A 72,089-nucleotide genomic window follows, 5' to 3' on the forward strand; every position below is an offset into this window, starting at 1 on the left:
AAGCATAAAGTTCATTATTAGAAACCCAACAGTTGGTTCCTTGCCACAACGTCCACTTCTCGTGTAAACTCCAGCCATGTACCTAACGACCTGCAAAGCATGCGGTACTGTGTCAATAAAAGGTTGGCGAGTTCACAGTTGGTTGTCCATTTTAATGTTGTTCCAAAAACCATAAGTTGTTTAAGTTTCTTATTCTTTATAAAAACACTAGCCTATATCCCGTGTGACACACGGGTTTAAAAAATACAATTAATAACCTATTATTTAATATGATCTTTTATATCTTAACAATCAAAATAACATCTAAGAGCATTGACATTCGTGCCTTTATATTCATTTAGATAATTTAATATAAAATTTATTTTTCTCTAAATTATCTTTAATTTTAAATAACGTATCACGTCCATCTCTATATCTATATCTTGATCTAACTCACAAACACTAATTTTATTATTTATTTCTCTTTCCTACAGACTCACAATCCAAAATATAGTTTATTGTATTTTTCTTCGTTTTAACCGTACACTCTCATCACACTAAAACTTTTTAACTTTTATTTTTCAAACCATATGGCTAAAGCTTTACTCAACCCTATTTTGCGAAGTTGAAATTCAAGTTACCAATATAGGGTTTAGTGAAACTCTAGCCATATTATTTGGAAAGTAAAAGTAAAAAAACCATATATTATATATTTGCAAAAGATATTTTTTTATATGATGTCTTTATTAGAAATTATAACACTTCTTTTTTATTTTTGTTAGGAGAAACATAAAAAAAGATCACATTATTCAAAACACACCCGTCTCTCACTACACTCGCTTCCCCCTCGGTTTCTTCAACACTCCCACACTCTCAATTCTCTCTGCGTTTCTTATCTTCAACATCAACACAAACCCTAAAATCTCAGAATTCCGCCTCTTCTTCAACATCCACAGACGCGATTTCACGATTTCACTCACGAAAAGGATATACACTAACAGTTATCAGAAATCACAGCATTCGGTAAAAAATTTTGAACTTATTTCTTGCTTTTTCACAGATTTCGTAGTTTTATTTCTTTAATAATGTTAAATAATGAGAATCTAAGTGTCGGAAAACAAAATAACGATGACCAGAAGTTCAGTCGTTTGTGTTTCATTTTTTTTTTTTGACTTGTTTTTCTATCTAAGTAATGTTTACATTATGTTTTGTTTTTCATTAAACCCTAAAACGTTGATACTGATCAAACCCGAAATGTTTTGTTAGTGCTAGTTGATTTTCATTTTAAACCCTAAAACAGAGATTTTGATTGTTTGTGCTTGATTATTGCCCTGGTTATTTAGAATTTTGACACTTTTTGGTATTTGATATAACATTTCTGGTGATAATGATGGTTTTTAGGGCTATGATTGATAAGGGTGATGTTTTTATGCTAAATTTTCATCGTGATGTTTCTATGAACTGTTATATGAATCTTCAAGGTCGTTGTTGATTTTCTTTACTTCAAACCATAAAACGGAGATTTTGATATATGTTCTTTCAAACCTTTAAGTTATGCTTTAGTGTGTTATTTGAAAATTCTTATGCTAGTGTATTTACCTTCCTAATTGTAAGTATCTATTTCATTCTGTGCAGATATGGATTCAACAAAAAACGCTCATTCATTCCTAGCAATTCTTGATAATGAAGAGCATATCTTAATGGTAATTTTTTTTAATTTCGTTGCCCTGTTATATTAATATTTGAGGTTATCATTTGACAAGTTTCTTATTGCTTTATTAGGAGATACCAAGTGATTTTGCAAAAAATCTGTGGGGCGAAAAAATACCATATTATCAAACTGTTGAAATAAAAGATGGTGAAAAAGTGAGAAAAATGCGTATTAGAAAAAAAAATGATGGGCCGGTGTTTACAGATGGGTGGATGTTGTTAGTTAAAGAACATCAATTGAAATACAAAGATGGGGTACTGATCACAGCAGTTGGGAAGTTGAACTTTGAAGTTTTGTGTTTTAAAGATTTGGTATGTCAGAACAGGTATATTACAGCACAAGTTGAATCCGAATATGGAAATTGTGTAAGTAAATTCATATTATTTCAGCACTCATTTTCAACAAATTTGTAATTTTTTGAAATTGTATAGTAATAATTTGTTCAATTTCTTTTATAGGTAATGCCAGATAAATTTTATCCTGACTTTTACGGCAACAATTTCAAAGGTGGAATGGCGAAGGTTGATGTGACAACCCGAATTCCCGAGGACCCAAGATCCTTCGACTGGAGATCTTTCGACTGGAGTGCCAGTCTTTCGAATATCCTTCGACCTTAGGACATACGACCTTTCGAGATAAGACCTTTCGACCGAGTTTTAGTCTTTCGACCGGAGGCCCACTTGTTGTAAACTGAATCCTGGCCCAGTTAGGATAGGGATCATGATCATCGGCCCATGTTGTGTTGATTAGCAATATAATTAGTTGTAGGTCGCATACCCGTATCACATAATATATAACCAAGCAAACCCTACCCTTTCACCCATTGTGCGACGGCAGTAGGTGTTTCTCCCCCCTCTTGAGCTATCATCTTATTCGAAGTCTGGTTAGTAATTCTTGTCTATGGATTATTTATATTTGTATGATATCATGTGTATGTGTTATGTGATCATGGCCGCCGAATAGCATGGTAGTTTTATTAAACCTGTTAGGATAACCACTTGAATGATTGGAGTAGACGTTGACATCAGGGACCATGATTGGTGATATCATGTTAATTAATTTAGTAATTTTTGATGTGGTTGCATGTGAGCACATAACACAATTCAAGTAGCCATCGGTCCAATCATTTAATCGGTCCACTCATAGTCATCGGTCAAAACTTAGTAATTGGCTGAATATTTTATCAAAGTTGTTGTCGGCCATTGTTGTGAACTTTTAGTGATGATATTGCAAATTCATGTTGGATAATGTGAGCATGTGCAGCCAAATAGCCAAATAAATAACATATGGTCGGCCATTGTGCCTTTAAATTCATGAGATTGATTAGAGTGTACATGTAAAGTGACGGTCACTAGTGGCTTTGGTACATGTGCATCGTCTAGAAATAATCGGTTGAACATATGGGTGCATGTAAATCAGATTTGGTTGAGTATTGGATTGATTGGTTCGGTAGGAATCTTTGTAAACTAAGATTATATTCGGTTGTGGTATGGTTGCTGTCAATGTCCGGTTCATGTTATGTATATATTTATATGCCTGATTAATACGTTATGTGCTTTGGAAATACATGTCCATGGATCTTGTGATGTTATTAGACTTATGCGATTTAAATGTTAACTATGAAACTTCATTACGTATATTACTTCCATTAGTCCTGATTAACGCTGTGGATACTGTTAAGTTTATCATCACTGTTAACGAATAGTCTGTGTTAGAAAGAACTGAGAAAGCTGTTATACGAAGCATGAAGTTGCATGAGTTCGATTTAGTGTTTACATGATACAAGATGCTAACTGCTAAGCACACTCGGTGTTATACTGTGATGTTAGTTGCATGCAAATTATTGCGAGCATGAACTCACTATGTGTAAATGCATTACATTAGGCCTTGATTGATTGATTATTTGCGAGCACAAAGTTAAGCATACCGAGCAAACCAAGGTGAGTTCACTACATTCGAGCATGCGTCCCAGTGGTTGGGGACAGTCAGTGGGTATTCCATGGGGGGAATGAGTCATTGGGTAAAAACGAGTATATTGGTTAATGATCTCACCTATCATCATTTGTAAGTCCCTCATCGGGTATTAGTTAGTAGCGCTACTTAGGTTTGGCACCCTCACCCCGTGCCTGTAGAGGACGGAGGTGAACTAATGACCCAGTCTGGCCCAGTACTAGATAGGAGTACGTGGGAAGGGCAGTCATGTATTTCAGGAGCCGTCCGTGTTTGGAAATGAGATATTAACAATATTACTTGCATTGGTTATTGAACGGTTTTACACACAACGGGTAACAAACATTTTCTAAAACTGTGAACTCGCCAGCTTTGTCTGATACACGTGTTACATGCTCGCAGGTCGTTAGGTATCTTGGGAATGGGAAGCTTGCTATCTGGGAGTGCTGGAGTGGTCATGGATCGAGGCTCTTGGAGTAAATTATATTTGATACATTGGTTTAAGCGTTATTATGAAACAATTGCTAAACAACTTATTACATGCTTCCGCTACACAACTTTTGAGAATTAATATTATGTTGACAACTTATTTTGTTAAAATAATGTCATGACTTATTTAAATATTTATCATTGGTTCAATATGATTGGTGGCTCGAACTCTGATGCGTAACACACCTCGCGGGGTTTCCGCAGGTGGAATTTTGGGGGTGTTACAGTTGGTATCAGAGCCACTGGTTATAGTGAACTAGGTTTTAAAACGTTTTATAAAACCAGACTATAACCGAACAACTTCGAAAATCGATCATGACACTCAGCTCCAGATTGCAAGGTTCGTTTCCCTCTCATTTATACATTACTTGTTTAACAGTCACACACTCACAACGCATATGAACTGAAACAATTAGCACCATAGTGACTTGATAGCGTGACCCCACACATCGACTCATGAGAGCCATAGACCGGGGATATCATCTGTTGTGTTGTTTGAACGGGGGAAACCTTGAGCGCGAGCTAAGAAGCACTGAGATAAGCATGCAAATTGCCTTATTATTATGGGTGCACACTTAATAATAACGCGGGGTGCATGCAAGTCCCAGTGAGACTTATCGAGCGTGAGGAGGGTTCTGCCCTACTATGTGTGAGTCTGGTAGTACGTAAATATCAGTATGATACTTGACTCTCATCTCGTTTCGACTTCTAAATCGGTTTATTCCAAACTATAGAAACATGAGTGAACGAGGACACGAACGTGGTAACATCACCATGACTCAGGCTGAGTTGACTGACCTAATCAACACCCGCGTGGCTGAGGCTTTAGCAGTTTATCAAGTTGGTACGGAATGTACCAAGTATTCTTACCCTTATATTGTGTACACGAACTTTCCACTTCTCATCAAACATTTACGAACCTCGATGTTAACAAACATTGCCTGAACACTCATCAGAACGCCTAGCAAACTGTGTAGAATGCTAGGTGCTTGTGCGAACGTCCCTGAGTTGGATGTGGTAGCGTCGAATGAATGGTTATTACCTTCCTCACTTATCTTCATTTGTTTGGACCCAACACACTAACGCTCTAAACCTCGAAGTGCGATCACTATTGCAACACTCTTGAAACACACTGGGAATAATTCGAATCACTTGCTGGAATGATGGACGAAAGAATGAGTGTAGTATCCTATCGACTTCAGTGTTTGGACGACCCCGATTACCAGCAACGAACACCAGCGAACTGACTTCAATCTAAGTTTTTAACACTGGACAGCGACTCGTGGGGGGTCAACTGCTACAAACCAATCTGGACTTTAGCAATGACAACAGATCTTAGTGTGGGATGTGTAAATTCCAACACAACGAGTAGTACCTTGGAACTCGGCACGAAGTGTGAAGAGAGGGACATTGTGGAGAAAGAACGTGGCGTTCAGCTTCCAGCACCAACATTAGAGCAACAGTATTCGTGACACCCCGGTACTTGTAATAGTAGCCTACTGTAAGGGAAATGAAGGTGCCTTCGGCATGCATTGGACGTTGGTAATTCAAAACGACCACAACCAAGGGAGCGATGACGGTACGGGAGGAATCCGCGTGATTGTAACAATTACACCGGTAGTGGTGCTCACGGAAGGGAAGTTAGGATTGATGTGAGCAGCGATAGGACAATAACAACATGGTGGTTGGGATGGGTAGAAAATCGTTTCGCCCTAATTCTGTTTAACCCTGATGATTCGCAAAACCAAACATGTTATGGAACCGGCTGATGGCAAGTCACTGCGACCTCATATGTTAGTTGAGACACAAACTCGACCCTACGGGGGACAGGCATGCGACACCGGTCTCACTCCTACTATCCTGGGTGGTTACGAGATAGTAGTCAGTAATGGTTCATTAACTAGACAAATCACTCAGACGCACCCTGTGTGAAGAAATTTAGCGTCACTTTATGCATAGAAGCACCGGAATGGTGAGAAGATTTGCATCGTGTCGGTAATGACAGCCCAGAAAGCGTCTATGAAGGGATGACCTCACTGTAGTAGCAACTAACTCTAATAATCAGACAAAGGGCGATAAGAACGAGGATCTATCAACTGTCGTGACTAATCTCAATGTACAACTCGAAGAACTTTTAGACATATCACCACAACTATTAGTCAGAAACTCGTTGATCTCACGATCAGAGGAAGCTCCGAAAACTCGTACTCTTACCGTCTTGCATCAGGAGGGTTGCAAGAGCAGTATAAGCCACTATGAGGACTGTTCGGCAAGGAGGTCGTCAGACCTAGTCTTCGCGTTGGAAAGCCCCAGATATATCCGGGAAGAGGAGCCTTTTGGTGTGTGTACTGGTTATCGGGAACTCATCAAGGTGACAGTCAAGGGACCGTTTTCTATGACCGTGTATTGGCGACCCATCGACTAGTTGTAGGGAACGAGCTTTATCAGATGAAAGTCCAAGGGGAAAGGATTATTAAAGCGACACATCCGACGCAATTCAGCCATGCGACTTTGTACCCCATGACCTTTGGGGTGGTCATCCCGCCCGCAGCTTTACGTATCATGTGAACCAACCATGTTATTCGATGACTTTCCGAATCTTTCCCAAGAGAGAAGAACATCACAGACATTCTTGCATTTTATTAAAAGAACCCTGAGGGAGGAGCCATTCCGCACGAGGTCTCGATCAATGTAACTTTTGGATTCGAGAGGTGTCTTTGGTGGGTCATATCATCAATGAAGCAGGGATGCACGTGGATCTCGCTAAGACCCGTTTTGGTTGGGAACTGATCGACACTGAAGAATTCCCCGAGACTATAACGATTACCTGGTCCCGCTTGATGTTACCGCAGATGAATCGTAAGGATTCCGAAAACCACCAAAACTTAGACCTCTCTAGTACAGCCAAGTGATGTGATTGCAAAAGACAGAACAGGAGGACGCCTTTCCAACTTTCGAATCTTAACCCTGCAAGACGCTGAGCATCGTTTTACCCGAGGGTGTGGGTAATACAGTGGTATATCATCATGTTTGAGTCGAAGTCCCAGATTCACGCCGACGTAACGCAAGAAAGCGACGACTTACGTAATGGAGTCACGAAGAAGAACAGCACGACACACAACCAGTGGTAGAAATCGTGGCCTTTGGATTCACTTGGAGGCATTACTTGGGCGGTACCGAACGCGTTACTTAGACAGATCACAAGGGCCTCCCGTGTACCCTGGCCACGAAAGAAGCTTTATCAGTTGATGAGAACGCTAGATGGAAATTTTGGATGAATACGACCGTGAGACCTGAACGTGCACGACCTTGCAGTTCACTATCCACTCTGACACACTTGACCAGACTCACCTTGTTCGGAGTGAAGACCTGTTGGAAGAGAATACACAAGATGGGTTCATGCAAGGCATGAAGAAGCAACTATTGGTAAGGCAGACGCTATTCGCTATCTCATGGAACAAATGTGGATTCCACTATACAGCAACCATATGGAACTCATACTGAGCGAAGTACACCAACTCCGATGTTCCAGTAGTTTGGACTTGATAGCAGATGTTAAGATTTTAAGTCTCGTATGAATAACCGGGCATGAAGACCCCATAACACTACATATGAACGATGTTGGACATGTGCGAAAGTCAAGGTGGAACACCGGAAACCTACTTGTTTGACAGTAACCAGAAACACCCAGATGGAAACGAGAACGAACACCATAAAATTGTCATTGGTTTACTTAAAACTCAGAACGGAACCGATATCACCTGGTGATCGTATATTGCCTCACGAAACCAGCACACTCTCTTACAATCAAGAAAACTAGCGAGTCTTCACAAGCAGTGGATGTTCTTCGTGCATGAGGTGCCAACTTCTGTTACTTCGGATATTGGAGCCATACCTGATTTATGACAGGCAATACACGATACCCTCGGCTTACGTATAGGCATGGACATTTCGTATCACCGTGGGGCAAACGATCAGAGTAAACGAACCATCCTTGCACACGAGGACATGCTGTGAGCATGTGTAGGGTTAACTGTGGTAGAACTGGAAGGACGCTTACCTTTGGGTGAGTTCTATAACAGCAGTTACCGTATTAGTATGCATATAGCCTTGGTTGAGGCATCGCATGGACAGTAACGCTAATCTCCTTGTTGAATTAAGGTGGGTGATAACCTAATCGCAAAACCAGGATTTGAGCTCAAAACTCTTGAACTCTGGGAAATTGTTTGATGGCAACGCGTAACTGTTAGGGAAAATGATAAGCATAAGAAACTCAGGGAGTTCGTTGTGGACGAACGTGTCATAACCGAAAGTATCACCCTAGGAGGGTGCGGTACGCTATAGTAAACATGGTAATCTTAGCTTTCGACGCGTGGGAACATTCGAACTACTAGAATGAAACAGTGGCATGGCTCACAAACCCGGACTAGTTGATGGAGTGGGATAACTGTTATACTGGTATGTACGCCATGGATATAAGACTATGTTGTCTGATGAAACCCTTATGATACCCTTGTCGGAGTCTGAAGTCATCAGAACAGTTGTATTTATCAGGGAACCTATCGAAAACACGGACTAAGGAGTCAAGGTTCGCTAGCATAAGTTGTACGACAATTGTGTGGATTTGTTAAACTTCAATACGTGGACTGGAGTTACATAGGAATGTAAGAATCTGTTGAAACTTTAATATCCTTAATGGTTCAAGAGGTTGAACCAACTATGGTTATCACTGGTGAATTTCGGGACGAAATTCCTCTTCAAGTTGGGGATGATGTAACACCTGAGGAAAATCCGCAGCAATCCTAAATTGCCACTTCACTCTCTCGTACTTACTTGTCAAATTTCGGGACGAAATTTCCTTCAAGTTGGGGATGATGTGACAACCCGAATTCCCGAGGACCCAAGATCCTTCGACTGGAGATCTTTCGACTGGAGTGCCAGTCTTTCGAATATCCTTCGACCTTAGGACATACGACCTTTCGAGATAAGACCTTTCGACCGAGTTTTAGTCTTTCGACCGGAGGCCCACTTGTTGTAAACTGAATCCTGGCCCAGTTAGGATAGGGATCATGATCATCGGCCCATGTTGTGTTGATTAGCAATATAATTAGTTGTAGGTCGCATACCCGTATCACATAATATATAACCAAGCAAACCCTACCCTTTCACCCATTGTGCGACGGCAGTAGGTGTTTCTCCCCCCTCTTGAGCTATCATCTTATTCGAAGTCTGGTTAGTAATTCTTGTCTATGGATTATTTATATTTGTATGATATCATGTGTATGTGTTATGTGATCATGGCCGCCGAATAGCATGGTAGTTTTATTAAACCTGTTAGGATAACCACTTGAATGATTGGAGTAGACGTTGACATCAGGGACCATGATTGGTGATATCATGTTAATTAATTTAGTAATTTTTGATGTGGTTGCATGTGAGCACATAACACAATTCAAGTAGCCATCGGTCCAATCATTTAATCGGTCCACTCATAGTCATCGGTCAAAACTTAGTAATTGGCTGAATATTTTATCAAAGTTGTTGTCGGCCATTGTTGTGAACTTTTAGTGATGATATTGCAAATTCATGTTGGATAATGTGAGCATGTGCAGCCAAATAGCCAAATAAATAACATATGGTCGGCCATTGTGCCTTTAAATTCATGAGATTGATTAGAGTGTACATGTAAAGTGACGGTCACTAGTGGCTTTGGTACATGTGCATCGTCTAGAAATAATCGGTTGAACATATGGGTGCATGTAAATCAGATTTGGTTGAGTATTGGATTGATTGGTTCGGTAGGAATCTTTGTAAACTAAGATTATATTCGGTTGTGGTATGGTTGCTGTCAATGTCCGGTTCATGTTATGTATATATTTATATGCCTGATTAATACGTTATGTGCTTTGGAAATACATGTCCATGGATCTTGTGATGTTATTAGACTTATGCGATTTAAATGTTAACTATGAAACTTCATTACGTATATTACTTCCATTAGTCCTGATTAACGCTGTGGATACTGTTAAGTTTATCATCACTGTTAACGAATAGTCTGTGTTAGAAAGAACTGAGAAAGCTGTTATACGAAGCATGAAGTTGCATGAGTTCGATTTAGTGTTTACATGATACAAGATGCTAACTGCTAAGCACACTCGGTGTTATACTGTGATGTTAGTTGCATGCAAATTATTGCGAGCATGAACTCACTATGTGTAAATGCATTACATTAGGCCTTGATTGATTGATTATTTGCGAGCACAAAGTTAAGCATACCGAGCAAACCAAGGTGAGTTCACTACATTCGAGCATGCGTCCAAGTGGTTGGGGACAGTCAGTGGGTATTCCATGGGGGGAATGAGTCATTGGGTAAAAACGAGTATATTGGTTAATGATCTCACCTATCATCATTTGTAAGTCCCTCATCGGGTATTAGTTAGTAGCGCTACTTAGGTTTGGCACCCTCACCCCGTGCCTGTAGAGGACGGAGGTGAACTAATGACCCAGTCTGGCCCAGTACTAGATAGGAGTACGTGGGAAGGGCAGTCATGTATTTCAGGAGCCGTCCGTGTTTGGAAATGAGATATTAACAATATTACTTGCATTGGTTATTGAACGGTTTTACACACAACGGGTAACAAACATTTTCTAAAACTGTGAACTCGCCAGCTTTGTCTGATACACGTGTTACATGCTCGCAGGTCGTTAGGTATCTTGGGAATGGGAAGCTTGCTATCTGGGAGTGCTGGAGTGGTCATGGATCGAGGCTCTTGGAGTAAATTATATTTGATACATTGGTTTAAGCGTTATTATGAAACAATTGCTAAACAACTTATTACATGCTTCCGCTACACAACTTTTGAGAATTAATATTATGTTGACAACTTATTTTGTTAAAATAATGTCATGACTTATTTAAATATTTATCATTGGTTCAATATGATTGGTGGCTCGAACTCTGATGCGTAACACACCTCGCGGGGTTTCCGCAGGTGGAATTTTGGGGGTGTTACAGTTTATTTTGGAGAAAGATTTTGGAACGTAAGACTGGAAGGAGGCTCGAACGGTGGTTATTTCACCGATGGATGGCGTAAGGTGGTTGAAGAGGTCCCTATAGACAAATATTATTTCTTTGTTTTTACCAGCCTGGATTTATTAAGCTTTGATGTTTCCGTATTCGATCCTGACACCGGAACAGAAGTTTTTCTAAAAAAGGTTGATTGGTTGTTTTAAAAAGTATATATCGAAACATATTAATTAAAACTGTTAATAATTATACTGATTTTTTTCTGAGGTTTTTTATATTTTCTAGTCTACTGCGGATGATGATATGATAGTTGAACAAAAGTTGCCGGCTGATGTGTGTGAAGATGATCTGGAAGGAAATCAAAAACATGTAAGTATTCAGCTTGTTCATTTTGAAAGTGTTTTATATGTTTAACAATTTCTAATATATTTTTTTGAATTATTATTTAACTTTTACGTATTCATGCTTTATTAGACAAAGATAACTCCAAAAGTGTTTGATATGTTTAACATTAATGAATTTATTTATTAGAATTATTATTAAACTTTTACATAATCATGTTTTGGTAAGAAAGAATGAAAATACAAAACATTCTTTGTTTATTTCAATTATTATTTAACTTTTACATATTCATATTTATTGTTTTTATTGTGAAGGTTAAAGGCAAGTCCAAAGTATATGAAACTCAGGTATTTAAAACCAAAAATGAATACCGCTCAACTCACTTATCGTTATATATTTCATAGTAACATGTTTATTTAAAAGTTGTTACTTATTTGTGTTACTTTTGATACAGACACAACGAAATCTTCGGAGCAGAATTAAAAGAGTTGATGCAGCAGCAAGCACTGGTTCTCCGGTCTTGAAATCCACAGAAACGGTAGAAAACCAAATTGATAATTTTTGGACATTTACGGTTTATATTTTATAGTAAGAAATTTTTAAAAAAGTTAATAATTATTTGTGTTACTTTTGGTACAGACAAAAAGAAATCTTCGAAGCAGGATTAAAAAGGTTGATGAAGCACCAATGACGGGTTCTCCAGTTTTGAAATCCACAAACCTGGTACAACAACAAATTGCAACTTTTTTGGAAATTTTTTTTTCTTTACATAGTTCATATATCTTAATTATGTAGTGGTTTTCGTTCAATATGGTTTCTGCAATAAATGGGTTTGGGTTTAAATTGTTTGCTAAAAATATAGCCACTATTTGTTTGGTTATAATATAGGCGTTCTTTCTTAATTGATAAAATAGTGGTTTGTTCATTTCTTTTTGGTGATAATACATGCTTTATTTGTTTCATGATAATATAGTCATTTGTTCATTTGGTTTCGTGATAATATAGATGTAATTCGCTTCATGATAATATACTCATTTGCTCCTTTTGATTTGATGATAACTTAGGAATTATGTGTTTCATAACAATATAGCTGATAGTATTGTTTTGCATGATTATATAGTCTCAGCTTCCTTTCGTGATAAAATTGTTTTTTGTGATAATAGAGTGTCGTGTAGGGGTCTTCAAAATTAGTGGAGGAACTTGTAAACATCCTAACAACAAAGTAGTAATTTTATTTGTCTCATCTTTATTTGTGTGTGTTTACGAAATCGGATATCCGAACTTCGGAAATCCAAACTTTCGGATACGGTTTCGGATAGTGATATTGAGTATCCGAAATATTCGGATAGCCGGTTTTGAACACTCGTGTTTGTTTCGTAATAATATATAATCTCTATAATATATATCTAGAATATGTTCAAGTTAATTCAATTATGTTCAGAAGAAGCGCAAGAAGACACTTCAAAAACTTAACCCACAATCACCGGTTTTGAACTTCAAAAGAATTGCGGAACACAGAATTGTAAGATTTTGTAGATTTTTTGTGTTTCTTTCTTCAACTTTTTATCCAAAGGATATATTTAATCATGACTGTAATATGTTGTATTTTTCAGCGACTACCACCAAAAATGTCATCTGTGTTGGACTTATCTCCTGCTAATCTCAAAGAAGTCAGTGTTCAAAACCGGACAGGTGAAGTCAACTTTATAATGACCAGATCGGAAAAACACCGCAAAGGGTTCCGGTATGCATTTGTTGGATGGTCGAATTACTTGAAGGCTTGGAACATCAAAATGGGAGCAGAACTATTTTTTGAGTTCAACAACTCAAGCAAGGTCTTGACACTGACAAGGGTTGTGGAGAAGCGTGGTGTTAAGAAGAAAAAATTGCGTGCATGAATCGGAAGTCTACTTGTCGTTGTGGTGGTTTTTATAAACAATATATATGCTAATTTCTTTTGTTGGGCTTTAGAGTCCTACTTCGTCTAGAAAAACTTGGGGCTAAATTAGACAGCTTTTCGTTTATTTTGGGTTGGGCTTTTATGTAAATCAAGGTTAACAGGTACTTAGGTACATGCATGGTTGGTTGTTATTTTTGGGTATAATAACTTGACTAATTTTGATATTATGTCTTACGTTTAATGGTAATACACAGTTGACGTGTGACGCACGGGTTTAAAATTTACAATTAATAACCTATTATTCAATATCAGGTTTTATATCTTAACAATCAAAATAACATCTAAGAGCATTGACATTGATGCCTTCATGTTCATTTATATAATTTCATCAAAATATTTGTTTTTCTCTAAATTATCTTAGCTTTTAAAAAACCTATCACGTCCATCTCTATATGTATATCTTTATCTAACACAAAAACACAAATTTTATTATTTATTTCTCTTTGTTACACACTGACAACAAAAAATATAGTTGATGGATATGAGCCTCTAAATATACAGGTTTACTTTAACGTCTTCACAAATTCTCTATTATAGAGATATCAATGTAATGGTATTTTTGTTGTTACTTTAAATTTAAATTACATATGATTTTTTATATAGACTACTCAACTTATCATTATATTACATTTTAAAAAATGGCAATAAATGAAAATAACGATAATAATATTCATACAATATACTAACGTGTCTGACTTAAACTAAACATAAAGCGACATACACGTACACTTCACTGTTACTGAACACATGATATTTATATTTACATTACAAATTTCTAAAAACTTCTTTGTATACGACATTTGACGTTGTATCAGAAAGATTTCCATCACTATCTAGAATAACAATTTTGAGGCCATCTCGTCGGGTAACTCTTGATAATGCAACATACAATTGACCATGTGTGAAAACTGGATTTTTCAAAAACAAACCAACTCTAGAGAGTGATTGTCCTTGACTTTTGTTTATGGTCATTGCAAAAGATACCGCAAGTGGAAATTGTCTTCTTTGTAACTTAATGTGAAGTTTTTTGTCTGTAGGTATCAACGTAATTCTAGGAATATAATGACGATCGCCAATGTGACTTCCAGAGATAATCTCTACCTGTATAACACGTTTACCCAAAGAGACCACCTTTAATCTTGTTCCGTTACACAAACCACTTTTTTGGTCAATATTTCTAAGAAGCATGACCGGAACACCTACCTTGAAAACTAACCTATGATTCGGCAAACCAGAAGCTTTAATTCCATTAAGAATATCCGGTGAGCATAATGTATCATCTAAATTCTCATTAAGCATTTCTGTTGGACAGATACTATCTGAGCTTAAATATTCCTTCTCAACTCCCGGAAAAAGTGACAGCATACGATCGTTAATTTCTTGAACAACATCATTTGTTGGAGCTAGAATGGCTCTTTGATGGAAGTAATTTTGTTCATTGAAATTATATATAAGAGAAGGATATACAAACTCGATTAACTCTGAAATGGGATCAGACGAATGTTTGATGAGAAGATCTTCGGGTATTTGTAAAATTGCATTGCCGTCATTCACACCACCGACATTACCTTCCCCTATATCCAAAAGCCAGTTTGCAAAGTTGGTAGTTTCTTGTATTTCAGATGGATCATTTGAGGTACTCAACCTCAAATTTTTGGTCAATTTTAGGACTTTGCAAGTTCTCCAAATATAAGAAGAACTTAAAGAAGCATTTACAATTTGTTGTCTGCTTCCTCCTGGCACCACAGGTAGTATTTGTCGGAAGTCTCCTCCAAAAACTATAACTTTCCCACCAAATGGTAATTCTGATGATGCTCCAGATACAGATCTAAAAAGGTCTTTTAACGATCTGTCCAAAGCTTCAAATCCATGTTTATGTACCATTGGTGCTTCGTCCCAAATAATAAGTGATGTTTCTTGTAATAAACGTGCAAGATCGCTATCTGGCTTAATGAAACAAAAAGAATCCTCATCTAAATTGATAGGAATGTGGAACCGAGAGTGAGCAGTCCTCCCTCCTGATAGCAAAAGAGATGCAATTCCACTGGAAGCCACACTTAAAACAATTTTCCCTTCTGATCTTATAGATGCACATAAAGTCTTCCAAAGATATGTTTTTCCAGTTCCACCGTAACCATAAACAAAAAAAACCCCTCCTTTGTTGTTATCCACCGCTGTGATGATTTCTTCATATATAACCCGTTGTTCATGAGTTAATGAAGAGAAAAGGTTACGAAACTCTTCAGCTAATATCTCCTTGTCATAAGCCAACTCTTCACTAAGTAAAAGATTGTTTGCGGAAGATATACAATCATGATTAGGAAAAGGCATACTGGAATACCTTTTAAGAGTGGAATTATTTCGAAGTAAAAACTTTTGGATCTCAAACAATGTTAGGTTCTTAATTTGATCTTCGTTAAGTACCAAACCTGTCAAATAATGAAATTAACGTCTAAATTATATATTACATTAACTTAAACATTTATATAAATTCTATTATAATGGAAAATACCTGGATGTTTTAAAATACGACGTTGCTTGTACAGAATGTCATCTGATAAGTAAGTGAAAGTTTTTTCCCACACAAATTCAGGTCTAGACATACTCTCGGACATTAACATTGTACAAAACAAACTTCTTAAATAATAACCCGATCCGGTGAAACTGGCTTCTATAATTGCTTCAACATATTCATTGTCATCATCCAAAAGGCCATATGCATAACATGCATCTCTAAAAGTAGGATACTCAACATCATTTACGGTTCTAATATCCTCAAAATTTCTTGGACCTTTCACCTTGTTCAACAAAATCCTCAAATAATAAGCTTCACCGACTGAAGGAGAAACCGAATGAATTCTGCCAATTGAAAACCCTCTTTTCCTTGGTTTCCACTTACGTTTGTTGATCTTCCATACAAATTTTGTTGGGAATTCGACATAAGTAAGTTGACGTGCCGCAGGGTATTTTTCATTACAAACAAACCACTGTAAAAACATTGAAGCATTCACTGACGGTTTATCTAACACATCTTCTATTTCTTCAAATTCTTCATAGATAACATGTTGTTGTCCTGGAAGATGAAAAGGAAGCCTAATGACAGAAGGATTCCTATAATGTATATCATAAGAAAAAATCCGCCAAGACGCTTCACAAGCAGATATGTATCTACAACTATAGTAGTCTTTGATTTCATCAACCGTCTTTTCTTGATCATTTGCTTCTTTACTTGGTACAAAACAAATTGATGCCATATCATGACCTTTATTTATATATTTAAACAAATATTTTATTGATCCGGCCTGATTGCACCACTCAACATTGATGTGTGCTTGATATCTTTGTAAAAGAATTTTATTGTATGGCACAACACTGCGGTTATCTAACTTGACATCTGACTTCTCAATAAAAACACCGTTGTTACGTCTTCTATAAACGGGAAAACCATCACCATCTATGCATGTAGATTCACGAAATTTTTTGGGAAAATTTTTGGAACACTTTCCGTCAATCATGCAGGGACAATTCATATTTTCAACACCACAAGGACCATGAATCATGAACTCACTTACAAGAAAATATAACTCTGGTTCTTTGTCTTTGTCAGGTATTTCGGCAGAAATGAATGGATCGATATAATCAACGGTTGGAAGTTTGTGGTCGGCATGCATAAATAAGCACAAATGAGCATGAGGCAAGCCGCGCTTTTGAAACTCCACCGTATATACAACTAAAAATACAAAATAAACAAATTTTAACTTGTGTATTATATTTACTTTTTAATGTTTCCTACCGTTTACTAACTAAATAGGAATATATAACATAGTTTAAAGTTTATTTATTATAAATGTTGAAAAAAAAGTAGAAAAGTTTGAAGACAAAAACAAAAATAATTAAAATACCTGCTTGAAGCTTTCCCAGAATTGCATTATCCCTTAAGTCTTTAATGATGGAATCCAACTTGATTTTAAATAACCTACATAAAATATCAGGCCTATCTTCCGGGTTAAGAGTCGTGTCCTTATGAAACCTCTTCACTTCAGGCCATTTTGGGTTACATGTGATTGTTATGAAAAAATCAGGATATCCATACCATTTACAAAGGGACATGGCATCTAAATAATTTTGAAACATGTACCGTGCACTACCAGTAAAAGACGAAGGTAATATAACACGCTGACCGATTTTAGAGACATCACTTTTGCCTTGTTCTTTAACGGAACATAAATTCTCAAAAGTCTCGCATCTTAATTTCTTTTGTTGAGTACGTATGTATAAGAGCCTTTCGCTTTCAATCATAGTATACGCATCAACCAAAAATTGTTGAAAAAGCCTTCTGGAATTAAGAACCAAAGAAAACGTATTCGATCTATCTTGGATTCTGTAGCAAAAGTATTCTCTCATTGTGCACGTATGTCTTTTACTGGTGGTTGAAGTAGAAACATCACTGCTGGTTGAAGTAGAAACATCACGATGAAGGATATCAATTCTATAACCATCATCACCGTACACAAAAAGTAGGGGATATTGAAGAGCTAAATAAGAAGGATGTAGTTCACTAATACGCTCGAGATAACCTTGTTTACTCTTCACAATAATATCTCTAGGTTCAAACAAAGTGTCAATATCTCCAACTATTAAAGCAGCAACTTCAGAAGCAGTTGGCAAGTTATATGTCCTACCATCTTTATTCCTTTTTGCAATAAGGCGAATCTTTAGATTCTCACAAGGATTTCTTTGAAAACAATCTCGCGCCATTCTGTAAGACTTAACCAACTGATTGTGAGAATCTAACATTGCCTTCAATTCTGAAATAATTTGAAAATCCAAATTTTCGGTACTTGAGCTGGAGTGTTTTCTGCTTTCCCTAATTAAAAAAAAATAAAATATAAAATAAATAAGGATTGATAAAAAAATTATTTTGGAATATGAAATTTTGAAATATTAAATAAAAAACATACCCTAAAACAAATTGTCTGTTTGCAACCTCATTCTCAGTATCATATATATATAACTGAGAAAACTTAGGCTTGGATCCATTCGTTGGTATAAGACTTCCAATACTATGATAATTCTCACCACTAAGTCTGAATACATAAGGAGAATTACCATTGTTAATGGAGTTATCTACTTTTCCACCCATGGAAGTAAAAGAAAACATTGAGTTGTAACGACGAATGTTTTTCAAAAAATGAATGCTTTTAGAGTCCGAAGAAGTATAAAGACTTTTATAATCAGAGGGCGGGGGCTTGACATCGGGAAGTTTGACTTTGCTGTAACCACAACATAGAGAAAAACTTGATTTAGTCTTTCTTTGATAACTTCTTAAGACTTCATCTTTCCATAATTTTGCATGACATGTTTCACATATATGACTCTGATCACCATGATCCAAGTAATCTGTTAATGGAAAAGTTTAATTTTAGTAGTATATAATTATAACATAGTATTGTTAAATTGAAAATAATAAATTGAAAAATATTTGGAAGTGGAATATTACCTTTTGATATGCCACAAAATATATTCGTTATAAATTCTCCGGCAAAATGGAGTTTTTCTCGAGAATTGTTCAACGAAGATAATTGAATATTCTTCTTTGACGTATAAGTACCTGAAAAAGGAATTCGGATTTAACAATTTTGAATATATATAAATATGTTAACTACTAATAATAATTTGAATTTACAATTTGAAAATATAAATAAGTAAGTAACATACTTTGTGGTAATTTGATAGATGCTTGTGTAGTTGACCTTTGAAAGTTTACTGATGGAGATTTAATTGCTTGTTTTTGCCTATCACGATATTGTTTCCTGATGCTCCGACAAAACTTTGGGCTACTATAATCATCAGTGGTGATTGAAGCTGTAAAAGATATAATGTTGTATACAAAGAGAAAAAGTAAATGGATTAATGTACATTTTTATTAAATGCAAAACAGGAAAATTAAAAATTTATATACCATTAGTAATATCTGATAGCATAGGTGTAAAATAGATATTGGAAGAATGAACAGTGGTATGTTGATTTGGATTTGATTGATAAGGAATAACAACTTCCTTCACATAAGGGACAGTTCTATTAATTGGTGAATTGTTAAAACTGAATTGGATATCTGACGAAGAAGTACCTGCAAAAAATATGACAACTATTAATAATAATTTGAATTACTATCTTGTAATTAGATAATGAGACTACCATACTTTGACAATATGTGAGACAGGGTTGTGTACTTGAAATTGGAATGTTTGGTGAGGTAACATTCAGGCCTTTTTTTTTGCTATCCAGATATTCTTTACGGATGCGCCGATTAAACTTCGGGCTAGTATAATCATTATTGGGGATTGAAGCTGTGAAACAAAAAAACGTGGATAACAAAGACAAAAACATAAGGAAAATATGTAGTTTTTAAATAATTGATTATAAATAAATATGTACCATTTGTAACATCTGATAGCAATGGTGTATAATAGATATTTGAAGCAGTGTCAGTGGTATGTGTGTTTGGAATTGATTGATAAGTATTGACGACTTCCTTCCCATAATCGATATTTCTGTTAGTTGGTGATTGGTTAGAAGTAACTGGGACATTTTTCAAACCTGCTTTATGAAAGCAAATATTTAGTATTGTAATAATAGTGTACTGCTAATATTTCCATAAAATGGATATTTTAAATTAAAAAATATGTGAGTAATGAAAATTAACTTTAAAATATAGCTTATTCATAAATAATTAATGGTAAACTGATAAATTACCTTTAGACTTTTTGTGGGAATTCCTTTTATCGATCTCTTCTTTTCGCATAAGTATTCTTTCTTTACAATCTAGAATGAATACACCTATTTCAACAATAATCAAATTGGTGAAAAATAAATAAAGTAAATACATACCATTTGTAATGTTAGAAAGCGGACTTCGCATTTGAAAGCCTGAATACATATAAAAAACTATCATTAGTTTCAAATTATTGTTTTATAAGTGGGAATAAATTAATATTCAATGGCATATATTTATCACAAATAGGAGAAAGTAATGAAAACATGACCTTTCCCTGTGGAAGCCAAATCACAACGTTTCGTTTTTTTAACTGCCATATGTAATTTCCTTTTTTGTCGCATAACCTTTGCTTCATAAATTCCATTGTTTTGATCTGTGGATAATATATGGTATAACTAAGGAAATAAATAATTTACATAGACTGAAATATAAGCCACATTTAGAGAAGTATTTAAAAAATTATAATTTTAAAATGTGGAGTTTTAAAATTACATAATAAGATGTGGAATATTTGGACATTAAAGGATTTGAATGTTTAAAGGGTATAAACTTTTGAAAATTATGTATTTTGATAAATTATGTAGTACAATCGCAATATAAAAAAAAACTTATGTTTAGAATAAAAATTAGCGTTTCTCATGTATTATATGTGAATGTCGATATTTACAAAAGATTTGAGGCTTTTCTGTAACTACTATCAACTGAAGATGATAATATATATTCTTAAAATAGTTGTTGATAAAGGAGCAGAGTTGAAAAAGTGATCAACGTTATCTAGTTATATTTACATTACAACCACATCAAATATAATGTTGTCAAAAATAAAATGAGAAATGTAACAAAACATTAATACATTAAAAACCAAACATAATACTTGCTTTGGAATATTGTCAAGAAGCATTCAGTACAACAAAAGGAAATTAAACTTCTTAAACATAAAAGCTTGAATGATCCAAAGCTTTTGAAGTAGTTCTTAAACGATAAACATTACTTAAAACACATTAAAATAACATAGGAAACCAACACTCAGAACATAAAGACTGTAAAGTCTTCATTTTTCAATTTTTGGAATTAGGAGAGTTGGTTTTCCAGGTTTAACTCGTTTGGTGGTTGACATTTCTCCATTTTCATCAACATCATAACTCTCAACCAAGTTTTTCTTGAAAGCAGGTTTTTTGGTTTTCCTCTTAAAAATCGCAGGCTCACCAATAGGCTTACTTGCCATGGCAGTGTCATCCAAATTTTTGGCCAAAGGGGTGATGACATTATCATCCATGGACTCAGTAGGAACCTAAAAATGATAAACAAAATTGGTGTCAAAAAAAACACTGAAAATTTGTCTTAAATTTATAAGTATTTAATATAATTTTACATACCTTCGCTTTGAAGTCTTCATTTGATTTGGTACCAACAGTGACTCCCATAATAACATCAGTGCAGTTATCATCCTGCATTTTTGGAATAGTTCAATTTTAATATCAAACAACTAAAATACTTCACAAACATATAATTGAAGATAAAGTATAATAATGAGTAAGTTTATAGAGTAGACAATGCATACATTCAGGTTAACAGTATCTTCTGATTCCATATCAGTGAACCTGTTGTTCAAAGAAGCAGTATTTTCCACCTACAATGTTTTCCAGAATTTGAGTATGTCAAATATGTTTATATACTAAATGAACCGGTAATTAAGTACTTAAACTTAATATTACCTCAATGTTGTTTGCTTTCTTCTCAAGCTCAAATATGATATCCTCATCATCAGTCAATTTAGAAACACCAAAAAACCAAAAGTTGTTTTCAATGTTGAACTCACTTATATCAATCTTAAATGCAAATTTTTTCCCTAAAAGAGCTTCAAACTCGTCAGGATACAGACCCTTATCACCACCCTGTAGTATATATACAAAAATATTATTGACATATTACAGGGGACAAAAATAATAATTTGCAAATTTAATAAATGGAAACTTACAGCAACGTGTTTCTCAATTAAGTTAGCTGCAGTTGTTTTTAGAATTCGGCAAGCATCTCTGTCAAACAATGTCAATGACACAGTTCCACTTGAATCTTGAACAGTCAATGGAATTTTAAGCCTAAATCACAAAGTGTCAAAATGTAAGCAATGAAATATAAACAGCTAAGAGAAACAATAACTTTCTAACAATTTAAATTTATTTACACCTTTGAGTATATTGAATCACAGTGTCCTTGCAAGTTGCCGTTTTGCACTCATAAACCTCTTCTTCATCAACCAAGACACCAACCGTAGGTGTATCATTATTAACTTTTGGAAAAACCTTCTTGTTACAAGTTTTACAAGCAAAGTAATACCAAGGCAAATCTTCGGATATCATTTGAACAGTACCAACAACAACAACAGACTTGGCCTATAAAATATGTAGTTTAGTGATAATGACAGAAATAATGTTAATATAAAAACATAGTCATGTGCTTTACCTGATTGAGATTTACTTCAGCTATGTTGTTGAATTCAGATCTAACAACATACTCATCATACAAGGATAAAAAAATTCCAGAAAGCCGAGAAGATTGACTCGAACATGACGAAGCAGCAGAGTTTGCAATAAGCCTGTTACAAATAATTATATTACATTAATATTTATGTAATTATAATATATTAAGGAAAAAATTGAATAAATGAATTCTCGGTTTTCATTCATTGAAATGATTCACCTGTTACGAAAAGTAGTCATTTCATCAACATCAGAATTTATGAAAAGCTTTGAAACATTGAAACAGCTGTTAACATAACCAAAACGACCAAAGTACTTCAGTGTAGCAAACTGCAGAATGACAACAATAACACCATGTTGTTCTCTGTTTTCCCATTGCTCTAAAATCCGATCAGCATAAGAATCCCACAAAGACAGGTATATTGAATCCATCCTTCACATAAAATATCCAAAAATCAGGCTTAAAGTAAATGGGTAAAAAATATAAATTAAGAATTTATAATCAATAGATTGAATAAGAATTAAAATACATACTCTAGATCTTGAATGATGACATTGAGTTTCTTGGTGTCTTTACCCCTTGCTGTCTTAAACTTCTTAAGGTCTTTAACATCAGCAACAAAACCAATAACATCTAGAAAATGACAGTCGGTTAAATGTGAAAACATTATACAGTATATAAAAATATAACTAAAAAACATGTATGAGGTTTTTAGTCACCTATAGATTTGTTTTCTGGAACAGTTTTGTCAATGATATCCTTAAAGGATGTGAATGAGAACCCATAGATGGGACCATTGAAATCCTTACATGGATACACATCGGTATCACAGTAGATTCCCAGCTTGTTTTTGTTGTCCACATACTTGTACTTGGACTCATTTAAACCAATAGTGGGTTTGACAATGAAATAGCAATCTGTTTGAAAATTTGAAAAATAAACATAAAAGAATTAAAAAAAACTATACAAAGTGAACATGTAACGTACATGTAAAAAAGTTGGTATGTAAAACATAAAATTTAAAAAGTAATCAAAAACTTAATATACTAAAGTTACAATTGAAGGTTGTAATATTAACTTAAAATTATAACCAACAAACAATGTACAAATATATTAAGCATTTGCTTATTTATACATGTTATAACTTATTGCATATAACTAAGTTATAGGTACCTTTTACTTCTACAATATGTGGATGTCACCAATTTATTTTTAATAAATTTAAGGATAAGGTAAATGTAAGTATACAAATATTATAGGATGTTTATAATATAAGCATATAAGGTACTTCAATGAGAATGTGGTCAAAACTTGTGGTTGTTCCATTAGAAACTACTCATAACTTATTAGGGATAAGATGATAATACAATTGATAATACGTTATTGAATATACATTAACTTATAACTACCATTTAGTTCTACACTATGTGGATGTAAATAACTTCTTTTAAATAAATTTATGGATACGGAAATTGGAAGTATACAAATAATTTATCATGTATAAAATAGAAACATGTGAGGGACTTAAATGAGAATATGGTGAAAACTTGACGTTTTAAAATTTGGAACTAATCATAACTATCTAGGGGTAACATTATATTACAACTCCTAAATTAATGACATGTGACTAAAAATAATTTAAAAACAAACACATAAACAACCAAGGCAGCTGTAAAAATTAACATTTTATTATAATTAAGGCAGCTGTAAATAAGTTAATATGAAACAGTTAAACAGGCAACTTGTTGCATTAAATATTAGTTAAACTACTTTAAAAGGTTATAAGAATATACCTGATTCATTCAAAAGTTGTTCAAATCTCGGAAACCATCTTCGGAGAACATTGGCTTGCATGGTGGTTCCCTGTCAAATAAAACATGAAAAGTAAAAATAATAAGGATAATAAGCACAAAAAAATATAAATACTTTTAGGAGATGACAGAGAAAAGAAACAGGAAACTTCATTTTTACATGTTAAAGTGAGATGTTCATAAGCAGAAGGATAACACTTTAAATTAAAGGGATAAGTAATTAGATAACCAAAATTTTAACAAACTGACTGCCTGACTGGATGCAAAGGTTATAAGTTTGTTTAAAAATTTTTCACTTTATTTCAAAAACCCCTTCTTCATAGCACTTTAACAAACTAAGAGAAAAAATTACTGACTGGATAAAACTTTAACTTAAACGGATAAGTTAAATATTTAAATTTGTTCGTTATTTCAAATAACTCTACTTCATATGAGAAATATATACCTCTTCATCAACAACGATCATTTCGATTGAGTAAAACTGCTCTGGATTGTTATACATCGGTTGCTTCCATAAACGGAGTACACGAACCTTCACAGTGTAATCACGGCGAGCCAAATCCAAATCCTTCAAATAGGTGATGTTACTATATCAAAGAAATATGCGTTAATATTACTATGTATAAAATACAATATGAAACAGAAAATGTATAAAAATTCAATTCCCTACCCGTGCTCCATTAGTTCAGTAATTTGCTTCAAAGATCAAAGGGAAGAAGGAGAATTGAAGTTGGTGAAAAAGGAGGAAGGGGGAGTGGATATAAATAGTGAGGGTTGGAAGAAAAAAACAAAACTATATAAGGTATATGAAAGTAATCAGATTTAGTCTTTTTTCTTGGATAGGTAGTAGATTAACTAAAAGGTGAAACACTTTGAAATGGTGTATTTGTCCTTATAGTTGACCGACAAAAAGGTTAAAGCTTACAAAACCTCCAAATATGAAACCATGAACCGTTGAAAGTGAAATTTTTAAACGAACAAAAAATTCAGACCCATTTTAGGCTTTCAGTTTTGTTTTTATTATTCTGTTTTTATAACTATTGTCTGTTAAGGGCCTTAATAGGCTGTATAAATATCAGTTGGGTATGTAGAGTTTTTTATGTTAATGAACCGTTGAAAGTCAAATTTTTAAAGGAACAAATAATTCAGACCCATTTTAGGCTTTCAGTTTTGTTTGTATTATTCTGTTTATATAACTACCGTCTGTTATGGGCCTTAATAGGCTGTATGAATATCAATTGGGCATGTAGAGTTTTTAAAGTTAATACTTCTTCTTAAAAGTATTTAAATACATATGTATATCAAATATCTTTTACTATTCTTAAGGACTACTGTTGTAAAGGTTTAAATTATTTATCTTTGTAAAAATAAAACAGGTTTCCGGTCTTTAAAGTGATTACAAAAGTATGGTTATGAGTAGAAAACAAAGTGTCTTTATGAAACATCCTTGAAATTTTTGATTTACTTTAAAAAAAAATGAAATAATGTAAGTATATTTTTAAACAAAAAGCCTTGACCGTTAATAAACTGAATTTGTGATCAATTTGTGAGTACATATACAACGATAACATAAAATGAGACTTAAAAAATTATATAACTTTGTAAAAAAGAAAGATATTTCCGGTCTTTAAAATGTTTACAAAAATATGGTTGTGAGTAGAAATCAAAGTGACTTGACCTAAGGTCCTTGAACATTTTTATTTACTTTCAAAAAAGGAATTAAAAGGAAAAGGTATTTTTGAAAGTCAAAATTAAAAGGAAAAGGTTTTTCTGAATGGTGAAAAGTGGAACAAAGATGGGTAAGGTCAACTAAAATGAAAAGGTATTTCTGAAAGTCAAAATTAAAGGTTTAAAAAATGAGGAAAAGTGTGTCTTTGTATTTTTTTGCTTATCCTGGTTTTTTAAATATAGTAATCTGAAAAGTAAAGGAGGTGAACAGTATTTTTATGGAAGAGTTAGATTACCTTGTTGATACAAAGACAAACTTGTATACTATAGGAATTCTTAGAAGTGTAAAATGTAAAAAGTTGTAAAATAGGTTAAAAGAAATACCAAAATTAATTCAAACGTGTTTGGAATATTTTGTTTTCAAATACAGAATCGTGACATAATGGTTTACCAATATGAAATTCAATTGAAAAAAAATTTACTTTAAATTTTTGGGTTCGTTCATCCTAAACATGTTACTAATCAATTTGGGAGTACATTTACAACGATAACATAAATTGAGACTTAAAATATTATATACCTTTGGACCATTCAAACTCACCTAACTGACATCTTGGATTCAGGTTTGATCCATCCAATGCTGAAAACTTATGATTCCATAGAAACTTATTTGTATCACCTACAACAAAAAAAATTAACTAAAAATATAAACTCTATTATGAAACTGATATGAACTGAAATAAAAACATGTTATCCCTTTTTAATAAGCTATAACCTAGGAAAAACACACCTTATCTTTTTAATAAGATAAAATTAGACTTCAAAACTTATATACCTTTGGACCATTTGAAACTCAGCTGACTGAGATTTTGATGATTCCATCCAATGCTGAAAAATGATGATTCCAGATAAACTTATTTGTATCACCTACAACAAAAAAATATTGATGAAAATCAAAAGTCTATTATGAATCTGATATGAACTGAAAAAAAAATGTTATCACTTATTAAAAAATAACTTTAGATGATACATTTTCACGTAACAAAAAGCAATCCTCTGTTGAAGAAGCAACCAGTGACAGATTTTTGATGGAATTATTATGAGGGGTCGGTGACATTGTCGAGGAGAATAAGAAATGCTATCACTAAGCATCTAATGACACTCCTTGACAACATCACCGACACATCGATGTCTCCAGCAGAGGTCTGTCAGTGGTCGCTAATTCAACAGAGGGTTAATTCTTATTAAGTTTTTAGGCGTATCATCTAAACAGCAAAAACTGTGAACTTATGGATTTATTTTAAACCGCAATTAAACCATCTGCAAAAAAAAAAGGGATTAGAATTTAAAAATGACAAATAAATATGACTACAGAAATATGAAAATTGATGGAAACATGTTCAAGTATTTACCTATAGTGGATCTGTTGATGATAAGCAAAAACCAAAATTTGTTTACAAAATAGAACAACATCTTTCTTTATGTGTATTTGAAAACAAAAGTGTTAGACTTCACTAATGGATACGTCAAAAGTAAAAACAGCGGAGTCACATAAAGAAAACCGTCGATTCAAAACCAGGAACATTAAACCTCTGGCAAATAAACATCCTAATTAATTATGTCAGTCATATAAAGGACTGTAATCAACATATTGGGTAATTATATCAGCCAAATAACCTTGTACATAGATACACATAACAACAAAATTTAACTCCCATACAATTGAAACGCGGTTTAAAACCATATTTCAAATCAAATCAAAGAAACACGGATTCATATAATCATCATCAACATCATCAAAATAAAAACTAAATAACGTTTAGGGTTAAAGTGTATTTAAAACATCATCATCATGAAATTATACATTTAAATACACGCGATAAATCATAAACAGGATTAGAATAACAAAATGGAATCACAACTCATAGATACGGATTAAACATTTTGTTGTTCATAAATACACATAGCAACAAAATTTAAGTGGCATACAATTGAAAGGCGGTTTTAAACAATATTTCAAATAAAATCAAACAAACACGGATTCATATAATCATCATCATCATCATCATCATCATAACAGAACATAAAGTAAATAAGGTTTAGGGTTAAAGTGTATTTAAAACATCATCATCATGAAATTAAAAATTTAAATACACGCGATAAATCAAAAACAGGATCAAAAACATAACAAAATCAAATCAAATCAACAAACCCTAAAATTAAAAGATGAACAAACCCTAACTTTTAATACACGTGGTTCAGATCTACAATAATCACTAACAAAATCAAATCAACAAACGCCTAGAATCAAGAACAGTGATCAAAAACATAACGAAAACATAACCTATTAAACGCGGTGTTTTAATCTTGAACAAAGTTTAAAAAAAACAAAATATTTTTTAGGGATAATCAAACCTGAGACAGAAAAGGATGCAAATAGCTCGAAGAAACAGTAATATGATCAACGGATGGTTCAGATCTACAATAGTAAGTAAGAAAAACAGGTTAAAAACAAACGACAATGAAGAAGAATTAACAAATAATGAGGAATCCCATACATGTTAATCGCGTGGTTAAGATCTTCAACCATGGATGAGTGATGGAAATGACCAATGGAAGAATAAACCCTAATCTGAAATACACGGGGATCAGATCTACAATAATCAGTAACAAAATCAACTCAAGAAACTGATAAAAGTGAAGAACAATTAAACAAAAAAGAATAAAACCATACCTGCTAATAACGTCGTTAAGATCCGGAAGCATGCCGGAGTGATGGAGAAGAAGAATGGTTGAGCGAGTGGAGAGGAAAGAAGAACGAATGGTAGCGGCGGTGGGGAACTTTTAGGGTTTCTTCAAAAGGGGGTTCAGATCTACAATAGAAAGGTAACAAAATCAAATCAAGAAACTGATAAAAGATAACAACAACGAACAAAAAAAATAAAAATCCATACCTGCTAATAGCGTGGTTTAGATCAGGAACCATGTATGACTGATTGAGAAGAAGAAGGGTTGAGCGAGGGAAGAAGGAGAGAAGAAAGAAGAAAGAATGGTAGCGGCGGTGAATACACTTTTAGGGTTTCTTCAAAAGTTTACCCAAAAACCGGGTTCTCACAAGTTGAAGACGTGGAGCCTTCTATGGTGAACACGTTAGTAAAATCAAGGAGGTGTTGACAAGTGTATTGGTTGAATGTGGTGATGCCAAGTGGCAGAACCTTGTTCTTTTATTAGGTATAGAGATGCCATGGGGAGCTACCCCACTATTTTAAACCACTAGACCCGTTACCATATCGACTACTGACTTAAGTTATGTTGAGTGCCCCGCGTCCTCTGCGGCACGGTATCATCATTGACTAAGTGCCCAAGTATATTATTCCACGTCCGTCCTCTGCGGCACGGTGTGAGGCTTATCAAACCTAATAGCGCTATTTAACTAATAACCCGTTCGCCATTGGCCTTGCGATTAAGTCGATATAAAATATGGGGGACTTTAAGATAGAGTTGTTGTCTAGTAAGCTCAAGACATGTATTATAATGGTTGTCGTCCTTCACCTAGGAGGACGGTAGTACGTATTCTACCCAAGGAGAATACGCAAGTTGCATCCCACCCAAGGGGGATAGTTGTTGTTTAACCCATTCCCAAACCACCGGGAATCCCATGCTTTGATGAAAAGTGTGAACTCACCTTCGATTGCTTGGTTGGTCTCTTAAAATGGTTAGGAGTCAAGGTAGGTCAATCAAGTCCTATTACGATTACCATTTAGTTTATTAGTGTGTTCAAGTAAGCCACAAAGCTCCTACACGTATCTAACACGTACCATGCACTCACTTTCACAACTTACGTACATATACATATTCCACATATAATTACTCGTGATCAAAGCACACAATAATTCACATAACACTTTCGCTAACATTAAACAAGTTGGATCATTCTCAGATAGCATAAACGACATTTAGATGCGCATATAACAGCTTATTACGTTTCAGCTTTAACGTCTAGAACTGGGCTGTTTCGGGTATTTTTATAAAATAGTTATCTTATTCCAAAAATTCTAAATAATTTACAGAACATTCTAAGTGGTCAATATCACCTTGTGTAAAAATCTCAGGACCTAATTCATTAGCAATTATTTAATAAAAATCATTTACTGGGCTGCAGTCAGATTCGTCACTTTCTGACTGCAGTCCACGGAACAATTCATTTAAAAATCATCGTCAGCCCGATTGGTGAAATTCCAGTTGGAGATTTTCGGAAACATCCGTGCCCAGCTACTATATGAAATTCACAGCCCAACTCTATCCAGTTTACAAGTTACAATGAAAAGTGTAACATGGATTTTCTGCAGAAAAAACGCAGCTTTTGCTACTGTACAAAACAGTCCTTTAAAAATAGCAAACGACCTCAGAAAAATGTGATTCAAGCGCCATTTGAAGAAGTTTTCGAAAATGTATGATTTAGACTTCAGAAAATCAGTTTTACGATAAATAACGACCAGTTTACAGCCAACGGAAGTTGGCTGCAGAATCTCGGACAGATTCTGCTTTCGCTATCCAAACTCCCCAACCGAATAACTAATGCACCCAATGACCCATATCGATTATTTAAAGCAGATTATCATCCTTATACGTCAGCTGCATCATTAAAACAGCAGGATTTTACCCAGATACCTTCAAGATCCATCCCGCCTAAACCCTAGCAACTAACCGAGTGCAACACTAACCAAAACAACACCTAATTCACGCAACTCATCTGATCATCATATCCTCACATCATCGACTAATCGTTTAATCAGAAACAACTCATCCTATTCGATCATCACATAACAAAAATCATCGATCATCATTATCATGATATCATTACTCAACAATCGAATTCCGAAGCCGTTTCATCAACACAAAATCACAATTCCCACATCGATTTTTATGAATATAATCCATCATTCAATTCACATGAATTCATCAAAGATTCGTTCAGTATATAATCCTAACACAAATCATTATGCAAAACAAAACTAACACATACATCATGCATAACAAAATCGAGCAACACATCATGGAATCATGCAGCATAGTATAACAAGGAGTTAAATCGAATGATGGTGATCATGTACTAACCGAATACAAGATGAAATTGAGGAGGATCTCGAGAAAGAGAAAGCTGTCGTCAAGTTTTGAAGGAGAGGGGAGAGCTAGGGTTTTGATGTTGTATTGTGTTTAATAAGTTATGGGAGTTACACCTCGTTCATGTGTGTATATGTGTATATGCGCATAAGCGGCAAGTTGGGCCCATGGTTTGAGCTTCGTCTGGGCTGTGTACCAGCGCATAAGTGGCAGGGGTTTGGGCTGTGAACAACCCATCGAAGGATGAGGAGTGTGCGGTCCGAGAGTGGTGTGCGGTTCGGGTTTTTATTTATTTTTTAAAAAAAATATCTAACAACTCCTAACCATTGAATAAAACCAATCACATATATTTAACCACATTAATCATTCCATATAACATACACGTAATCACAACATACACAAAGCATGAAAGAGGTCAGTACACGAAGAAAAGCCTTGAAAATACGAGTTGTCACATCATCCCCAAGTTGAAAGAAATTTTGTCCCGAAATTTAGCACGTAGTTACTGAGGAAGCTAGTTGTGTTGAGTGTTTTCCTGGGGTATCACATCATCCCTTTGTCTGTAGCTTCATTGTTTGACTCATCTTTCTTAAACAACTGAGGATACTTGTGTTTCATTTGGTCTTCTCGTTCCCAGGTAAACTCTGGGCCACGACGGGAGTTCTAACGAACTCGAACAATAGGTATCTTGCGGCGTTTGAGAGTCTTGATCTCCCGGTCCATAATTTCCACCGGTTCCTCGACGAAGCGAATCTGGTCGTCGATAGTGAGTTCCTTGAAAGGAACTATGAGGGTCTCATCTGACGGACACTTCTTCAGATTCGACACATGAAAATACGAGTTGTCACAAATACCCACACCTGTTCCAGTAGACCTCGAGGACGAGATCTAAAACAAGGTGGGGAGGATATAACAACCCCCCTAGAACCCTTAACATAACCTTAAACGTTCCTTACGTACCCCATACATGGAAAACGGACCCGAAATACCTTTGTACTTGTGAAAATCAAGAAAAACGAAATTCAGCAGTCGCTCGCGGGGTGTGACTGAGACCACCTTGGTCTATCGCGGGTCGCGACTACCTTTGTTTGTCGAACAAGGCATAGTGCCACGTGGCACGTGACTCACCTAAGCTAGACCGATGACTGGGCAAAGCTATAATCGAGACATCAGTCCTCGCGGGCCGCGAAGGACTTCCTTGTCTTCTTCGCGGGGCACGAGCCGCCCTAAATTCAGCCTATAAATTGGATCGACGAGCTCATTTGAGTTTTGTTCAAAATTTCTAATCTCTCTCAATTTCTATAGAGTAGAAATTCTACTCGGGCATAATACCTACTATAAAGCGAAGCTCTGCCTCGTTGTAAGTACTATAACCCTGCTATTACCCTACACGATCGATTTAGGATTCCGTAACGCATGTCGGCTTTGCCCGATTCAGTCGTTGGAATTCTGTCTCGTGTTACACCCGATTAATCTAGGACTCCGTAATGCATGTCAAGGCTCTGCCTGACTCAGTCATTGGAGTTCTGTCTCGAGTTGTACGGTTAATGTGATTTGGATTATTTTACTAACACGTGTGCATTGTTTAATTTTAATAGATAATAACCAGGAGAATCATCAGGAAGCTTTAGTTTTACCTAAGTCAACAATGTGAGTACATCTGCTTTTTGCCACCTTTTTGTAAATATATTTTTGTGAGTCAAAATATTTTACCAAAACCTTAAAAGTAATTGAGTATTTGTGATTCTATAATTACTGCCGGTATGTTGGGGTTTTGTATACAAAAAGTAGAAAACGTTACCATTGGACAAAGAGTTAGCCAATGGGTAATATGACCCATAAGTCAGGTGTTGACAATACTGAATGAGTAATGGAGTAGATGAAAGCAAATGTAATTGCGGATGCCCTCAATTCTGTGAAGTTGTAAAACTGTTTTCATTAATTTGGGATACACTCACCGGTATTTCTTGCTGATAAAATGTTTTTAAAACGCGTTTCAGGTAATAAAATGTGAAAGCCCATAGAAGCCACCTGGAAAGCACTGAAGGCTTGGAAAAATGACTATAAAAGTTACCTAAATAAAAAGGAGTTTTTGTTTTCAATAATTAGGGTTTACCCCTACAAATGTATTGTCAAATGAACTTGGGTTTTTATACCAAAAAGCGATTATTAAAAGAGTCTGGTGTTTTACTCTGATCAAAATATTTCCTAACTATGGTCCTGATATATTCCGCTGCCAAACTAATAAATACCGATACCACCCATCTGAATGCTCGCGGCGCCCGCTCCGAGATAGGGGTCGGGGGTTGCGACACACATATTCAAATTTGTTACAATTTGTTTAAGGAAAACTTTCATATTATAGATTTTTAAATGGGAATAAGCATCCATATAAAATTAAGAAAGTAAATTTTATTTTTCCTTATAAAAGTTTGAAGATCCGCTATCGTGAGCGTTTTTTTCTGAAAACCTCCGATATAGATTATTTTCCATAAAAATTATATTAAATTTCAGTCCGTCTTTCGGTTTCGTAAGTTTGCAAGACATTACGAGCTATATAATAACAACTAGGTTCTAATCAATACTAGACAATATTCAGAATAAAATCTGTCACTATATGGACACGGAGCTACCGGTCACGACGGGGTTGTGAACCCGATAGATCTATCAACAATTCCATGTGTTCAATTCTTAATGATTAAAATGGCTATACCACTCCACTCAAGGTGCCCCGCAACTAGGTCACCTAGTTGCCCTCCTCAATTGAACAAAATATATAACCTACTAGAAAGATTAATTTAATAAGGTGCTCTCAGACACCCACACTCCTGCGTTCCACATAGAAACGTCTTTATATCAATTAAACTCCTGTTTCTCCCCGAAACCTGTATGATACTTTTTAAACTCATTTTTCTTGAAAACAGTTTAAGTTATACATCATTTGAGTTCATAAACATATTATGATACTCTAACAATCGTATTTTCAATGAAAATACATTTTTATATAATTTGAAAGCATATTTTATATGAAAACATATACTTTGCTTTTAATGACATGTTTTTCTTTGAAAATATTAAGTAATATAGTAAAATGACGTTTTAGTGAATTCTCACTAAAATACATATATTCGTCCTTTTAACGACGTGTTGTTCCCCCAAAACAGTTCATAAACAGTAAAAAGAGGGTATTTGTGACACTCACCTTTGGGTGCGTTTTATATTATTGCAATCCCTCAAATTGGTTTATTCGTCCTAAATTAAGTAAGAACGATTCAATAACCAATTATTCTACAAATAACTAAGTTTCTCCGATACTTAGAATTTTCACATAACTTCGAGATTTTCTCGTAAAGTCTTTGTTTTGATTATGGTGGCATTTATATATATATAGGGTCGGGATTTAGAGAAAATGGTAGAAAGTGTGAGAACAAGAGAACGCTTATGGATCGTCCGATCAAAACAATCTATGGACTAGATTGGCGAGGTGGCGTTTTCGTAAATAACATCAATTTTATTACGTGGACGTGCCTCATTAAGAGTAAAAAGATCTTTACACTTCTATACCAAAACGCCATACTAATGAATAAAACGTCATTATGGACCAAAACACATCCCTATATAAACAAAAACATCCTAGACATAATAAAAACACACCCCCAGAACCTGAAACGCCATATTTTCTACTATATACCATTCATCTTACAAACGCAAAAATCCCCAAAACATCAAAGACAACAACTCAAAAAACGCCATATTTTCTACTATATACCATTCATCTTAGAAAGCGCCAAAACACTCAAACATCAAAAGATTTCAAAAAATCGACGGTTCTTTCAGATACACTATTTCCTCAGTAAAATGCCAAAAATGGCAAATATCGTTTCTTGTATATTCAAATATTGTTCTACGCCAAAGTTTCGGATAATGCATTCTTCCCTAAGGTGATGTGACTCAAATAACATTTTGCTACATGAAGTGGACAAATCATAAACAAAAAGATGTTGGTGTCAGACTTGTGTCATTTTTTGTGTTTTGTTATTGATGAATATTATAATGGCATGAAAATACGAATGACACTGATGAGTTGTTTGCAGATACATATTCAAACAAAAAACTTATGTCATTTTGTCTTTCCAAACGGCCACAAAAACACAAGCATGGCTAAGCTAAACCACCAACGAACATGATTCAAAGAAGAAAGAGACTGATGACAGTGAAGATTTGGAAGATGAATTGTTTCTATTTTTATTTTTTTTTTTAATTTTCTTTTTCTGTTGTTTGTTATGTATTTTTCAACTTAGAATAAAAAAATACATTATATTAATAAAAACGCCAAACAGTCATAATGCATGTGAAATGCCATAATGCAGTAAAAACGCCAAAAACTCCCAAACTATAATGAAAGCAGTTTGCAGAAGTATTAATAAAAGCTAAGCCCATGGCTTTATAGCCTAGTGGCATCTTGAGGGTGGGATAACGCTTTGGACCAATAGGTCCTGGGTTCAATTCCCACAAGGGGGGTTTTCCCATATATATTTATTGGGTTTACTCTTGAATTGGTGTATAGGCATTATGCCTAGTGGAGATGGATATGATCGGGTGGTTCCGCTGGTGGCACGATGATACTCCAGTGGTCCGTCAGTAATCCAAATTTGCCGTTCAAAAAAAATTAATAAAAGCTAAAAATGGAAAAAAAACGCCAAAAACTACTTAAAGCCATTCAAAAACGCCAAACTTGGGAGATGGAAAGCCTATGACCCTAAAAACTCATAAAAAGCTGAATAAAAAAACAGTAAAAATACAGAGTAACTGAAAAGACGGCTACTTTATTAATATCATTTATTATAAAATAAAATCCCGCCTAAACTACGCTCCAAAAACATCCTATAAGAGAGATGTCTCTACACAATCAACTGATAACAAAACCAAAAACAAACGCCATATTCCTAGAAACCATTCACTTTAAAAACGCCAAAAAAATAGTTAAGAAAGCCACAGGTGCAGAACCTCGATTCTTCTATATTGAGTATTGATCTGAATGAAGTTTCACTGAATGGATTCTTCTCTGAGTTGGGTATCTCTATAATCTTTTGCTGAATGAGATGGACAAATATTCAAGAAAAAAGAGACTGATGACACTGATATGACATCATGTCACTTTGTTCTTGATGGATATATTGATGGCATGAAGGGATCAATACATTAGAGCAGGCGTTGATCTTCAACATGTCATCAAACAAGTATATATCCACCCACCATAAGGATGCCACAAAAAATAAGCATCTTCTAAAGACGGGCATTATTTTTTTCATTTTCTATTGTTTGTTATCTAATTCTCTGTTAATTTACTAGTTTTTCAATAAAAAATGAATCCTTTAGAGCTCGGATTGAGTATAAAACGCCAAAAACTACAAACACCAAAACGCCTGATAGTGTGAAAAACTGTGAGAACGAATGCTAACAAAGCACGATGTTGCTATATAAAATGCCAAAAAAACGCAAACAAAGTATTACTGGAAAAATCAACACTAATTGACAGATGAAAATTGAAAGAAACAGTAATTGCTAAAACAGTCAAATGAAGAGACGGTATCATTATTGTCAAACATTTATTTATATTAAAAGCCACTACATGGAAAATTGAAATTTATTTATCTTTTCAAAACGCCATAATTGCCTGTCACATTATAGGCCTGTATCCTATATGGCAAAACACTTGATATAATAAAATCAAGAAACAATAAAGGCCTGCATCCTGATCTAAAAAACAATAAAAACGCCAAAACAATACTTAAAACGCCAAAATATTTACTATGATCCTGATCTAAAAACAATAAAAACGTCGCGTATTTATTAAACGCCAAAAAAAGGGAAAGATGGAGTGACACACATTTAAAAAAATAAATATGAAAGGACAAAAAAGCCCCTTTGCCCTTCTCTAAGCAGCATGACACGTGTTGGGCCAGGATGCGTTCTCACCGTTCTCACACTTTTGAGCATTTTCTCCCGAACCCGTTTCTATATATATATATGCGTATGTTCATAGATATATACATATTAAGATTTTCGCGATTTGAACGATTTTGTTGGTGATGCAATATTATGTCTACTTATTCACAATATATATCTGCGAGTTGCGCTTCATAAGATACATGCATAAGTATGGACATATTCGGTGTGTATATATATATATAAATATATATATATATATATATATAGGGTCAGGATTTAGGGGAAACGCTGAAAAGGGTGAGAACGGTTATGGATCGTCAGATCAAAACAATCCATGGACTAGATTGCGTGGTGGCGTTTTCGTAAATAACATCAATTTTATTATGTGGGACGCGCTTCATTAAGGGTAAAAGGGTCTTTTGACTTCTCTTCCTAAAGCGCCAAATCATGAATAAAACGCCATTAACTTCCCGCCTTAAAATACAAAGCAAACATCATTCCTAACCTAAACGCCATTAAATATAAAACGCCAAACTTTGTTTTTAAACGATAAAGTTGAACAAACAGTAACTGAAACGACAGGACTTAATTACTAGCATTTATTATAATAAAATCCCGCCTAAAACAACCGCTAAAAACATCCTGTATATACAATATCTCAGACCTTCCATTAAACACACCAAACCCAAAACGCCATATTTAATATATACCATTCATCTTAGAAACGCCAAAAAACCCAAACATTAAATATTCCAAAAACAAACGTTTCTCTGAAATTCAGTTTGGTTGTCGGTAAGGTTTCGCTCAATGTGATGGACAAAATCCTTAAGTGAGGATATTGTCCATCTCATTGAGTAAAATCTTATTGAGTTTATCCTCAACTTCCATCCAACTTATAAACGCCAAAACATACAAAAACCACAAAAATGCAAAAACGTCATTTCTTGGAGATTCAGTTTTGTTCTTAATAAAGTTTAGCTGAATGGGGTGGACAACATTGTTAGACATCTTTCTTAACTGAGGATTAACAATGTTGCCCATCTCATACAGCAAAACATTATTGAGTTTAGCATGACCAAAACTAGAGGTTTAAGGTACTTTTATTTAGTGGCGTTCTTTTTCTTGGTAAAACGTCAAAAAGTTAAAAAATCAAAAATGGCAAATATCGTTGCTTGGCTATTCAATATTGTTCTACGCGAAGTTTCGCCGAAAGGATTGTTAGCTGAGGGGTGTAACTCAATAACATTTTGCTGCATGAGATGCACAAATCTTCAAGAAAAAGAGGCTGATGTCAGACTTATGTCATTTTCTTTGCTTTGTTCATGATGAATAATTGAATGGCATGAAGAGACGGATGACACTGATGAGTGGGTTGAAGATAAAGATGAAGATAAAGATGAACTTCAAACAAAAAACTCACGACATTTGTGTCACACCCTGACTTTTGCGGAAGCGTGATTTGGTGTGACTTGCTTAATATCATTGCATTCAACCATAACAAACAACTATTTGATAATACCAAGATGTTCATCCATATATAGTTTTCAAAATAATACAACCGTCATTGTTTAACATCAAACTTAGACTTCAAATTTAGATCTCATGACAACCAAATCTTAAAGTTCCATACTGGACTTCACAAAAGACACTAATAAAAGCGAGCTTTGGAACCATGTATTCTATCAAGGATAAATCACATGACTTAACCCTTAAGTACTGGATGACATCTTTTATTAAAAACACAACTTGAAATCTTGAACGCCCGCCAGATCCATAACCACTTTCCTGAAATACATGTAGTTTGAAAACATCAAAAAAAAAGTTGAGAGAGTTCATGTGTTTTGTATGTGTACACGAACATCCTTGAAAACATTTGTAAGTATGTATGTATGTACTTTGAAAACTGGTATGAAGCAACAAGGAAACAGATCAATTAATGTGTAGCTAATACATTAATATACGTGACATGGTGCAGGAAGGCTCAAACCTAGCAAATTTTGTCTTCGGCAATAAGACATAGTCACCACATGGTCCACTCGGCGGACGCATGGGTGGGGCTCGCTACACCCAAATAGATCTATCACTCATGTCCTTCGATCCTACTACGAGGATTAATGGTCTTAAAAGTGCGCCTAATCATTCACATGATCTAGCAGTATTTTTCCTTAGCTAACCATACCATTTGTAATTGTTTCTAAACCTTTAGTAACATGTACTTCACCCCCGAAGTTATAAAACAAAAACAGTTAAACAAAAGGGGGACATGAACTCACAGTTTTGCATTCTTCGTATCCAATGTAACTCAAAGCTTCTTCTAGTATGCACGACTACCTACATGCGTACTACGGTTCATTAGACAGGTGGGTCGTGCCTTGACCTCGGTCTTATTTAGTATTTTTGAGTTACGTTTCTTTGTGTCATCAATGTTATTCCAAGTATATAATTATTCGTCAAAATAATAAATATTTTAACTTAAATTATATTTATTACATTTTGGAATATTTGTTAAAAATAATATATTTTAACTTGACACATATGTGTATTTGTACATGTGTAACCTTCCCAAGGATGGGTGTATTTGTATTCGTATTCTTATACTTGTATATTTTTGCCAAGTATTGGTGTCGTACTCCGAAGTGTATTTATACGTACGAGAATACGTGTTTTTATTGTGTTTATTAAGTATCCTTATACTTGATTTTTGTATTGACTTTTCCGGAATAATACCTTTAATAAAAATACATCAACATATATTTCCGAAATATATATTTTAAGAAGTATTACTTAGAAAATTTATTTATAATTTTTCCCTTGGCAAAAATATTTATAAATTTTATACAAGTCTCAAAAATCAATATGTTTCCAAGTCTGACTTAGATATATATATAAATCCATCTTTCGTCCAAAAATAATGTATTCAAAGTTTATTTAAGAAAATATATTTTCTTCCAAAAATAATGTATTTTCTAATAATTCCAAGAAAATATATTTTTACTTGTTCAAAAATAATACATTTCCTTCTTGTCAAGAATATGGTATATTTTGTAGTAATTACGAAAATCCCATTTTCATTCTTTTGGTGTCCAAAATACCAATTACCGAAATATGCTTGTAAATAATTTTCCGGAATATTTTTGAGTTATATTCCTTTGTTCGGTTTGTCCAATATTTTGGGTATAATTTATATACTCATATTCTTGGAATTTTGGTAATATTTTGGATTGTAATTTCTTGGTATTTTGGTGAGTTATATTATTTCAAGTCCTAAAATAATATAACTAATACATATAGTATACAAATAATCACACACATGGTGACTTCTAAATATATATTTTCCTAAATACATATTTAGTGACTTTTATTTATAAAGACCGACCTCCAATATTTGTAATTTTTGTAACAAAAATTATGGCAATCTTTATATGAAAATTCATGGTTTAAAATACACTTGTAAATATTTGTTTAGAAATATTTTTCTAAGTGTTTAATTTTTAGAAAAATTTTGTCATAGTTTCCCCTAAAAATGGAGGTTTCCATACCTTGAAGGTATATCATTTTCTTTTGTAAATCAACACAATCAATCAACAATCAACAACAAACAATCTTTACTTACCAATTTTGCCAAAAACAAGCATATACTACCACTTCATGAACTTGAATATTTATAAAAATATGTAGTAACTTACTAGTGTATTTAGTAAGTCTTGTTACCCTTTAAAGTGTGGTTGATTCTTTAAAAACATCATTTTTAAAGAAAATAGATCTTTACAACTTGTGATCACATTTTCTAAAAATGTTTCTTCATTGATTTTTCTTGTCACATATATGCTTCTACACCTTATTAACCACCAAAAATGAGATTTATTTATTTAAGAACCAAGATTATGTAAAACTTGTATTTTTAACTTGGTTTCTTGAAAAATCACTCTTGAAATCTTAGATTTACAAGACTAACAACTTACTTTAATCATCATTTTACAAGAAAACATTATATTCTTTCAAGTTCATGCTTTTCATGAGGATGATCTATGAATCTTTAACACTTTCATCCTCTCATCTTGCTAGATTATGTTTTTAATCATGATCTAGCAAGATCATATGATGATCTACATCATTTACATAAGAAATTAACAATCAACAAGTAAATCAACACATAAACAACATGGTTTCTTCATGTTTTAAGCTTATGCTCAAGTTTTATTCTTGTGATTCTTCATGTTCTTCAAGATTATCATTATGTATCTTCTTTTAACCACTAAGATATGATGTAAAATGGAGTGTAGGATGTTCTTACCACTAGCTCAAGGCGAGGGATGATCAAGAGAAGAAATAGAGTGGTTAATAGCAAATGAAGAAGGTCCTTGAACTTCTGAAATCTCCTAGCCTCCTTATGCAACCTCTAACACCTTTATGTGTTAAGAAAATGGATGAAGCAAAATCGAATGACGGTGGTAGTGTGGTGGATGGTTTCGGCCGAACTCAAGGAAGAAAGGAAGAAAAGAATGAAGTGTTGATGTGTTGGTGATTAATGAATGTTATGATTCTAGTAGTTTACTTATAAATCCATAAAAACACAATTACCATTGGTCCATATGTTTTACAAAGAGTATACAAGATCAAATATTTAAATCAAATAAAATCTCCATGTGGTTCCCTTGTTGGGGCCGTAGGTTTGGGGGGGGGGGGGTCTTAGGCTAGGGTTTAACCAAATTAAGTTTATGGTTACGATTCAAGTGTTTAGTTAGGTGTTTAGTTATTAGATATTTATATAGTGTGTTATGATGTTCGGGGACCATAACTAGCTTGGTAATGTTAAAACAGTGCTTCTAGTGAAAATTTGGTGTTTCGGGTAGTGTCCGATTGTTCGGTTGGTTATCGGTTCGTTAAGGTGCTAAACTATACAGTTTAGTGTGCTTTATGTACTCTTTTATGACAGTTTTGATTCCCGACACTTAGGAAAGCATTCAGGACCAATCAACCATATTTCTGCATGATATTAGTGTGTTTTAATGCTGATTTTGCTGATTTTCTGTAGAATTCTGCAGTTTATGTGAGTTTTAGGCACTTTCCAGCACTTAAACTATCACTAGGTAGGCAGTTTTGTGATCCTTACTTTCCTACACACTATACTAGTGTAACTCTTGGTTTCTGGCTCATTATGTGTCTCAATACAATGTCTGTCTATCTACTGAACTCTGTCAGCATTTTTTCTGATTTGCCGGATAACTGTGCTAACTGTGTTTCGTGCATCACTTGAGTCAATAAAGTTCTTATGCAATAATGACATGACATTAAGCAATATATGATGCACATGTATGTATATGGTAATTATCATAAGCAATTCAAGTAATTAATTGTAATTTAGCACAGTCATTAAGCACTAATCATTATTTAATAATTATATGGATGTATGCAAATTTGACAGTTCTCACATTCTCCCCATGTTTAGAAAATTTCGTCCTCGAAATTTAATCCACACTAACTCCTTAGGGTTATGTTATACGTGCATGGATATGAATAATACCACAGTAAATAACCACAAAACCGAATCAAAACTTATTCAAATCAGGTGAACCCAAGGACATACTACAACAATCAGAACCCCATGGTTAAAAGGTATGTGTTCCAGAATTTAATGTCAAAAGATACGAGACGTATATATGTATAATCCCGTGTAGCTTAGTTAACAGTGGTTCATCAAAAGAGGAGTTTCGACCAATAGAATTTCAAACGATCGTTCACAATATGCAAATGAGTTCTAGAAACAACAACATCCGCTAGATGAACTCAGAATCAGCAGGCTCAAAGGTAATTATAACGTGAGAGTGATCCATCAACTTTTGGACAAATAAATGAATAAAATAGCGTGTTGACATTATTGAATTGTGAAAATACACCGAAATGAAATACAATCGAATCTGGTGCATCATTGTCTTAATTCGTAGTTGCATTAGGAATGTTTAAATGACAAGTCAAACAAAAGCATGTGTAGTCTCGTGTTAAACAGTTGACCATGATTAGCACAAGCTACAAGTTTGTACCAACACCACAAGGTGTAGTAATGACATAATTCAATAATAGTGGTGACCGAACAAGTTCACCGTGTTTGAATTCAAGTGCAAGTGTAACGAAGCAACCATGAAAATTTGATTCAAACGGCATCGTAGGATTTTTCAATTGAATATAGAACACCAAAGGACTACCTGTCACACCCCAACCAATGGCGGAAACATCGGGATGAGACGAAGTGTGAAGATTGCTCGAGACATCATAACGCTATTTGTGACAATAATTTAATAATCCAAATTTCATTTCCAAACTTCAAGTAGTCATCAATACAAGATCCCAAATAACAACAAGTTTAATCAAAATAACAAACCAACATAACCAAAATTCGATACAACATATTTAAATCTAACGTCTAAAGTGTGTATCTAGGCATCGTGCTACCTCTTTCATTTCATCATCATCAACCTGTAACACGTTTAAAAATACTATTCAATGCAAAAGCAAAGGCGAGTATACAAGTTTGGTACATACATAGCATAAGATAAAAGTGTGAACAATCCCTCATAGCAAGCATGCGATTCAAGATAAACATTAAATATGGCATGTGTCTAACATATCAAACCAAGAAAACGCAACTTGCTCATGACATAACCAAAGTTTCAGTAGAGGCGGGTCGTTAATCCTATAGCGCTACATATGTCAAGGTTTGGCTCGTACGAAGTTAATGATAAGTTCAACACATAAGAATCACCCAAATTTAAAGTATCAAGCCATCACATATACAAGCATGTTATAGGAATGTTCATGTGTTTAGACAAAAGTTCATGTGTAAGTTTCAATAGGTAAACATATTACACCCCAAAGTGGTAAAAGTAAAAAGGGGAAAAGTACGAGTATACTCACAAAGTTTGCATATGTTTTCCGATTATCCAATTGTTGACGAGTAGAGATTTAGAGTCCGAATGTATAAGGGTTAAAGTTCAAGTATGTTTAGAGTCGAGATTCGGTGTTTAAAACAACATAAAAATAAGATATGAGAATAACATGGAAAATAATCATTTAGTACATATGATGCTTGTTCTTGACACTAGGAAACTCGAAGGAGTTTAGATGTTTTCATGGAACAAGGTTCCATTAGAATCGTGGCAAGTTATCATAGTCTAGGATGATGTAATCTAGTACCCCGACATATGAACACTAGTTCATCATCAAAGATTCGATTATTCGAATAATATATTTAAGTTATATAATATATGTCCAATAGTTCAAGCATGAGGTAGAAGATTAAAATCTTCATTTTGGTACCTCTAAATGTCATAGAAGTCATGTAGGAGGTAGGAAGATCAAGTCTTCCATTTAGGCACCTCTATGTGTTCACCACTACACTTGATGTAAAAAAAACAACCAAGGAGGGTCATGAACATACAATAAAGAATAATAAATATACACACTAACTAAGAGAATTCATCAAATCATGTGAGGATTGTATGTTTGGACAACCCAAGTTGTTCCATAATCACTCATGTATCAAAGACAAAGTTTGACATGACTTGTGGGTTAAAAACCCTAAACAAAACACCAAGTTTATGAGGTTTAATCCTCTGATTTTAAATGTCTCAACCTTGTTTTTAAGCTTAACCAACCATGGGATAAGTTGTAAGCATTAGGACATAGGTATGAGATGTGTTGGACACAAGTTGCATAGGTTTAAACAAGTTTTTGATGGACATAAAAACAAACAGAAAGTTTATGGACTATTTCGGGGCATTTCCAGGTCTGATTTCTCCAAGGAGAAGTCTAGGAATCGAACCCCATGATTATACAAGCAAGTAGGAAAAAGAATCGAGTGAATCGGATAAGAATTGAGTGAGTTATGCTCATTTTCGTGAAGGGGTGTCAATCTACTCGAACCCTTGCTTTCAGCTACGGTTTGGTGGATGTTTTGTGAGTTTTTAGGGTTGCAAAAGTGGTAGGGAGGCTGGTTCTAAGTGGTATTTATAGGGGGGAGGATTAGGGTTTCAATGGGTTGGGCTTTGGAAGTGTTTAGAAGGGGTTACACCTTGAAACTAGCCCACAAAACCCAACTATATGGGCTGAATTTTGCTGAATTGGGGCTGCCATATTTCTTTATTTTTTTATTTTTTTAAAACATTATAATGAGTAATTTTGTTAATTAAGTTGTGTAATAATATGCAACAATGTTTCCCCTAACTTGTAACAAGGTGAAATATGAAATAAAACATGATTTAACTAGGTAAAAAGTGTAATGTACAAGTATGTAACATGTTTGTAAGTGACAAGTATATGTCACATATTAGATGATTAACCGTTGTATAAATAAGCATATTATTAGGGGTTTTTAGGTATCAACAATTTGAGGACAAGCATGGACATGCCTCGTGAATAAGTATCGTATAAGTATGGATTACAAATAAGGATTCGATGTACAATGAATTCCAACGTATGAACATGTATGAATATGTAGATGGTGAATTTAAAGAAATACGAATTTTATTTATGATCCAAGTCTCGGATTTTACAACGAAAAGACGACTACAATAATACGAGATTTCCAAAAATAGCATTACAAGGCGAGCTTTCTAATTATGGAAAGTATGAAAAAGCAGGGCGTTACAGTCTCCCCTCCTTTAGGAAATTTCGTCCCGAAATTTATTTAAGAGGTAGGTTTAAAGAGTTTTGGTAACAGTTCGAGACTTGAGATTTTGAAACGTTTTTAAAAGTACGAGATTTTGGGAAGATAAAGATAAGTTTGTAAAATGATTTGTCGAGCCGAAATGGGTTTGAGGCATAAGCAGGGGTAAACAGGTATAGGTAAAACGATTTGAAATGGCTAAAAATTAGAAAGTTCTAAGGGTAATAAGATAAGTTAGGATTTGAATGCTTAAACGAGCTTGATTGTGAACGAGGTTCGTATGAAAGGAAGGAAATAGGAGCATGGGGCGAACAATTGACACTAAATGAACGCAAGTATACGAATGATATGGGCATTAGATAGATGAAAGTAGCATGTTAAGGATGAAGTCTCGTCATGGATAATCGGACATAATGTATTTGTGAGTTGCTTAAAGCTTGTATTAGGTCCAAGAGGTCTGTAAAACACTGAATTTCCCATGGCACGTTTTACGAAATTTTAGTAACATGGTGAAAACACTTATATATAGGAAGTACCAGCGGCGTATCCACCATGTTTTGACCACGTTACGTCCGTTTCGTCTTCGGTGTCATGTTACGTTCCGTGTATTATCATACGCAGTAGCACACTCTATGGTTCTCATACGCCTATCACTATAATCTCGTGTGCACCCGTGATTATTTTGATCGTCGCATGGTCCGCATAGCTTGTACTAGTTGTGTATGAATCGGGGTATACATAAAAAGTTTAGAATGTGTACGTACAAGAATATAGTATATAAGCAAGTCCATGTTTAAGTATGTGTGGGACCCACGCAAGCGAATCCCTCAGGTTACGCTCGCGTATAGGTACGAATGTATGAACCATGAGTAAGGATAAAAGTATGAGCATAAGTTTAAGTATGAATACGCATGTATGTATGAGCATAAACATAAAACGTGTAAGTAGTATGTGTATAAGCAGAAGCGTAAAACGTATAAGTAGTATGCGTATAAGTACAAGCATAAAACGTATGAACATAGGTGTAGTTATAAAAAAAATAAATATTGCGTATATAGTGTACGTTGAGGCATTGCGGATTAGAAAGGCTAAGTATGTAGATACGAACGATATAAATGGTGTTATCGCGAGATATCGACTAAAACGTGTATGACGATGTGCATGTATAGTGTTGAGTTTATCGAATCAAAATTAGATTGAGCCTGGTTTGAAAGGTAGAATATAGTTTGTATATGTAAAGGAACATAAAGTACTCGTTGGTTATGCATAACGTATTTTGTAACAAATAGAAATGCTAATTTTGTTTAAAAGGGTTTACGTAATCCGAAAAAAATGGTCGGTCCCTATGAAGTCTTCTTGCGCACGTGTTTTGTAAATTGGTGTAGGAAAAAGGTTTTCGTTAAAAAGTAAGTTCGTTTCATCAAAGAAGAAATTATGAATTTAGGAGGTTCTTGTGAAAACTAGGATCCTTAGAAGAGAAATTTAGCAAAAGGACTTAGTGATTAAAAAAATTAACAAATGATTTGTTGATGTTGAAAAGGGTATTTGGTAAAACAATCATATAACTTCTATAAGATCTTATAAGTATTTGAGAAAGGTTGGTTGGATTTTGATTAAAAGTAGAAGGTGAGCATATTTTAGTGATTAAGTCGAATATGAAGTTCATGGGCAAGAGTTTCATTGAGCCGATTAAATTGATAGGTAGCATTTCGTAAGGTTTTGAAGTTCGAGCAATAAAACGTTTTAAGACATGATTATGAATTTCGCATATATGAGTTGAGTGAAAATAGATTGTAGAATAAGAAGTACGTTTGATAAAACAATGCATTTTGAAATCGGTATGAGTGGGTATTTTGAATAATGATAAACAATTTGGGTATAAAATATGATCGAGTTTGCATAATAAGATATTTTTGAAGAGACGTTTTGGTAACGATCACCTAGGTAAGGGAATCACCCCTAACTCGTTGGTGAGGTCGTTTTAAGTAAAGGGGAGTGGAGTTAATCGTCAAGGTAAGGAAATCACTCCAATCTCAATGATATGTCTCCACTAGTCGTTACAAGGAATATGAATTTAAATTGTATGAAAATCATGCATATATATAAATGTATGGAAAAGATTCAATATGTTGTGTGTGTGAAAAGAGAATATCGAAAGTAAACTCGAGTTTGAAGGATTGCATCGTATAAAATAAATAATAGAAACACATGTTGATCAAAATTTGGATGGTTCCAAAACGGAACTTTGACTAACCAAAGTGGTCGAAAAGTCTTTTGAATTTGAGGAGCATGCTTTGGCCTAATAGGTAAAATACTCTCGCCGACAAGTCGGTTAACGGTATTTACCCTTCCGGTTACTACATGTCCCAAATCAATCGAAATTTCGAGACTTGGCGGGATTTATGAAAAAAAAAATACCAAGGAGTGGAACTAGTCGACAAGGTGCGGGTTTCACCCCTAACTTGACGATTTCGTATCCTAAGTGTGGTTGGTACTCGTCGGTCAAAATTTAATTTCGACATGTTGACGAGGGTCCACTAGAATTTGAAATTTGAGATTTACCATTAAGATGTGGATTTCACTCCTAGCTTAATGGCGATATCTCGTGTAAAAAGAATGGGTAGGTTGAGAGTCGTTCACCAAATTGTGGGTTTCACGCCTATTTTGGTGAATTTGTCTCATTTGCGTAATACGAGTGTTTACGGATTTAGAATAGTCGAGTAAAATGCATGAGGGGAAAGAGTATGTTAAAGGAATAAACAAAAAAATATAAACGAACAATGAAGCATATTAAGAATAGCACATAATGAGTGGGACAATAAAACATATATTAGCACATAATAAAGCAAGTATAGCATGTCAAGTGTTAACACGTAAGCGACATATATGCTCAAAAGATCAAAAGAGAATAAATAAGAGTACATAAAGTAGCATGCAAGTAGCTTCAAGCAAAGCATAAGAATAAGGCTCTAAAACTATAGACTAGGCTAAAGCATTCCTACTTCTCCTAATTCCCTATAGTTATGGCTCTGATACCAATCTGTCACACCCCAACCAATGGCGGAAACATCGGGATGAGACGAAGTGTGAAGATTGCTCGAGACATCATAACGCTATTTGTGACAATAATTTAATAATCCAAATTTCATTTCCAAACTTCAAGTAGTCATCAATACAAGATCCCAAATAACAACAAGTTTAATCAAAATAACAAACCAACATAACCAAAATTCGATACAACATATTTAAATCTAACGTCTAAAGTGTGTATCTAGGCATCGTGCTACCTCTTTCATTTCATCATCATCAACCTGTAACACGTTTAAAAATACTATTCAATGCAAAAGCAAAGGCGAGTATACAAGTTTGGTACATACATAGCATAAGATAAAAGTGTGAACAATCCCTCATAGCAAGCATGCGATTCAAGATAAACATTAAATATGGCATGTGTCTAACATATCAAACCAAGAAAACGCAACTTGCTCATGACATAACCAAAGTTTCAGTAGAGGCGGGTCGTTAATCCTATAGCGCTACATATGTCAAGGTTTGGCTCGTACGAAGTTAATGATAAGTTCAACACATAAGAATCACCCAAATTTAAAGTATCAAGCCATCACATATACAAGCATGTTATAGGAATGTTCATGTGTTTAGACAAAAGTTCATGTGTAAGTTTCAATAGGTAAACATATTACACCCCAAAGTGGTAAAAGTAAAAAGGGGAAAAGTACGAGTATACTCACAAAGTTTGCATATGTTTTCCGATTATCCAATTGTTGACGAGTAGAGATTTAGAGTCCGAATGTATAAGGGTTAAAGTTCAAGTATGTTTAGAGTCGAGATTCGGTGTTTAAAACAACATAAAAATAAGATATGAGAATAACATGGAAAATAATCATTTAGTACATATGATGCTTGTTCTTGACACTAGGAAACTCGAAGGAGTTTAGATGTTTTCATGGAACAAGGTTCCATTAGAATCGTGGCAAGTTATCATAGTCTAGGATGATGTAATCTAGTACCCCGACATATGAACACTAGTTCATCATCAAAGATTCGATTATTCGAATAATATATTTAAGTTATATAATATATGTCCAATAGTTCAAGCATGAGGTAGAAGATTAAAATCTTCATTTTGGTACCTCTAAATGTCATAGAAGTCATGTAGGAGGTAGGAAGATCAAGTCTTCCATTTAGGCACCTCTATGTGTTCACCACTACACTTGATGTAAAAAAAAACAACCAAGGAGGGTCATGAACATACAATAAAGAATAATAAATATACACACTAACTAAGAGAATTCATCAAATCATGTGAGGATTGTATGTTTGGACAACCCAAGTTGTTCCATAATCACTCATGTATCAAAGACAAAGTTTGACATGACTTGTGGGTTAAAAACCCTAAACAAAACACCAAGTTTATGAGGTTTAATCCTCTGATTTTAAATGTCTCAACCTTGTTTTTAAGCTTAACCAACCATGGGATAAGTTGTAAGCATTAGGACATAGGTATGAGATGTGTTGGACACAAGTTGCATAGGTTTAAACAAGTTTTTGATGGACATAAAAACAAACAGAAAGTTTATGGACTATTTCGGGGCATTTCCAGGTCTGATTTCTCCAAGGAGAAGTCTACGAATCGAACCCCATGATTATACAAGCAAGTAGGAAAAAGAATCGAGTGAATCGGATAAGAATTGAGTGAGTTATGCTCATTTTCGTGAAGGGGTGTCAATCTACTCGAACCCTTGCTTTCAGCTACGGTTTGGTGGATGTTTTGTGAGTTTTTAGGGTTGCAAAAGTGGTAGGGAGGCTGGTTATAAGTGGTATTTATAGGGGGGAGGATTAGGGTTTCAATGGGTTGGGCTTTGGAAGTGTTTAGAAGGGGTTACACCTTGAAACTAGCCCACAAAACCCAACTATATGGGCTGAATTTTGCTGAATTGGGGCTGCCATATTTCTTTATTTTTTTATTTTTTTAAAACATTATAATGAGTAATTTTGTTAATTAAGTTGTGTAATAATATGCAACAATGTTTCCCCTAACTTGTAACAAGGTGAAATATGAAATAAAACATGATTTAACTAGGTAAAAAGTGTAATGTACAAGTATGTAACATGTTTGTAAGTGACAAGTATATGTCACATATTAGATGATTAACCGTTGTATAAATAAGCATATTATTAGGGGTTTTTAGGTATCAACAATTTGAGGACAAGCATGGACATGCCTCGTGAATAAGTATCGTATAAGTATGGATTACAAATAAGGATTCGATGTACAATGAATTCCAACGTATGAACATGTATGAATATGTAGATGGTGAATTTAAAGAAATACGAATTTTATTTATGATCCAAGTCTCGGATTTTACAACGAAAAGACGACTACAATAATACGAGATTTCCAAAAATAGCATTACAAGGCGAGCTTTCTAATTATGGAAAGTATGAAAAAGCAGGGCGTTACACTACCGTTTCCGATCGAATGATGAGAAAGCAATAAATACTGCAAAGCATTCGATTGATAATGAAAGAACCGTTAGGAGGGACACTGGAATATAAAATGAATCTATGTACCATTGTCTTAACACACGATTGTGTTAAGACTGCTTTAATTGTGATAAAACAAAACGGATTTAGAGTAAGTCAATAAATAAGCAATTAAATCCGTGTATGAGATGCGTGAAAAAGATAGCGCAAGCTTCAATTTAGTGAAAACATCACCACAAGGTGTCGAAATCAACAGACGACTTAATGGAGCCGTAGACCAAGCAAGTCTACTACGACTCGGAACAAAAGAAACACTTGCAAAGATGAATTTGAATATGATGCCCTCGATACATCATATGATGTCTTGAATTGAATATACGAAATGGACAAGTTCAAGCAATCGAACTTGGTTTTAGCTCAATTCGACAATAAACGTATGTATCGACAAGGGAATTTTCGGCATGGTTACAAAGATAAACCATGTATGTAACTCGAAACAAAATAAATTTCAAGAAAGTGTGTTGACTTGATAGCAAAGGAGTTAACAATTTCAATAATGTAGGTCATTCGAATCACGAATCAATAATTAGATTTAGCAAAATAATATTTGAACTTTAATGAAGCGCTTATTCGAAACAAAACCACATGCATAACAAATGGTGCATGTGTAACATATGAATTTCCAAGTAAAGAATCAATGAGTATTTGCTTTAATGAAGAAATGATCAAGTATCGAGACAAAGGAGTGTTTGCTTTAGTGAAGAAAATTGTCGTGATGCAACTACCATTAAGAGAAGTAGAGATGCAAAATTCTACTTGCTAGAAGCAAAAGTGGAAATTTCAATATAAGCAATTTGAGTACTTTATCTGTTCAGTTAACTGAAGTAGCATATACGTCAGAATAATGGGGTTTGCTTGAGTTAACGGACGCGGTTCCTAAGTGACAACCTTTAATGAGTTTTGACCTAAGTTCCCGAAGGTCCTAAGTACATGTTTTCTAGGTTCTCAAAGTTTCGTATTCTGTGTAAAATTGTTTTGTGCATTGTGTAGGAAACACAATTTTAGTGTACATTTAAAACAAATTGTTGACTCACTGTACTTTGGTATGCTTTCATCCTGAATCCACAGCTGGTGATAACTTGATCAAAGATCGACCTTAGGATAGTAACTTGAACCCTAAAGTTGGTCGAATAAATCATCAATCCTCGGCAAGGGATACCGATTCTTGATGGTTAACTTGTTTAGTTCCCGGTAGTTAATGCTCATACGCAAACTACCGTTCTTCTTCTTGGCAAACAGAACTGGAGCTTCCTAAGGCGAGAAGCTTGGTCTAATGAATCCCTTGTCTAACAACTCCTGGAGCTGCGCTGACAACTCTCACATTTCAGAAGGCGTAAGTCGATAAAGTGCCTTGGCTACAGGTGCGGCGCCTGGAACCAGGTCAATATGGAATTCGACTTGTCGTTGGGGCGGTAATCCTGGCAAGTCTTCGGGGAAGACTTCAGGATATTCCTTTACCACAGGGGTATCTTCGAGCTTAGGTTCTTCGGCTTCTTTGTCCATGACATGAGCCATGAGGGTGACACATTCTTTATGCAAAACTTTCGTGCCTTCAAACAACTAATAATCCGTAGAAGCGTATCCTGCTTTTCCCTATGAATCACGATCGTTTCTTCATTCGCCACCGGAATGCGGATAGTCTCCTCCTGGCATGCAATCTCTGCATGAGCACTTGACAACTGTTCCCTTCCAACTACTATGTCGAAGCTTCCCATCACAACTGGCAGAAGATCTATTACAAACTCATGTTCTCCAAGCTCTGTTACACAGCCTCTAATCGCTTCATTTGCTTCTACTAGCTTCCCATCACCTAGTTCTATCGAGTACGGGATATCTAACTTACTGGCAACTAACCCAAGTATATCCTTAAACTCTAGAGACACGAAGCTATAGTCGGCATCAGTATCAAATAGCACGGATGTAAAGTATTGGTGGATAGGGATCGTACCAGCAACCACGTCTGCATTCTGGCATGCTCCACAAGCTCCAATGTCTAACACTATTCTATGAGCTTGGTTCTTCTTCGGCAATCTTTCCTGAAGTTCCCCACGTCCTCACATCTGTAGCAACCTGGAATTTTACCATTATCGTTTTCGTCTTGGTTGTCGTCATCATTTACTCCTTGTCTGCGATCCTTCGCCCAATATGCATCCTTGTTGTGTCCTTCTTTTTCGCACCTACCGCACTTAGGCCTTAGACATCGACCTTCATGGTGAAACTTGCACTCATCACATCTTGGCTTAGTCCCTAAGTAAATCTTACCATCGGCTTGATTGTTATTAGGGTAATACTTCCTGAAATGCCTCACACCGCTGCAGTTATCACATTTCCATATTTACATCGCCCTATATGATATCGTCAACAATTGTCGCACTTAGGTAGGATACCCATGTATTCTTTTCCCTTTTCGGCGTTGTTTTTGTTATTCGTCCGATCACCTTCTTGGAAATTAGTGAGCTTCCTTTTATTCTTTCCAGATGACTCCACCTGAGTCTCCTTCTTCTCGTCAGGGGTTGAAAGCTTTTCCAATCTAATCGCTTCTTTAGTAAGCGCTACACTTAAATTACTCGCATCGATAGTTGTTGGAGGCGTTGATGCTGTCATTAAGCTCAGAACCTGAGGTGCCAATCCCCAGATGTATCGTTCCATCCTCTTAAACTCTGGTTCCACCAGATATGGAACAACTCGTGACAAATCATGAAGTCTCTGCACGTATTCCACCACCTTTGGACCTTCCATCTTCAGGTTCCAGAATTCAATTTCCAGCTTCAGGATCTCCATCTGAGAACAATACTCCCTACGCATCATTTCTTTCAACTCATCCCATGTCAAAGCATACGCAGTAGCCTCGCCCATTATCTGAACCCGAAGGTTCCACCGTAACAGAGCCTCATCTTGAAACAATCCAGAAACGTATGGGACTTGTTGCTGTGGGGTACATCCGCTCATTCGCAAAACAGAATCTATATTCTCGACCCATTTCACAAATGCTATGGCACCCCCAGTGCTGTCGAAGTTCAGAGGCTTGCAGTCCAAAAACTGCTTGTAGGTACAGCCTGTACCCAAGCAACATCATCACAGAAGGCATTAGCAAAGCACATTCTGAAATGTCCAAACGTATTGTAATGTGTCTTAGGTGACTTAAACATTACCGTTAGGTGGGTTATTCCCTAAGGTACTTCCGTTGTGTCTGTAGCGAAGAACCTCGCGCCGGGCTATGGCCTGTAAGATGTGTGCTTGAAATTCTGCCTCGATCAGCCGAATGATCTCTTGATGAGACATCTTCTAAGAAGAAGTTCGGATTGGTCAGGTCTTATTTGTTCAGGGAATGTATATAGTTGTTAGAGGTCGTATTTACATACACATATTAAATCATCATCTCAATCAATCAAACATCAGCATAATCATATCATAATCAAGTAATTTGGAATATGTTTAATGAGAACATAACAAACAAGCACGTTGTTGATTTACATGTTTAATGAGAACATGACAATTGGGCTTTCATTAGTCATCGACCACATAGTATTGTTACATGTTTTACAAAGTGTATCATATCAAAAGGGAACACAGGGTCACACTACCCTTGTCCAACAAGTCTACCAATCTACAAAGGTCATACAATCTAAAGTGATCTCCAGAAGGCTTCACAAGCTCAGCTCAATGGTGGTTCTCTCATCACAGGTAATGCATCTGCATAAAACCAAAAACCTACTCTACTGATGGCGGAGGAGGAGGAGGAAGGAGGAAAATCAAACTGAGAACATTTGCGAGTTCCTCCTCGAGCTTGTGCACATGACGAAGCAAGTAGCGGACCTGCTGCTCGACGGTGAGGAATCGAGCATCAAACTCTGGGAAAGGAGTAAGAGGAGCAGGTGGACGTGCAAAAGGAGACAGTGATGAATGTGAAGGATCAAAGTATACTGGCATAGACAGGGTGGAAGACGTGGTGTCAGCTCAAGCTCCAAAACTCTATAACTCAAAACCTCAAACTGTAACTGAAGTAACAGGAGCAACTCATCCCGTGTGTAGCCTCCATAATGTGAGGGATGGTAGGGGTCTAAAATCAGCATAGCGTATGGGAATGGCTCGTCCATCGTTGAAGAAATGAAAGGGGCAACATCAGCGGGTGCAGGCGGGGGAATAAATAGCTCAACAAAAAGAGAATCAACAGGTGCAGGAACTGAATCAGGTATAAGGGGTGCAATGTCTGGTAAACCAAAAGAAACATGGTCAGGATCAGGAATCGGCTCAAGATCAATAGGCACAACATCAGGCTGACCCAAAAGGAACAAAAGCTAGCTCAGGAGCAGGCTCTGGGTCGTGTGGAGGTGTGGGATCTCGAGCAGGTGATAGTGCGGCAGACATAGTGGTGTCATCATCTAAGTCAGTAGCAAAAAGCTGCAATTCGGCCATGTGTAAAGCTGAAGATGTCACGGACTCAAAGGAGTCTGAAATCGAGTGTAAACTAGAATCAGAGGATAACTCGATAACAGGGATCTCAAGAAGTGGAATAGTAACAACGTTCTTGTCTAACTTTCCATCATCATGGGCGTCATCAGGGGGACCATCAACAAACAAATCAACGTCATCATCAAACTAATCGTCAAAAGGGCAAATTCCTCGGGAGGAATAACCACGAGAGGTACAGTATCGAGAATCGGAGCCATGATGGGCTCACCATCGGAATGACCAGTGATGAGGTGGTCATGGACCGAAACAGGAATTGACAAAAGGATCCTCGTCAGGGATACCATCAGCAAGGGTAAATCACCGCCAAAGTCTGGTAGCGCGAACGGTTGGAAGTTGTCCCCGTCCTGGGACAACATGTCAGGGTCACTCTCAGTGTCTGACGTATATATCTCTGGCGTGGCATAACCTCGTCGTCTGATGCGACTGCCATCGGGTCGCGGGCATCCGTCAATCCACCCTCTGAGGATGACATGTGTGCCGGTATTGTTGTAATCCTAACATAGGTACATATAGTAACCACTAACACCCAGTATATGCAAACAAAGGCAATGCAATCAAAGGCAATATATCACGAAATCATGTATCCTTCCTAGTCTCCCAGACTAAACCACCCAGTCTCCCAGACAAAACCACCTAGTCTCCCAGACTAAACCACAAAAGTAAACCTTGAAATCGTGTTTCTTGTCTTTTCGTGTGTAAAAATGTTTGTTTCCCTGGATCTGGGCGTTTCGTGTATGCAATGAAAAACATGTTGTAAAAATATTTTCATGAGAGCCCTAATGATTTTAGTCTAGACTCGAGAAGGAATCCTAGTTCGCAACAATCGAAGCTCTGATACCAAACTGTCACACCATGACTTTTGCGGAAGCGTGATTTGGTGTGACTTGCTTAATATCATTGCATTCAACCATAACAAACAACTATATGATAATACCAAGATGTTCATCCATATATAGTTTTCAAAATAATAAAGTCGTCATTGTTTAACATCAAACTTAGACTTCAAATTTAGATCTCATGACAACCAAAGCTTAAAGTTCCATACTGGACTTCACAAAAGACACAAATAAAAGCGAGCTTTCGAACCATGTATTCTATCAAGGATAAATCACATGACTCAAACCCTTCAGTACTGGATGACATCTTTTATTAAAAACACAACTTGAAATCTTGAACGCCCACCAGATCCATAACCACTTTCCTGAAATACATGTAGTTTGAAAATATCAACAAAAGTTGAGCGAGTTCATGTGTTTTGTATGTGTACGCGAACATCCTTGAAAATATTTGTAAGTATGTATGTATGTACTTTGAAAACTGGTATGAAGAAACAAGGAAACAGATCAATAAATGTGTAGCTAATACATTAATATACGTGACATGGTGCAGGAAGGCTCAAGCCTAGCAAATTTTGTCTCCGTCAATAAGACATAGTCACCACATGGTCCACTCGGCGGACGCATGGGTGGGGCTCGCTACACTCAAATAGATCTATCACTCATGTCCCTCGGTCCTACTATGAGGATTAATGGTCTTAAGAGTGTGCCTACCCATTCACATGATCTAGCAGTATTTTTCCTTAGCTAACCATACCATTTGTATTGTTTGTAAACCTTTAGTAATATGTACTTCACCCCCGAAGTTATAAAACAAAAACAGTTAAACAAAAGGGGGACATGAACTCACAGTTTTGCGTTCTTCGTATCCAATGTAACTCAAAGGTTCTTCTAGTATGCACGACTACCTACATGCGTACTACGGTTCATTAGAGGGTGGGTCGTGCCTTGACCTCAGTCTTATTTAGTATTTTTGAGTTACGTTTCTTTGTGTCATCAATGTTATTCCAAGTATATAATTAATCGTTAAAATAATAAATATTTTAACTTAAATTATATTTATTACATTTTGTAATATTTGTTAAAAATAATATATTTTAACTTGACACATGTGTATTTGTACATGTGTAACCTTCCCAAGAATGGGTGTATTTTTATTCGTATTCTTATACTTGTATATTTTTGCCATGTATTGGTGTCGTACTCCGGAGTGTATTTATACGTACGAGAATACATATTTTTATTGTGTTTATTAAGTATCATTATTTTTTAATACAAAATGGTCCCTGAGGTTTGCTCACTTTTGCCACTTTAGTCCAAAATCCAAAATTTTTAAATCTGGGTCCCTAAGGTTTGCATTTTGTTGCCATTTTAGTCCAAAAACGAAATTTGACCAAAATCCCCAAATTAAAACCCCCTGTTTTGTCCTTACCCTCAGGGGTATTTTGGTCATTTTAGAATTATTATAACTAAAATGTCATCTGTCTCTCTCCTCTCTCTCTTTTAAAACCCTAAGATCATAACTGGAGATCATAACTAAAATCTCTCTCTCTCTTTTTGGTCATTTTCTCTGCTCAACCCTATCTCCGATCACCGGAGATCATAACTCCGGCACCTTGTCTACTGGCGACGAATACAGCCCCCATCACCCCTCTCCCCTCGGTTTTCTCCTTCGACGACATCAACCACCTTACCAACATTCCCCTTTCAATATAACACCCAACCCCTACCCCTGTGATACCCTCTGTACACCTGCAAAACAATTCGAGAAATCCAGTGAGAGAGAGAGAGAGATACGAAGAGAGGGGGAGCAGGCATCGGGTTCCGGCGAGATGCGGCGGCGGCAGACGGAAGCGCCGTCGTCTATAGCGGCGGTGATAATTGTTTTTGTCCGACGGGTTTCACCGGTAAAGAAACCCCTCCCCGTTTCTTCCTATTTTGTTTCTTTTCTGTTTTGTGACGATAACACTGATGATTTCTGATGATGGCTTGATGATGCCTGATCTGAAGTGGGTGTTGGGGTTTAAGGACCATGGGAGGTAGGAAGGTAAGATTGGCCAGGGTTTGTTGGAATTGGGGGGAGATAGGAGGTGGGTGTGGTCGGAGATGGTGAATTGGTGGTGAGTGGGGGTGGGGGTGTTGGGACGGTGGTGGGGGTGGGAGGAGAAGTAGAGGATGAGGGTGATGGAGTTGAAGTTGTCTGTATGTGTGTGAATGTCTGTATGTGTGTGAATCGGAGATCGAGATGGGGAGATCGAGAGGTTGGGGGTGGATGTGGATAAACTCAAAAAGGGTAAATGTATGTATGTCTGTGAATGTCTGTATGTATATATATAATATATATATATAACTAATTTTGTTTTAATTTATTAAAAGAGTAAATTAAAATGACCAAAATGCCCCTGCACAAAAGGACAAAACAATCAGGTTTCAACACTTAAAAAGAGGGTTTTTGAAATTTGGACTAAAATGGCAACAAAACGCAAACCTCAGGGACCCAGATTTAAAATTTTTGGATTTTGGACTAAAGTGGCAAAAGTGAGAAAACCTCAGGGACCATTTTGGCTATTAACTCTATGTTTCCAAGTCTGACTTAGATATATATATAAATCCATCTTTCGTCCAAAAATAATGTATTCAAAGTTTATTTAAGAAAATATATTTTCTTCCAAAACTAATGTATTTTCTAATAATTCCAAGAAAATAGATTTTTACTTGTTGAAAAATAATACACTTCCTTCTTGTCAGGAATATGATATATTTTGTAGTAATTATGAAAATCCCATTTTCATTCTTTTGGTGTCCAAGATACCAATTACCGAAATATGCTTGTAAATAATTTTCCGGAATATTTTGTGAGTTATATTCCTTTATTCGGTTTGTCCAATATTTTGGGTATAATTTATATACTCATATTCTTGAAATTTTTGTAATATTTTGGATTGTAATTTCTTGGTATTTTGGTGAGTTATATTATTTCAAGTCCTGAAATAATATAAATAATAAACATAGTATACAAATAATCACACACATGGTGACTTCTAAATATATTTTTTTCTAAATACATATTTAGTCACTTTTATTTATAAAGACCAACCTCCAATATTTGTAATTTTTGTAACAAAAATTATGGCAATCTTTATATGAAAATTCATGGTTTAAAATACACTTGTAAATATTTGTTTAGAAATATTTTTCTAAGTGTTTAATTTTTAGAAAAATTTTGTCATAGTTTCCCCTAAAAATGGAGGTTTCCATACCTTGAAGGTATATCATTTTCTTTTGTAAATCAATACATCAATCAACAATCAACAACAAACAATCTTTACTTACCAATTTTGCCAAAAACAAGCATATACTACCACTTCATGAACTTGAATATTTATAAAAAATATGTAGTAACTTACTAGTGTATTTAGTAAATCTTGTTACCCTTTAAAGTGTGGTTGATTCTTTAAAAACATCATTTTTAAAGAAAATAGATCTTTACAACTTGTGATCACATTTTCTAAAAATGTTTCTTCATTGATTTTTCTTGTCACATATATGCTTCTACACCTTATTAACCACCAAAAATGAGATTTATTTATTTAAGAACCAAGATTATGTAAAACTTGTATTTTTAACTTGGTTTCTTGAAAAATCACTCTTGAAATCTTAGATTTATAAGACTTACAACTTACTTTAATCATCATTTTACAAGAAAACATTATATTCTTTCAAGTTCATGTTTTTCATGAGGATGATCTATGAATCTTTAACACTTTCATCCTCTCATCTTGCTAGATTATATTTTTAATCATGATCTAGCAAGATCATATGATGATCTACATCATTTACATAAGAAATCAACAATCAACAAGTAAATCAACACATAAACAACATGGTTTCTTCACGTTTTAAGCTTATGTTCAAGTTTTATTCTTGTAATTCTTCATGTTCTTCAAGATTATCATTATGTATCTTCTTTTAACCACTAAGATATGATGTAAAATGGAGTGTAGGATCTTCTTACCACTAGCTCAAAGCTAGGGATGATCAAGAGAAGAAATAGAGTGGTTAACAGCAAATGAAGAAGGTCCTTGGACTTCCGAAAGCTCCTAGCCTCCTTATGCAACCTCTAATACCTTTGTGTGTTAAGAAAATGGATGAAGCAAAATCGAATGATGGTGCTAGTGTGGTGGATGGTTTCGGCTGAACTCAAGGAAAAAAAAAGGAAGAGAAGAATGAAGTGTTGATGTGTTGGTGATGAATGAATGTTATGATTCTAGTAGTTTACTTATAAATCCATAAAAACACAATTACCATTGGTCCATATGTTTTATAAAGAGTATATAAGATCAAATATTTAAATCAAATAAAATCTCCATGTGGGTCCCTTGTTGGGGCCGTAGGTATGGGGGGTCTTAGGCTAGGGTTTAACCAAATTAGTTAGTTTATGGTTACAATTTAAGTGTTTAGTTAGGTGTTTAGTTATTAGATATTTATATAGTGTGTTATGATGTTCGGGGACCATAACTAGCTTGGTAATGTTAAAACAGTGCTTCTAGTGAAAATTTGGTGCTTCGGGTAGTGTCCAGTTGTTCGGTTGGTTATCGGTTCGTTAAGGTGCTAAACTATACAGTGCTGATTTTGCCGGGTAGTGTCCCGACACTTGGGAAAGCATTCAGGACCAATTAACCATATTTCTGCACGATATTATTGTGTTTTAATGCTGATTTTGCTGATTTTCTGTAGAATTCTGCAGTTTATGTGAGTTTTAGGCACTTTCCGGCACTTAAACAATCACTAGGAAGGCAGTTTGTGATCCTTACTTTCCTACACACTATACTAGTGTAACTCTTGGTTTCTGGCTCATTCTGTGTCTCAATACAATGTATGTCTATCTACTAAACTCTGTCAGCATTTTTTTCTAATTTCCCGGATAACTGTGCTAACTGTGTTTCATGCATCACTTGAGTCAATAAAGTTCTTTTGCAATAATGACATGACATTAAGCAATATATGATGCACATGTATGTATATGGTAATAATCAGAAGCAATTCAAGTAAATAATTGTAATTTAGCACAGTCATTAAACACTAATCATTATTTAATAATTGTACGGATGTATGCAAATTTGACAGTTGTCACAATTTGTGCTTCCAAACGGCGACAAAAAAGCTACTTATACAACAAAAAAAACAAAAATGAATCATACCAAAGTCAAACAGCCGGTGAAGATGTTTCAAAAGAAGAAAAAAGACTGGTGATAGTGAAGATTTGGAAGATCAATTGTTTCTATTTTTTTTATTTTCTTTTTCAGTTGTTTGTTATATAATAAAAATGCCACACAGACAAATGCTTGTGAAAACGCCATCATGCCATAAAACGCCCAAAACTCTCAGACTATAATAAAATGACTTTGGACAAGTATTATAAAAAAACTCAAAAAAAGGTATAAAACAAGGTACAAGAGAATAGAACAAAGTGCCATCTTTATCTAAAACCTCATTAAAAATACAAAATGCCAAAATCTTGAAAAGGTAACTACAAACAGTAAAGAGTAAACTGAAACGATAAACAGATGAACTTGACACAAACTGTAACTACAAAAAAGTAAATTGAAGCGACAGAAACTTTATTAATAACATTTAGTATATTAAAATATAAAACGCCAAACTTTAAAGATGGGACGTATTACACACTTAAGAGATAAAGCTTAGCAAAACAGTAATTAAAAACAGTAACTGAAACGACGAATACTTTATTATAATAATGCCCCGCATAAACTACCCGCCAAAGACATCCTATAAAATGAAACCTCTCAGCAACTTCCATTTGATCACACAAAAAAACAAACGTCAATGTTCCTAAATACCACTGACTATAAAACACCAAAAATTTAAAAGATTCAAAGAAAGCTAACATGCTATCTTGAATATTCAGTATTGTTCTGCGTGAAGTTTCACTGAATGGATTGTTAGGTGAGGGGAGTAAACTCGGTAAGATTTTGCTGCATGAGATGGACAAATCTTCAAGAAAAAGAGACTGATGACAGTCATATGTCATTTTGTGTTCTTTGTTCTTGAAGAAGGCTTGGATGAGGAGAAGAGATCGATGACACTGAATAGTGGGATGATTATAAAGATGAAGATAAAGATGAAGAGCAAAGCGAAAACCCCACTGACACGGCATCGATCTATGTCCCCAACATCCACAAAGCCACTTCAACAAACGAACAAACAATAAATCACACCAAAAAACAAAACGCCATATATTTGGTGACATTCTTGTAGTTTTAAAGAAGAAAGACACTGGTGACAGTGAAGATCGGGAAGAGAGATCCGACTAGGATTTTTAATTAATTTTTTTCGCTTCTATTTTTTTCCCTATGGTTGTAATATAATTTTCTACTATGAAAAAATACATAATTTCTCTGAAAAAGTGCTTGTAAAATGCTAAGATACCACAAACGCCAAAACTCTATAAACAATAATAGAACAATGAGCCATCTTGTCTAAACGCCATTGAAGCTAAATACAAACAGTAACTACAAACAGTAAAACTGAAACAATGGAAACTTTATTACTAACATTTATTATATTAAAAAGCAACTCCTGGGTACTTTAATTTATATATCTTTTAAAAAACGCCATAATTAACTGTCACGTTATAGGACTGCATCCCCATGGCGGTGGAAAAAAAAGTCATTATATAAGTAGAACAGGTAAACAAAACTTAAAACTCCACACATTATCTAAAAACGCCACACATTGTCCAAAACGGCATACAACTTAAAAAATTGGCTAAGGTTATTGCATGGAGGTTTGAGAGGTCGGAGAGACGTTTCATCCTAAAGTACTGGCCATACTTAGTATGGATGAAGCCATTCAGAGAGATATTCTGGCTCTTGGGGTTCCAATGGCCGACAATTTGGAAACGCCATAAACGCCAAAATATTATCTATGTGAAACAAAAAGATTAATACAATGAGACAGGTCTAAAAAAAGACCAGTTAAACGCCAAGAAATTATTGAATTTGGTTAATGCCAAAAAAAAAGCAGTATTGTGACAACGAATTGGAAAAGCGGAAGATAAAATGACAAAAAAGCCCCTCCGCCCAACTATATCGTGCGCCACGTGTTCAACCAGGATCCGTTCTCACACTTTAGAGAGTTTTCTCCTAATCCCGTACATATATATATATATATATATATATATATAGGGGATGATTCAAATGAAAATCACTTTTACCGCGAAAACTCGAAAACTAACTAAAAAAACCTAAAAAACATGCAAAAAAATTCAATTTTTTTATTAAAAATCTCTAGTTTTTTTATATAAAAAAATTTTCAAAAAATAATTGTAGTGCATATGTGTAATAATTCACAGGTGTACTATTACACATGTGCACTACAAAAAAAAAATTGAAAAAAAAATTTATATACTACAAAAAAAAATTTTGAAACGTTTTTTTTTATATACTTAAAATAACGAAAATTGGTATGCAACAAAAAAAAATTGGTATGTTTTTTAGGCTTTTTTAGTTAGTTTTCGAGTTTTCGCGATAACTAGTGGTTTTCATTTGAAACTTCCCCTATATATATATTACACATGTGTATGTGTACATGTGTAATAGTACACATGTGTATGTGTACTACACATGTGAATTATTAGACTAAAGGGTATGGAGAGCCCCATCCCCATGAGGATGGGCCGCCACGTAGGCGCCACATCACCATCCCATGGAGGATGGGCCTCCTTGCATTTTGAGGGGGTGAAGGATGGGCCTACCCCACATTATATTTATTGTTTAATTTATTTTATTTGTTTAATTTTTATTTATTAACTTTTTTATTTGTTTAACTTTATAAAAACAATTCAAAATTTAAATAAAAATAAGACATAAAAGAAGATAATAAAATCCATTACATAACATAAATAAAAAATACATAACCTAAAAAAAATTACACTTCCTAAAATTTATAAAAAAGACTAGATTTAAAAAAGACTACTCGCTATCGTCTTCGTCACCGTCCCCGTCGTTTGCGTTGTTCCATATATGTTCTACCAAATCCTATTGAAGGTTTGCATGCGTGAAGTCGTTGGTTAGCGAGAACGAGTTTAAATCCTGTTGCGCCGGATCTACCGGGACAGTATTCCCGATAGATGCATTCTCATCATACTCACAAATCGCCTGACCTTCGTCTTCAATAATCATGTTATGGAGCAAAATGCAAGTGTACATACAAAGGCGCAACATCTTCGGTGTGAACGCACGTGCCGGTTGTTCAATGATGGCCCATTTTTTTTGTAGAACACCAAAACAACGTTCGATGTCTTTTCTTGCAGCTTCTTGACGCTTGGCGAATTTTTTCCTTTTTTCGTCCTCGGGATATGGAATAGTCTTGACAATTGTAGAGTAAGACAGATATATTCCGTCAGCAAGATAATACCCGCGTATATACTCAACCCCAGAAACTGTAAAACTGGTGTCCGGGCCGGTTCCATTAACGATATCGCTAAAGATCGCCGATCGGTATTGCATGTTGAGGTCGTTAAGTAAACCAGGGAGACCAAAGAAAGAATGCCAGATCCACAAATCTTGTGAGGCCACGTCAAGTATTAAGGTTGGATGGTCGTGATCACCTCGCGTATATTGGCCTCGCCACGCATTCGGGCAGTTCTGCCACGCCAATGCATACAATCAATGCTACCGAGCATTCCCGGAAACCCGTGCCATGCTTCATGAGCTTGGTACAACTGTTGAACATCATACGCGTTTGGTTTCCGCAAATATTTTTTGCAATACAATTTCACCACATTATGGCAAAAACGATACAAACATTCCCGCGTAGTTCTTGCCGACATCTGTAAGTACTCGTCCAAAGCGTCGGCCACTGTCCCGTACGCCAGTTGGCGAATGGCCGCAATACACTTTTGTAACGTGTTGAACCCTTCATAACCACGAGCATCGGGTCGTTGCGTGAAAAACAGGTCTAGCCCCGCCAAATCATCAGCAATGCGTGTGAATAACCAGCAACTCATTCGGAACCTGCGTCTGAAAATCTCGGCATTGTAAAGGGGTGCACCCAAAAAATAATCGTTCAACAATTTCTCGTGCGCTCCTGTCGTAAAAAAAATATAAATACGAGGAAATAAGGAATAAGGATAATAAAATTTATTAATGATAAACCTTGGCGGTCTCTGCTAATCCGTATTCGCCTGGTAATAACGCTTTCAGACGAGACGTCTTCCTCTTCCTCTTCCTCCTCCATAATAATCTGAGCCGCCCTTAGCACAGCGTTTGCGTAAAACATCTCCTCTTCCTCCTCCGAAGACGAGGACCACCAAGAATTAGATTGCATTGTGGGTGAAAAGATATTTTTTATAAAAGAATGGTATAAAAATGAGAGTGTTTTGGGTTGAAAGTGGGAAGAAAATGGTGAAATAATGGTATAAAATGAGAGTGTTTTATAGAAAAGGGGGAATTTTTTTATTATTAAAGATAATAGCCGTTGTAACGGCTATATTTTGAAATCAAGGCCCGTCGAAAGCGTCGTGGAGAGGACGGAAGGGATGAGCCGGGCCATAGGGGGCGGTGTTTCGGGCCGGCGCCGGGCCTCGCCGTGCCCTTGCCGTGCCCCATACCCACCGGTCTTACACATGTGCACTACAAAAAAAATTAAAAAGTTTTTTTTATATAAAAAAACTAGCGATTTTAATAAAAAAAAATTGAAAAAAAATTGTGTGTTTTTTAGAATTTTTTAGTTAGTTTTCGAGTTTGTTTCACGATAAAAGTGATTTTCATTTGAACCATAGCCGTTAGTTCCTTTATCCTAAATAATATCATATCAGCCAACTAAATCCTAATATTTGAAAGTCAGCCGCCACCCTCTATCTTGAACTCTCTCTTTTCTAACCGAAAACAACAAAAAAAAAATGCCAAATCTGTTTTACTCTTTACTTTTTGATTTTCTACGAAACACCAACTAAGTCCTAAACTCCAAATTGCTAGTAGAACGGTGATGATTGTTGTGAGGTGGCGGTCGCTTTTGGTAGGGTTTGGTGTGTGGTTTTGATAGTGGTTGCTTTTGGTAGGGTTTGGTGTGTTGTTTTGATAGTGGTTGTCAGACGAAGATAGGGTTTTAGGTGGGTGGTAGGTAGGGCTGAGATGGTGTGGCGGTTGACGTTGGTTTGAAGGTGGCTAATCGGTGGTGAACGACAGGTTGTTGTTGACTTTCGATGGCAGAAATGGTGTTTCGATGGTTGGTGGCGGTTGTGGGTGGTGGTTGTATTTAGACAGCGATGGTGAGCTATGGTGGTGCAGTGGTGTTAGATGATGTTCGAGTGGTGGTGTGGTTGTGATAACAAACAAAAAAACAACCAGAATTCTAAAAAGAACTATTTCTCTTTGTACCCTATCTCTCTCTCTAAAAGTTAAATACACCAGCCGGGATAAAAATGTCGGAATAACGACTCCAGAAAAACGTTACTTGCCGGCGTATTTCTCAAATACGCCGAGCAACTTGAACTCTCGTTTAAGATTTAAACTTGCCAGAAAAAGTGCACGTACACCGGAAAAGTTCGTCGTCAAGATAAAAACGCTGGATACGACAAAAACGCCCAGATCCAAGAGAAACTTCAAAAACTTTCTGTTCTGAACCGAAACCTCTCTAAATAATATGAATATCACTCTAAATCTTTCTAATCACACTAGTATCAACTCTCAAACAAGATTTTGAAAAAATAAATAAATAAAATCAAAAACCCCAAAAATTTCAAGTCATTTCGTATAAAAGGTTTAGAAAATTAACGAGCTTCGAACAAACAAACAATCCAGAAATGGAGGATTTTAAAAAGGATAAACAATTCAAATAACGTTTTAAAAATTATAGTAACTCTTTACAAAAACGGTTCTAAAAGGAACGCTTTAAAAATAAACGGTTTTAAAATGAACGACTTTAGAAAATGAATTGTTTAAAAAGCATGTGGTTTCAAAAAGAATGGTAAAAATAGTACTGTTCAATTTAAAAAAAATGAAGGACTTAAAAAAGAACTATTTTAAAAACAAACATTTTAAAAAGAAACGATTTTATAAATGATAGACGGTTTTAAAAAGGTTAAAAAAAACAAATGTTTTTAAAAACGACATTTATAAAAAACAAATTGTTAAAGAAATATGTATTTATTTGTATATTTAAAACGCATTTTGTTAAATAATAATCATGAAAATATTTAAAAAAAATTATAACTTACATAAACAGTCCTAAGCTATAAAAGAACCATAATACCCTTAGGCTTAACTAGAAAAAGTAACATGGTTATTGTTAGGAGTCAAAACCATTATAAATTGCAATCTTAGGCAAAAGATTTATTTTTGGACTGAAGAGGTTAAACTGGTTAAAACAAAGAGGCCAAAATAGTATTTACTCTAACTAGGGATGTGAACGAATTGAACGAAGATGAACTCAACTCATGATAAATATACACATGGGATTTTTTTTTTTTCTGAAAGATGAACTTCATTAGAAACGGGACGCGTACTCAAAGCGAGGACCGGCACAAGAAAACCATTACATTATATACAAAGGGTAAATGACCCAATCTTTCCAAACTATATCTTTAAACCGAGATTGACTTTTAAGTCACAAAAAGGAAAAAGATTTAATACTAGCCGCAACATCCAAGCATGGTTGTAAAAATCCTGACTAGTCTCCGATTAATCGCTGATTAATCACATATCGAAGGTTTACCGATTAATCGCTAGGCGGTCAATGGCGGTCCTATTATGGCCAAATTTTGGCTAGACCTTATAAATTCATTCCAATTACTTAAAAAACGGGTTAATGAGGGGTTAAAACATGTCTACTTTAAAAAACTACATGTAAAAATGTGTGTATATATGTAACTAAAAATTACATATAAAAATCTCAATCCGATTAATCCCGACTAATCGCTAGTCGGTACCCTACCGCCCGACTAGCGCCTAGCGATTCTTACAACACTGCATCCAAGACCTTCGGCTATATTCCCCCGAACACTTTCTCGTTCCGCACCTTCCAAATCATCCACATTGTAATCATCACGATGCCCGATATAACCTTCTTAACCTATGACCCCCCGGACAGGTCCTTCGCTAACTGCAGGAGATCTGAGACATGGAAAGTGAATACCGAGTCGATTTTACACCACCTGCCTATAACTGTCCAAACTCCAAACGAAAACCCGCAGCCAGTAAACAAATGTTCTGCAGTCTCCGCGTCCGCATCGCACAACACACACCTCAAATCCGGAACGCTAACGTTTCTCCTATTCAGCGTCGTTCTAGTCGGAATCCGCTCTATCTCGGCTCTCCATACAAAGATTTTAACTTTTAGAGGAATCCACAAAATCCATTTCATACAGAACTGTCTATGATAACCTCTTTCTTTGATTAGGTGTTTGTTACAATCGGCCACTGAAATATCACCATCGACTGTGCCTTCCCATCTCAACCTATCAGCATTGTTGTCCATATGTTAGGTTTCTAAGGTAAAATAACCAAAGTAGCCTTTAGTACAAACTCTTTAAGTTTGGAAAGAAGATGATGTGACTTGATTGTGTCCATATGTTAGGTTTCTAGTGTCTTTTGAACTCAAATAGGTTTGGTAATTATTAATAGCAAGAATTTGGCCACTCTAAACGAAAACTATGACAAATTACCAAAGTCCAAGAAGTAAATTATGTTTTATATATACGATCTTCACGACTAAAAAGTGATATATGTGTGAATACAAAAGATGTTGGTAATATGCAAATACATGTTGGGCTTAGATTTTCAAATTTAACTACTACTAAGGTCCCTGCGTCAAGACGGGGGCCATAAATCGTGCCGAGTAGTACCAATGCTACACCATTGTCAGCGACCACCAACACCGGAAAAACTCATAAAAACAAAATAAATAAAAAGGTAAAATAACATCTTCCAAAAACATACGTAAAATCATTGAACCACGCACGTTCGTTGTGGCATGTTAATGCGAAGAAATTACACGGAAACGTAAAACATAGAAAAAAGGACCCGCGTGTTGTGACGAACCTGTTAAGCAGGGAAAAATAGACGCATTGCGAGGGGTCTATCAAACGGGAAACACACGCACATTGCGGTGTGTTAACTCGCAAAATTTAATACCAAACGTAAAACGAAAAAATCGCAAAAGATGAAAAGTATTTGGAATCAAAGTTGAAAATAAAAAAAAAATGTTTGAGTTAAATTGCAAAAAATGAAAAACTTTAGCTAAAAATAAAAAAAAAAATCAAAGGGATTAAAATGCAAAGGATGAATGCCTTTGAGTTAGAAATGAAAAATCAACTTTTTTTTTTTGAAAAACTCCCAATGCTTGGAGTACAACTCCATATAACAATAAAATGTTGCTTATTTATAGTTTAACAAGTTATTGGTGATTAAAAGAGGCTCAATCATGGTTTTCCAATCACGGTAATTGATTGGGGAGAGGGTGAAGGCAAACTTGTAAAAAAGACTTCTCGATTTGTGTAAATGTAGTAATTTTCGTCATAATTGTAGCTAAATGTTTTATATCTTGACTTGAAATGCATTAAATTAAGGCTTATTGGATTTAAATAACCCCAACTTTTACAATTGGCCGATAGCACTCTCAGCTTACGAATTATACCAAGCCACCTCTAACTTTCAACTTATTTTTTTTCTGGCACTCCCAAACTAACTGAACTCTAAACCAGTTAGCTGACATCATATACCACATCACTAAACAAGTGCCACATTAGATGCCACGTCATCAGAAAAACCATGCCAGATGCCACGTCACTAAATAAGTGCCACATCCATATGTCATATCACTAAACAAGTGTCACACCAGGAAAAAACTAACTGGGTTAGGATTCAATTAGTTTGAGAGTATATAAGTTGAAAGTTGAGAGTAATGTGATACAATTTATAAGTTAAGGGTGCTATAGCTAATGATAAAAGTTAGGGATATTTAAATCTAACTAGGCTCAGGGACTGTTTTAGCAACAAAACTTGATTTTGGACTGATCTAGCAATTTGAGTCAAACCTCAGGGACGAATTTAGCAGTTTACTCTAAGTCTAGCATTTTTTATGTCTAGCATTTTTTATACCAACTACCGTGTCATTTCACATTAACCAAAGTGTATGCTTCTGTTGACATACCATCACCAACTTCTATCCATTCTATGACAACACAACACAGCACCACACCTACTCACCCTATCCCCTCACCCTTCAATCATGATTTCTTGCTTTTTATCTATATGCATTTATTTGCTATGTAAATCAAAGCATGATTTCAGTAATGAGTCACCATCTTTAATATAGTTATTACTTGCCCAGTCGGAAGGCCACCGGCAACAGCCAACACCCATCTCTCTCAGTTTCTCTCTCTAGAAAGTCTCTTCAAAATAAGACCTCATAAGGTCTGTAAATGGCGAGATAGCCGGAGAATGCATGCAACTTAGAGAGAGGTTTTTAGAGAGAGAAAGAGATGAAGACACAATGGCTTTTTCTAGGGGGGTTTAAAACCCAAAAGAGACAGTTGTCTCATCATATAGAAGAGATACGATGGACATGCAACAGCTATGTATCAAAGAAAACACCATATAAAAAGGTTTCCGCAAACACTCCCTCTATCTCGACAGCCACCTGCTACCAGGGCAACATGGCGCAACCACATAACCACCACTATCTTTATCTCTCTTGGATGACAAACAAACCACCCATCTCAATCGTTTCATTCAGAGAAAATAAAGCAAAGGCTCAGACAACATCATAGCCTCTAAACAAAAGCATAACCGATAAAACCTAAATCGCAACAAACATCGCTACCGGTCTAAAAAACACGGTGGAAAACCTCAGATGAGTGTTGCATCATCATCATCGGCTCAACCCCAACAAATGTCGTCACCGTTGAGATTGTCACAATGTAGAAGGCGTCTCAACTCCGTTGTCTTCGATGACTAACATGAAGATCAGCCAGAGACAAAGAGGAAAACGCCTTAGATTTTGCCGTAAAAGACAAAAAACTACCGTCAGTAAAAAACGGTTGTAAAACCATAAATGGTATAATAGATCTGTACAAAGTAAATAGGATATAGAGCTTATGAGTTATGTGACGGTGGTGGGGTTATATACCCCTACAAAACCACCATCTCAGAAAAGTAGACCACAGTTTCAATCAAAACCACCGTACAAGCATATATTGCGCATCGTACAAACAGAGATGCACATAAATGTTGAAAATTAGAGTTTTATATAATTTA

At 35.3% G+C, this 72,089-nt stretch overlaps 2 protein-coding genes and 1 long non-coding RNA gene across 3 annotated transcripts; 1 reads left to right on the forward strand and 2 right to left on the reverse strand.

Moving 5' to 3' along the window:
* The first annotated feature begins 11,252 nt into the window (after positions 1-11,252).
* Positions 11,253-11,830, forward strand: LOC118481270. Its single transcript, XR_004865159.1, has 3 exons — positions 11,253-11,344; positions 11,442-11,525; positions 11,813-11,830. It is a non-coding gene; the product is annotated as an uncharacterized LOC118481270 (long non-coding RNA).
* Positions 11,831-14,223: 2,393 nt separating this feature from the next.
* LOC110870171 lies at positions 14,224-20,553 on the reverse strand. Its single transcript, XM_022119375.1, has 12 exons — positions 20,505-20,553; positions 20,350-20,388; positions 20,215-20,298; positions 19,897-20,058; positions 19,692-19,808; positions 19,421-19,588; positions 19,177-19,323; positions 18,959-19,069; positions 18,420-18,858; positions 17,361-18,325; positions 15,971-17,188; positions 14,224-15,887 (listed from the first exon to the last, which is right to left on the reverse strand). Exons 1-12 carry the CDS (start codon positions 20,551-20,553, stop codon positions 14,224-14,226), a joined length of 5,163 nt encoding a protein of 1,720 aa, XP_021975067.1.
* A 734-nt stretch (positions 20,554-21,287) lies between these two features.
* On the reverse strand, positions 21,288-29,182 carry LOC110870170 (replication protein A 70 kDa DNA-binding subunit B-like). The gene is made up of 18 exons (XM_022119374.1): positions 29,151-29,182; positions 28,965-29,069; positions 28,755-28,850; positions 28,612-28,675; positions 27,514-27,516; positions 27,032-27,123; positions 24,974-25,115; positions 24,511-24,580; positions 23,437-23,634; positions 23,251-23,350; positions 22,937-23,149; positions 22,700-22,832; positions 22,424-22,629; positions 22,215-22,335; positions 21,952-22,131; positions 21,798-21,866; positions 21,613-21,684; positions 21,288-21,527 (listed from the first exon to the last, which is right to left on the reverse strand). Exons 1-18 carry the CDS (start codon positions 29,180-29,182, stop codon positions 21,288-21,290), a joined length of 2,136 nt encoding a protein of 711 aa, XP_021975066.1.
* Positions 29,183-72,089: the final 42,907 nt, after the last annotated feature.

Source organism: Helianthus annuus, chromosome 8, assembly GCF_002127325.2.
Source record: "Helianthus annuus cultivar XRQ/B chromosome 8, HanXRQr2.0-SUNRISE, whole genome shotgun sequence".
Lineage (NCBI taxonomy): Eukaryota > Viridiplantae > Streptophyta > Magnoliopsida > Asterales > Asteraceae > Helianthus > Helianthus annuus.

What these genes read in the sequence shown, in the direction of transcription:
- LOC110870171 (XM_022119375.1), bottom strand. Translation starts at nt 20,553, where the DNA reads ATGGCAGTTAAAAAAACGAAACGTTGTGATTTGGCTTCCACAGGGAAA. An exon ending in ACCAAACATTCCAATTTCAA is followed by an intron (nt 19,589 to 19,691) that starts GTACACAACCCT and finishes TATTTTTTGCAG; the next exon opens with GTACTTCTTCGTCAGATATC. An exon ending in TCGTATTTTAAAACATCCAG is followed by an intron (nt 15,888 to 15,970) that starts GTATTTTCCATT and finishes ATTATTTGACAG; the next exon opens with GTTTGGTACTTAACGAAGAT.
- LOC110870170 (XM_022119374.1), bottom strand. Translation starts at nt 29,182, where the DNA reads ATGGTTCCTGATCTAAACCACGCTATTAGCAG. An exon ending in TCCAGAAAACAAATCTATAG is followed by an intron (nt 23,351 to 23,436) that starts GTGACTAAAAAC and finishes GTCATTTTCTAG; the next exon opens with ATGTTATTGGTTTTGTTGCT. An exon ending in CTGAAGTAAATCTCAATCAG is followed by an intron (nt 22,630 to 22,699) that starts GTAAAGCACATG and finishes CATATTTTATAG; the next exon opens with GCCAAGTCTGTTGTTGTTGT.